Source organism: Lygodium microphyllum, chromosome 12, assembly GCF_053477565.2.
Source record: "Lygodium microphyllum isolate KBCC chromosome 12, Lygodium_microphyllum_v1.1.10, whole genome shotgun sequence".
In the NCBI taxonomy this organism is placed as follows: Eukaryota; Viridiplantae; Streptophyta; class Polypodiopsida; order Schizaeales; family Lygodiaceae; genus Lygodium; species Lygodium microphyllum.
The window spans coordinates 74198726-74270814 of NC_141146.1; the positions used below are offsets into that span (position 1 = coordinate 74198726).

The 72089-nt window shown below is 40.3% G+C and overlaps 3 pseudogenes; 2 read left to right on the top strand and 1 right to left on the bottom strand.

The window, feature by feature from the left end:
* Positions 1–4205: 4205 nt before the first annotated feature.
* On the bottom strand, positions 4206–5604 carry LOC148027913 (agamous-like MADS-box protein AGL65; annotated as a pseudogene).
* Positions 5605–19244: 13640 nt separating this feature from the next.
* LOC148027914 (uncharacterized) lies at positions 19245–45717 on the top strand (annotated as a pseudogene).
* Positions 45718–59824: 14107 nt separating this feature from the next.
* On the top strand, positions 59825–60217 carry LOC148027915 (urease accessory protein G pseudogene; annotated as a pseudogene).
* Positions 60218–72089: the final 11872 nt, after the last annotated feature.

A 72089-nucleotide genomic window follows, 5' to 3' on the forward strand; every position in this document is an offset into this window, starting at 1 on the left:
AGTAGTCCCACAATATCTTTCTATGTAGTGAACATACTTTTGTACATGAACTTCATAAATGCAAGTTCTTTTTTCCGCATTTGAGAAATCTCTCATGTCATTATATTCTAGTCCATTTTGAGTTGTTTTATCTTGCTTCCACATATCAATTTGCATAAAGTCAACTCTCATATGTTGATTTTTAGATGTATAAGATTTCACAATGGTCACATGAAATCTTCACATAATAGCACAACCACTTTCTTAAGGCTTTTTTGAAGTTGACAAGTCAACAAAAATCCCTATCTTGTTGATTCATTGGAACTAATCATTTGTTGAGAGTGGCACCTAATTTGAGTAGCCTACAATTGGAGGGACATGAGAAGCTGAATGGAAGATCAAAATGAAATCAGTTCTACTCTTCCAAGATTTTTGGAAGTTGGTTTTTATAGATAAACTAGATAGCATAGATGGGGAAACTCTATCAAATGGGATAAGAAGGCTATGCATTCCATCCACATGTTAAAGATGATTATTGATGGTGATATTCTGAACCATCTAAGAGATGTGATGACTTCCATGGAATCTTGTGAAAAATGTAAGATATTTGAGTGAAAGATCACATAAAAGAGACTTGCATTGAGAAAGCTAAAATCACCAACCAAACTAGGAAGAATGAAGAAATTACTTTGGACATCAAGAAATTGAAAGACTTGCATGAGCTTTTGGTAGTTGTGGGAGACAAGATGACCAATAGTGAGTGTACAACAACCATCATTCATGGATTGAAGGAAGAATATGAAGGTATTAACCATGGAATTATTATTCTTAGAGATAAACCATATTTGGAGAAGACAAAGCAAATATTTGAAGATTAGGATTGCTGACAAGAAAGATGGAGAGGAAGTACCTAATTTAATCAATATGAAGGACCAAGCACACATGGAAGAGGTGCACATAGCCTCATATAAGTAAGAGACTCGCCAGTATATGTCACCATAACATAGTCCATAGAGGGCTCAAACTACTGAAGATGATATCTATCTCTCATACAACATCTCAAAGCACATTGTGGGAACTATATATCTTGTCTAACATCATGGTCTTGGGCTAATGGAGCATTGTTGGCTATCTAGTTGGCTATACAGGAGTAGGAGGTGCCTCTTGAAATATCACTGTATGTACCTCAACTACTTGCTCATACTTCTTATGCATTTTCTCTTCATGGAAAAAAATATCATGGCTACGAGATGACCTTTCGAACTTGTGGATCCCATAGGTGATACTCTATCCCACATGCATCCCCATAACCAAGAAAAATGCATCTCACTAACTTAGGATCCAACTTATTGTGCTTGTCCTTGGAAACATGGCAAAAGACCTCCCAACAAAAGATACACAAATGAGCATATGATGGAGGTTTAGAGGAAGAAATAGAGATAGAGGTAGAAGTTTTCACAACTCTATCCAATGCCATTATTTTCAAATATTGGTCATTATCCAAAAGATTTCTCCTCAAGGCTAGGTACTTTCAAAGAAAAATAAACAAACTATATGGTTCAAGAATGCTTGGAAAGTGATGACTCTGAGCATACTCTTCTCTCTTTTGAAGAAATAATAAGAGCTAACAATGTAGTAGCTAGAAGACATCAAGAACCATGGTGAATAGATAGTGGGGCAAGCTCTCATATTGTCTCATACTTGGAGTAATTTTCCAAGTTAGATCCTACTAACAAGGATATCATCTATACTATAGATAATATGTAAAAAATTACATGGTGTAGCAAACAAAGTCTGACAAAGAGATAGAGAGTACACAATAGATAAGAGGAGAATTTTAAAAAAATTCTTTAGCTCCAAATAATTGATACAAACATGGCTCTATCCACCCGTGCGCTTCCATTTTGAAGCTTAGATGGTGATCTAGACAAAAGATAGGTGAAGAGCTTAAGGCTAGCTGGATCAACTCTGACTGGGTAAAAGATAGATGATGGATGGGCACTGTAAAGGGGTTTTTCTTTTATAGTCCGCAAGGCAATTGGGTTGGCCTAACAGACCTACCATATGAGCCTCCACTAGTCGGCCAAGGAATATTCCAATGAATATTCCCTTTATTGTTGGGCCTCAAGTTGCTACCAGCTTAACTACTCCGTCCAACCCAAAGATTAGACCCACAATAGTCACCTTTTTGCCATCCAGTCACATAGACCTCATTTGACATACAAGTTAGGACTCAACCAATATTCGGGCTCACATATGGCTTCTCCTTCATAATGGGGGCCTTACAACTTTGAGAAACATGGATAATTGGTGGCACCTTATGAGGGTGGGGCATTGAGTATATATAACACCCCCCCTCAATGTTTACTCGTAGGTGAACTATCTTCCTGGCCCAATGCTGAGTCTCTGAAGATGAACTTGAAGCAGATCCTTCATAAGTACTTAGGTGAAGATATTTGCTCCATTCTCCTTTGTTGGACAATAGACCACTTTCACTATCCCATCCTCTATCAAATCACACACATAGTGATATTGGATCTCTATATGTTTGGTGTGCGCATTAAACACTCGATTTTTGGCAATGGTGATGCAACTGTGATTGTCAAATCTCAGCATAGTTGGTTCTTCATCTTGCACTCCCATATGCCATAGGATCCTTCTCAACCATACTACTTCACATGCAGCAAAACAAGTTGCCTTGTACTTTGCTTCGATGCCACTATTGGCTACTAATCCAAGAGAAAATTCTTGAACCCAAAGAGAAAAAAAAACCAAAAATTGACTTCTGGAATCACTGTCTCCTGCCCAATCTGAGTCACAGTTTCCCACAAGAGAAGTGCTAGAATTGTATGTGATAACATAGTCAAGAGTTTCCTTCAAGTATTTGAGCACCCGCATCCCAGCTTCCCAATGACTCTCATGAGGTTTATTTGAGAACCTGCTCAAAACACCAACATCAAAACTGATATATGGTCTGGTGTTGCACAAGTAGATTAACCAACCTCCTATACCTCCTAATGTTTGCTAGTTCTGATGTATCCTCAATGGATAACTTTACATTTACCTCCATAGGTGTAGCTATCTCCTTGCACTCAATCATGCCAAATTCCTCCAAGATCTCCCATGCATACTTCTTCTGAGAGATGAAGATCTTTCATGCTCTTGCCAAACTTCAATCCCCAAACAATAGTGTAGCAAGCCCAAGTCTGTCATTTCAAGCTCAGAATTCAAAGCCTTTTGAGTTTGGTTGATCATATCTTCATAGTCACCAGTAATAAGAAAGTCGTCCACATATAGGACAATCACTACAGACTTTTCACCATCCTTGTAAACATACAAGTTAGCATCGGACGCACATCTTTTGAAGTTTAAGCTTATTAAAAAGAACTTATCTATCTGCTCGAACTTATCTATCTGCTCTGGTACCATGCTTTCAGGGCTTGTTTTAGCCCATACAATGCCTTTTTTAGCTTGCACACTTTGTTCTCAGAATGGGGGGCCTCAAACCCTGGTGGTTGAGCCACGTACACCTCCTCCTTGAGGTCACCATTTAAGAATGCTGACTAAACATCCATTTGGTAAATTCATAGAATGCTGACTAAACATCCATTTGGTAAATCCATTTAAGAATGCTTCCTCCTCCTTAAGGATAGGGACAACTCTCGTTGTCATAGAGTTTATGTAAGAGCTGCTGAACACGGGGTTTGAAATGCTGCAAGAAAAGAGGCTAACAAGAAGAATTCAATTTTTGATGCCAAAGTTCACTATATTGCTTATCAAGTTCGTAGAGTTACAACAAAGAAACTACGAACAAACAAATTTTGTTCAAGTCCTTCAGCATGTAAATTTTGGCTTTACTCCAAGGCTCTTAAGCAAGCTCAAACTTTCAGGCCGCTAACAAAGGTAGACAGCAGAAGGTTCACAATTAGTCTTCAACCCCATGTATAAATCAGAGCAACATCAAGGCCACCTGTACCTCAGCATTGCTGAACTCCCATAAACCTGGGTAAAATTTTGTTCAAGTCCTTCAGCATATAAATTTTGGCCTAAGGACATAGAAGAAGAGCTGAAAGAGAACAGAAGAGGACCAATGAAGTGGGAAGTTCCTCAAAGACTCTCCAAATGAGGTGGGTAACCCTTCTCTAAGGTCTTCCAAATGAACACTTCAGCAAACCTTGAAATTTGAGGCCTAATGCTCATTTTCTCTTTCTTATCATTAGACTGTTCTATTCTCTTGAATGCACTGAAAAAAAATTGCTGGTGTCTTCCAACTGCTTTTCATAAGGCATAATACCACTGGGCATACAATCTAAACCATTATTTGGGTCACTTTGACCAAGCACTGGATTTGTTTCTGGCTGAAGAGCCATCACATTGTTTGATCTTTGGTCTGCTTCCCAAGTTGCTTAAGGTGCAGCATCTAAGACTGCCATATTTAGGAGACTTTCTGGATAAATCTGCTATGATGGTTGGCTGTAAGGAACCATCTGATGGCTTGACTCCAGTAGTTGCCTTTGCAGCCGCAGATCTTTTAGGTGACATTGCAATTTTTCCTCTAGCTCGTTTGCATCCTCTATTGTTTAGAATGATTCATATAATCTCAATCTTTGTTGCAAGTTATAGTAATACACCTAAAGATCTTGCAAATGGTGGTGCAGACTCTCAAGACTAGGTGTTGGTGCACTCATGATCGATCTTCTTGAACACACGTTTGAGTTGCTCCAAAGCTTCAACTTTCCTTTTGGCCCTCTCTTGAGGTGCTATATTTGCAAATCTCATTATGACATCCTTTGGAGGGCTTCTGGTCCCATTGATCCAGCTCAATTTTCCAGAGGAGGGGGAAAGAACAAGATGAGAAGGATATCGATGTCGCAGAGAGTGGCGAGCTCCTTGGTCTTCTTCTCGAGGTCCGATCGGTGCTTGTTGTAGGCAACCTGCTTGCCATTCGGGGTCCCTCCCCGCTTCTGTCAACTGCTTTTTCTTTTGCATTCTCGGAATGTCAATCTCCCAAATTGGTGAGTGAAAAGCCGCCTGAAGTTCCCTGTTCCACGCATCATGTCTGGGGCGTCAATTAGAGCCCTATTTTGGTCGATGACATCAACAATGACCACAAGCTTTTCATAGCTTGGACCATAATTCCCATAGCAATGTGCCCCAATCTCAACATAGCATCCGAAAGGCTATATTGAGGATGCGAAGCTTTTGAACTTTCCCTCCAACTTACCGCCTCCTGGATCCCAATGTTGGAACAATTTTATGTTCCTTTGGGCAGTTTTTCGAAACAGAAAGCCTTCTCTCAAAACAGTAGGCTCTATAGGCTTTTCTCCTAGATCCATCCAGACGGGCACCTTTAAGTCGATAATCTGAAGATCCTCTGTGGGTGACATTACCATCACAACCCCAAATTTATAGAAACTTTCTAAGAGTCTTCTTGTAGACATCCAAGATCCCATTGAATTGACGTTCCCCTCCTTTCTTTGCAGTCTTGACTTCATTGGCAAGGCGAGTTCTAGCATAATCAAGGGAATACACAAGAAGGAGGGAAGAAGCAGTCTTTGAGATAGCCGCAGAGACTCCTCCCATCAAAAATTCTACGGCAAAGGCATATGGACCCTTCTCCTCCATGGCAGATAGTGCTAATGTATCTTCTTCAAAAATGCTTTATCCCGCATATTACGTTGGCCTTGTTCACGTGCAACCTTTATCTTCATAGCTTAAATGTCGGCTTCGACAAAGCTTCCTTTGATTCTACGGTTTCCTGCACTTTTCTTGGAATTCATCATTGAAATTGACAGCATAATAATATTCTTTGGCATCAGTTTTTCATATTTTTCTGACACACACACAACATGCACACAAACAGAAACACACACAAACACAAACACACAAGTGGAGTATGTACATTGGATGTGGGTACTAAAAAGGACGGAAAAATAATGCAGCAATCAAACACAATGAAACACACGCAAAAAGATAACACAGATGCACAACAAAAATGGAGGTATTTATGGCTCGGATGCGTAGCAGCACGACATCCACCCCCTCTAAACCTGCGCATCCTCCGGACGAGCCAACTATCCAGGATCATCCAAGTCCACAAACAGGTCCAGTCCTTCATCAGTTTCCAGTAGACCTGTTTCTCCATGAGCTTCATCATCCATATTCTCTGCTTCTTCTGCTAGAATTTCTTCTGACTGCTCTTCTTCTACCAATGCTTCAAGTGCATACTCTTCATCTTCTCTTCTCTTGAAAATCTTGACTCATTTTCCAGCAATGGGCACCCTCAATACCGTCCCATCCAATTCAGCTAACTCATAGGTAGCATTGTCAAAAACATGTTTCACCTCATATGGTCCAAACCATCTTTGAACCATTTTTCTCATGCTACTATGCTGATTCTCTAAGCTACTGTCGTAGACTAGAACCCAATCTCCCTCTTTTATGGCTCTAGGCCGCAAGCGATGCCTCAAATCAAACCTGTCCTTGTTTCTGAGTCGGGCTGCCTTCAAACGATCAACTGCTAGAGCTGCAGATCTTCTATCCTTCTCTCTAGTTGATGAATCCGAAGAGCTAGAAGCTCCTCCCTTGATAAATTCTATTGCCATGGAAGATCACTCCACGTAAGAGCACAAATTTCAATAGGCATGACCGGTTTTTGCCCATACATCAACTCTGCAGGCATATATCCAGTAGTCACGCTATGTGTAGAGCGGTCTGTCCACAATGCAAAAGGTAGTAATCTCGTCCAATCTCCAATCCGACCTCTATAAGATTTTGCCAATGCCTTAACTATCGGCAGATGTCCTCTTTCACTCTTGCCATTCCCCTCTGGATTATAGGCAGTAGTAAGAGCCAACTTAATCCAACTTAATCCCAAGCCGTGAGAAAAATTCTCTAGCTTCGTCTGCATCTAGCTCTCCACGATCAGCTATAATCTTGCCTATACATCCATACGTGCAAAATATTTCTTCCAACAAGAATTTATATACTGTAGTAGTGGTCTTTGTCCGCAAAGATCTACCTTCAACATAGTTAGTAAGATCCTCCCTAGCCAAGACAAGATATCTCATCTGCCAAAGTCCCACTGGCAAAGTAACCAAGTCAACCACCCATTTATAATGCATACATAACGGATAGGTCGGATGCAACTCATCACGATGCCGCACTAAAGAGTAAAGCTGACAGTCCCTGCAAGTCTCCACAAAGTGGGAAACATCTTTATACATCCCTTTCCACCAGTATCTTTCTTTGATTTTCTCATTGGTAGCCCACACACCTCTATGTCCAGCCCAAGAACTCTCATGAAACTCTCGCATAATCTATATCTGCATCACTGCCTCACAAACTACTCTTAAGGGTAGTCCGCCTCTCTTCTTTGGGTGCTTCCAAAGAAAACCATCTTTCAAGAAATACCCATAAGCCTTTCTTCTAATTTTCTTGAATACATCATCTATCCAATCAGCCCTTCGAGTCAATGAACTCAGATACTGACCAATTTGTAGCCACTCGTCAACATAGAGTTCTTCAGTAAAGGCTTCAACAGTAGATACATGACAATCATGAACAAGGACAGAAGCTACAAACTCTGTCTCATCATCTTCTGCAAGCATTGACTCCTCATCCTCATATCTCACTCTAGACAGCATGTCAACAACTGGATTATCTTTTCCTGATATGTGTCAAAATTCTGGATTCAATGATTTGATGTAGGCAATCCACCAAAACATCGCTATATCTGGAGTCGAACAGCTAGTAATCATGCCAAGCAAAGGCAAGCAATCTGTTTCCACAACAACTGAAGCACCAATAAAATACCCTTTATCACACTTCAGTGCAGTGACTACTCCCCACAACTCTCTTTTAATTTGCGGATATCTCCTCTGCTGCTCATTAAGAACTTTATCTCCAAAGCGGATTGCATATATGTTTCCTTCAGCATCATCCTATCCCACTGCTCATCCTATGCCAATAGGGCTGGTATCAACTGTCAACATGATTGGCCGTCCACACTGATAATCCACCTTGCGAAGAGTAGGAGCTGATTGCAACAACTTCTTGAGTTTACGCATGGCTTTCGAATGCTTCTCATCCCAATGAAACTTCTACCCCTTTCGAAGCAGCTGATAGAGAACATCTGCAATGTGAGCAAAATGAGGAATCCAAATCATGTAAAATACACAAGCTCCCACAAATCTCTGCACCTCTAAAGTAGTCGAGCAATACTCTATAATCCTGTTTATGGCATCCACCTTTGCAGATGAAGGCTTCCTGCCATAATAACCAACCATATGCCCAACTATGATAACTTCATTAACACCAAAGACAGATTTTAGCCCTGAAAGAGTCAAATTCACCTCCTCTAATCGTGTCAATATTTGCTCACAAGCAACCAAGTGCTCAGCCACCACAAACTGTCTACATCCTCGCAAATCAAGACTCTCATCCTTTTCTTCTTCTGCACAACCCTTAATAGGCACATAAGAAAGGCATGGTATACTGCGGAATATAGTCTTGCAAAACTCTATGCATAGCATTCATCATATGAGCAACTGAGTTGGTGGCACCTTGAGGCAAGGTACACATCCTCACAAGACCAATAGGTGTCCGCATAGTGGTAATATCCCTGCTTCCAAGGCAAGCTGAAACTGGTCATAACCAGAATACAAGTCACCTAGGGAATAGATGGCTCGTCCTGCAAAAGCCTCAGCAAATTCACCCACAACTGGACCTGTTCCCACATTCCTGATTGTCACTCTATTCACGGGCTGCATATCCTGAATAAATCTCAAGGTATCATTCTTCTTTGGTACAGTAAACCACCTGTTAGAATAGGGCGCAGAAGAGGGTTCCAAAATCCCCATCTTAATCTTCTCATTCAGCAACTCTATCAGCTTTGGCAAATGTGCTCTAGGCACAGGTATAGGACGTATATTCCATGGCACATGAGGAATAGTGAAGATGACCATAGGCGCAACCAATTCGGGACTAATGCAGCCAATTTCATGAGGAAAGAAAGCAAATGCCTTACCATGTCATCCAAGCATCTCTCTAAAACATTCTTTTTCCACTGGAAGCAAGAAATCATCATTTCCAATCTTCGATTCTGCAAGAGTTTCAGCTATAAATTTATGTCCAATATTTGCAGGATCTCTCAACATAGGCTGCTTCATAGCTTTTTCTATATGCTCATCACTATCAGGAGGAAGCGGTCTTGCAACCGGCTTAACCTTCTTATCAACTGTTTTATACTTCATGTCAACCTTGGCATTAGTCGGGCACTCTTTTCTTTGCTGCAATTTCTGCAATTTTTCAGCAACTCCCAACTCTGTTGGCTGAAAGATTTCAACCCTTTGCTCTATGGACTGCATGGGTGCAGCCTGAAACTCTGTACGCTGAAATTTTTCAGCATTAAACTCTGTTGGGCTGAATGGTTTCAGCCCTCTGCTCTATGGATTGCCATGATGCAGTCTCATACTCTATATGCTGAATTTTTCCAACATTTAACTCTGATGGCTGAAAGGTTTTAGCCCTCTGCAACTCTGAAAGTTGATCAAGATCAGCCATAGATTCGGTTTGCTGAGTTTTCTCAGCCTTTGACTCTGTTTTCAGTATAAAATCAGAAATTTCCTAATACATATCCAAGGTTTGCACAGGTATGATCCTTGAACCCTTACATACATCAGTTTTCAGCATATTTTCCATCTCAGACAATGTATCTGCATAAGACATCCCTTCATACAACCCATCCACATGCTCTTCTGCTTGCAAAATACCTGTAGTCTTCAACTCTTTCTCCTTACGACCAATGTACTGCCTGGCAGCTCTAGACAAATCTGAAATTTTTTGATAACTCACTGAACTATCTGAAGAAAAACCATAAAAATTAGTGGAGAAAGACTGGCTGCCAGGAGGCGAGATCTCCTCTTTTCTCCGCTCCGTACCACTGGCATCTCGCAAGACAGCGGTACCTAATGAAAATCCAACTCCTTCGTAGGTAGTGGTGCCTCACGCAAGGAGTCCCTGTTTCTCGGATGATTTACTCCAACAGTCATAAACTGAACAGCTCGCATACCATCCTTACTGCGTATCCGTGCATAAGCTGAGCCGTCATCCATCACTTCGTCTCCATTCTTGCTTCTATAATGAAAGGCTGTCCAAGAATAATCGGATAAGAGCAAGAATCCTAAACAAAGCAATGATAATCCTCTTCAACATTACCAATAGAAATTTTGATGCTCAAACAAGCAGCATACATATCGCCAGAAGTATTATTGGCTGCTCTCATGCGCCAGCCATGCTCTGCATCCATAGGCCACTTGCCACTCTCATAAACACCTCGAGCAATAAGATTAATCTCGGAACTATGATCGAATAAAGCGACCAAAGGAATCTGTTTTTCTCCAATCCTTACCACCGTTTCAGTGGTTGCTCTAGCCCAATGACTGCGTGAAAAATGGCTGCGAGGAATGAGGATAGGGGTATCATCATCTTCATATTGCATAGGCTGAACTATTTTCTCCAACTGCGGATTGACAGAAGCATTCTCAACCATCACTGCATCATCATGCTCTTCCCCAAGAGCTCCATGCCATAACCCCTGTAAAGCAGGTCCTTCCATTGCATGTCGTTTCCTCTGCAAAAGATCCTGCATCTGATCATGTATTTCTCTTCCAGCAATCCCAAGAGCTTCACCAACAATAAAAGTGACTTCAGTATTCAAAATTCTTTCATGAAAAATCTTACTCATATCTGTCTGCATATCAAGGTCTGACAAGAGCTTGAATCCTGGCTCCTTTCTTGGTTGTCTCTTTTCTTTCATCTATTTGTCTCCCATAGGTTGCTCAGGACCTGATTGTACTGGAGAACTCATCATAGGTAGAGTTGTAACAGGTGGTGAAACAAAGTCACTCCCTCTAGTCTTTTTGGAGGTGCTGAGACCCTCCTCATCTCTTCTTCTCTTTTCCTCAACCATGGCATCTAAACCCTGTGTTTTCGCCATATAAGCAAAAATAGAATACCTGTCAACAGGAGAATCCCATCCGGTTTCTCCTCGGATGCTGAAGCCCACACAAGTCATAGTGGATGCCTGAACTTTCCCTCTTCTCGCTATCTCCAAGGCAGAGGACCATAAAGCAGAGTCTCCATCTGATTTCTGCTCAAGCTGGACTCCATAAGCTGAAGCATCTCCTCTAACACTCACATAAGCTGATCGCGCAACCATATCATCAACGAGCTTCTTCATGCCTCCCTTACCAAAGTTTGTGTCAAGAGGAGCACCAGTCTCTGTCAACCATATCTTCCCATCTTGTCCCCAAAACACTACGTTCTTCTTACGCGCTTCCTGAAAAGCATCACAATCTCTGCAGTGTTGGTGCTCTGTATTATCGCACCAAATAAATCGTCTCCCTTTTCTTTGGCCAACTAGAAAAGCAGTCACTGGAGAGCAGGTGCTACAACAGGTACTGACATAAGTTGCTCTTTTAACTTCCCAACTTCAGCTTTGACTGCCTCTATCATCAAAATCTGCCAAGCCTTTAATAACATCATCTACTGATAAGGGCACTGGAGCAGCAGGAACTAGTGGATTTACAATAGGAGGAGTAGGTTTAGGCATAGAACTTGCAGCAGAGGTAGAAGTAGAGGTCTCCAAGGATTTTTCAGAAGCAGATCCTGTATTATGATGCAATCGTACCCTCCTGCGCTGCTTCTTAACAAGCGCATTCACGGCATCAATGACATGTCTCCACTCAATCTTTAAACCTGAATCGGTAGCTTGATCTTCCAAAAGATCATCCAACTTTTCCTGTAAATCAGCATCAGCAGCTTGTAAAAATAATTCCACTTTCTGCATCTCCAAAGCTTGCTGCTCAGTTCCATCCAACTGATCATAGCGGCTCTCAAACTCTCGCAGAAGGGCGGTAAAACTGAAAGTCCTTTATTAGGCATAGAAACCCATGCTAAGAAATTCATGCGGTTCATAAGACCTGTATCCTCCAAGAAATATTCATCTTTTAATGCCTTCTTAAACTCTGTCCAACCAGCATGTGTTCCTTGAATTTCTGAAATTCGGACTTCAAGAGCGCGAACCACGATCCGCAAGAAGTAGCGGCTCCAAACATCTTGAGAAACCCCAAAAAACTTCATCTTTTCTTCATACAAATGCAGGTAAGTTGAAACTTGTTGGCCGTTGAACTGCTTCATCTCCTGTTGGTGGACAGCTTTCAAGGCATCCATGGCATCACTATCGCGCTTCGCGTGTGCTTGCTGCTGCATATAGGTTGTAAATGACTGAAACAGATGCTTCATGACATTCTCGTCCGCCATCTCTTCTTGCAAGTCTCCCATCTTGCTGGAAATTGACGCAGCGCTTTCACGTCGAGTTCACTAGAAATATCGTAGAGTTTGTGTAAGAGCTGCTGAACATGGGATTCGAAATGCTGCAAGAAAAGAGGCTAACAAGAAGAATTCAATTTTTTATGCCAAAGTTCACTATATTGCTTATCAAGTTCGTAGAGTTACAACAAAGAAACTTCGAACAAACAAATTTTGTTCAAGTCCTTCAGCATGTAACTTTTGGCTTTACTCCAAGGCTCTTAAGCAAGCTCAAACTTTCAGGCCGCTAACAAAGGTAGACAACAGAAGGTTCACAATTAGTCTTCAACCCCATGTATAAATCAGAGCAACATCAAGGCCACCTGTACCTCCGCATTGCTGAACTCCCATAAACCTGGGTAAAATTTTGTTCAAGTCCTTCAGCATATAAATTTTGGCCTAAGGGCATAGAAGAAGAGCTGAAAGAGAACAGAAGAGGACCAATGAAGTGGGAAGTTCCTCTAGCTCGTTTGCATCCTCTATTGTTTAGAATGATTCATATAATCTCAATCTTTGTTGGAAGTTATAGTAATACACCTGAAGATCTTGCAAATGGTGGTGCAGACTCTCAAGACTAGGTGTTGGTGCACTCATGATCGAGCTTCTTGAACACACATTTGAGTTGCTCCAAAGCTTCAACTTTCCTTTTGGCCCTCTCTTGAGGTGCTAGATTTGCAAATCTCATTATGACATCCTCTCGAGGGCTTCTAGTTCCATTGATCCAGCTCAATTTGCCAGAGGAGGGGCAAAGAACAAGATGAGAAGGATATCGATGTCGCAGAGCGTGGAGAGCTCCTTGGTCTTCTTCTCGAGGTCCGATCGGCGCTTACTATAGGTAACCTGCTTGCCATTCGGGGTCCCTCCCCGCTTCTATCAACTGCTTTTTCTTTTGCATTCTCGGAATGTCAATCTCCCAAATTGGTGAGTGAAAAGCCGCCTGAAGTTCCCTGTTCCACGCGCATCATGTCTGGGGCGTCAATTAGAGCCCTATTTTGGTTGATGACATCAACAATGACCACAAGCTTTTCATAGCTTGGACCATAATTCCCATAGCAATGTGCCCCAATCTCAACATAGCATCCGAAAGGCTATATTGAGGATGCGAAGCTTTTGAACTTTCCCTCCAACTTACCGCCTCCTGGATCCCAATGTTGGAACAATTTTATGTTCCTTTGGGCAGTTTTTCGAAACAGAAAGCCTTCTCTCAAAACAGTAGGCTCTATAGGCTTTTCTCCTAGATCCATCCGGACGGGCACCTTTAAGTCGATAATCTGAAGATCCTCTGTGGGTGACATTACCATCACAACCCCAAATTTATAGAAACTTTCTAAGAGTCTTCTTGTAGACATCCAAGAGTCCATTGAATTGACGTTCCCCTCCTTTCTTTGCAGTCTTGACTTCATTGGCAAGGCGAGTTCTAGCATAATCAAGGGAATACACAAGAAGGAGGGAAGAAGCAGTCTTTGAGATAGCCGCAGAGACTCCTCCCATCAAAAATTCTACGGCAAAGGCATATAGACCCTTCTCCTCCATGGCAGATAGTGCTAATGTATCTTCTTCAAAAATGCTTTATCCCGCATATTACGTTGGCCTTGTTCACGTGCAATTTTTATCTTCATAGCTTAAATGTCGGCTTCGACAAAGCTTCCTTTGATTCCACGGTTTCCTGCACTTTTCTTGGAATTCATCATTGAAATTGACAGCATAATAATATTCTTTGGCATCAGTTTTTCATATTTTTCTAACACACACACAACATGCACACAAACAGAAACACACACAAACACAAACACACAAGTGGAGTATGTACATTAGATGTGGGTATTGAAAAGGACGGAAAAATAATGCAGCAATCAAACACAATGAAACACATGCAAAAAGATAACACAGATGCACAACAAAAATGGAGGTATTTACGGCTCGGATGCGTAGCCGCACAACATCGTTGTTACGCGAGCGGTGATCGAGAACAAGCCTCACTCACAACCCGATAACGAGACGTTAAGGAGTGCCGGTTGGGGTAATTGACTTTGTCGAATGCACAACACAACTTAAAAAATTCAATTATTCGATCATATATCACAAGCCACACAAAAACAAAACAAAGCCTCTTATAGCTCAAAAAATTTTTAAAAACCCGTATGCAGGTAGAGTATCACACAACCACAACACAACAAAAATACCAACAATTCGAAAATAAAACAAGTGAAATATATCCTCGTACCTTAACAACCATGATCCGATGCTCGGCGCTTTGACATCCAAAGGCTCTGACTTTCAAATTAGCATGACAAGAACTCACTCTAGCATGCGACCCTCCACTCTCCTCTCTTACAAAATACAATTATAATCAAGGGAGAAGGCCCTTAACTCTCCATTCTCATCTCCTTATATAGTTTTCTATCCACACTCACACACATTAGGCTTTTTGCTTTCAGCTTTTGGCTTTTGCTTTTCTACTGCTTTTCACTATTTTCATTTTTTCTGCTCTATGCCTGTTTGCAACTTGTTTGGATCATAACTTCGTAATTTGAACTCCAAATGTAGTTTTTCAGATAATCAAAACGATCGGAACACATCTGATCGACAAGCCAACGTGGGCAGAATTACGAAAATCCATCAAAATTGGACAAAAATACTGATTTTCGTAAATCGCATCATTTTTTCTCCATCTTTTATCTTGGACGACTTATTCCCTTCCTTGGCCTATTGTTCTTGTAATTGCACACACTTTCAGCATACATGTCCTCTTTTTCTTCAAGAAATACTCATTGACGATGTAAAACGTACAACCTTTTCCTTGGATCCTTGAGTCTTCAAAATATTCTTTGGATATGAACCTGTTTTTTTATGCAGTGTGCCCTAGCAGGAATATGCTATGAAAGAGAACTTCGTGCCCAATCATTCATGATTTGAAAAAATATGCAATGTTGGATCCATGATATGCAACCAATCAATCGATGCTACACACAAAAATAATGTATGCATTGAAGAAATTGTGCCTAGTCTATCTACATGTGATCGTGCGTCATGCAAAATGCAAACATAATTCCTTATTAATTTAAAATTCATTATCCTCACCTCTCAACTCTCATAAAAAAAGATATGATATACTCCACTCCACCCATCCAAAATCTCACAATCACTCTCGAAAATGATGATCCTCAAGATGTTGACCAGATAAGAACAACCCATCTCACAATTGGTGGCGTCCTTCACGACTCTCTAAACTCATCCAACCACCTTACGCTCTCAATCAGAGGTTCCTAGCTTTGTGATAAACATCCCATATGGTGTGTGCAATAAATGTGTGTGCTCAATGGTGATAGGTGCTCTCTCATGTGCGCGTGCATCTAAAATTTACTGCATATAGCTGTAGCGGACCTCATGCCATGCTAGTGCTCAATGATGATGCAAAATGTGCATAATCCCAACCCGTGGCATGGAAGTATTTGATAAGAACATGATACGACCCTCGAGTGCAGTGCATCAACAAGTGTAACTTGAAGTGCTTGTGAAACCATTATCCCCGTGATGTGCAAAAGTCTCGACAAGAAAACATACCTAGCTCCTCAATATTCAGTTGCTATTAACAAACACAAGCTTCATCCTGTTCAAAAAAATACCAAGCTTGACCAAGGCTATCAAGTTTCACACTCAACAAAATGACAGAAACAAATCCTATGCTAGTCAAACACAAGAAATCCAATTACAGAATAACAAAACAAACTGTCACACAAACAACTAAGCTAACAGAAATCAATCCTAACTACAATTTGACTAGGGCTTTTCAGTTTTCAGAAAAACACTTGACATCGCAACAAGTTCATAGTGGAGTACATCTTTGCTTGATGATAAAGTGGAAGAACGTGCCTTCTCCTCCTCCAATGCATGCATTTCCTCCTTGAACACCACATCACAGATCGCGATGATCTTATTTTACTCTTGGTCATATAATTTGTCAGGCTTCTGCTCATCACTATAACCCAAGAAGATACATTTTCTATTTTTTGGTTTTAACTTGTTTCTCTTCTCATCTGGAACATGTGCATAACATTCACATCCAAAAATTCTGAAATATGAGACATATGGTTTATTACTAGTGTAAGCCTCATGAGGTGTTTTTCCCTTGAGAGCCTTTGTGTAGCTATGATTTAGCATGTAGACTATAGTATTAATAGCTTCAGCCCAAAAATGGTTAGGCAATCCTTTACTTTTTAGTATGCATCTTGCTATCTTCACAATGGTGCGATTCCTATGTGTTCCACAATACTGTTCTGCTGAGGGTGTGAGGTAACGTCATTTGACACTTGATTTCCTTGCTCTTGAAAAAGTCTTCAAACTCCTTTGAGTTGAACTCACAACCACCATCTGTTCTAAATTTCTTCACATTTTTCCTTTTTCATTCTCAACAAGTTTTAGCCATTCTTTAAACTTACCAAGAGCTTGAGCCTTATCATGAAGGAAGTACACCCACATCTTCCTAATGTAGTCGTTGACAATGAACATAAAATAAGAAGATTCCCCCAAGGCTTGTATAGGCATCTTACCACACAAAAGTCATCATGCACCAAATCTAGAGCAGCCTATGCTCTATTATTGCTTTCCTATGGAATTGCATTTCTCTATTGCTTGCCCATCATACAAGCTTCACATGGTTCCTTCAATTCAGTCACTGTAGGTATGTGAGCAACCATACCTTGCTTGTGCATCTCCTTCAACACTGCAAATCCAATGTGTCCAAACCTTTCATGCCAAAGCTTACTTGTGCCTACTCTAGCAATGGCTGTAAGAGCACTTAGCTCATACATGTTGTTCCTTCTTTTTCCTTTGCCAACAACATTGCTAGCAATGTCGAGAATTTCTGCACTTGTCTTCTTGAACCTCACTTCATGACCAAGATTAGTTATGGCAACAAAACTGATAACAAATTTCTCCTAGTTTGGGAACATACAACACATTTGAAAGTTTTTTAACTTCACCATTTGTAGCAACAAAAGAAATAGTATATGTGCCCATGGTAGGGCATTTTGCATCATTTCCAACCGTCACAGTGATGGATTCGTGTAGAGGATGCATAGAATTGTATAGACCTTTCTTGTTGGTGGTCATGTGACGGGAGGCCCCACTATCCAACACCCATGAGTCTGTGGTAGATTCTTCTTGCACCGAGGAGCACACTTCCTCAATGGTCACCATGAATAACTCCAACTCTGCTTCAATCATATTGGCTATCTCTTTCCCTTTAGTTTTAAAGGTACCATTCTTTTCATCTGCCTTCTTGACACGAAAATCTGCGATTGCATGTCCTTTCTTCTTACAGTAGAAGCACTCTCCTTGAAACTTCTTCCTACCGCCCTTCTTCTTTTTGTCACCATCATTTTTGGTGGAGGAACCACCTTTGCCTTTTGCATTGGTAAAGAATGCAACACCATTGTTGCTTCTTTCTCAGGCTTTTAGCCTCAACTCCTTCTCTAGCAATAATGCACAAAACTCCTTAGAACTCAAGACTTGAGGTCTCACCTGAGTATTAAGGGCAGTTACTAGTCCATCAAAATTTTGTGGAAAAATCCGAAGATACATCTGAGCTCCTTGCTAGTCTTTTGTATCGCAACACCAGCCATCTGGTCACGCAGATTCTTAATCCGAGTGATGAATGCTTCATCCATCTCTCCTTCAACAAATTTCTCCATTGCTAGTTGATTCTCCAAGTTTTGAATCCTTGTTTGGTTTTGTGTTTCATACTAACTCCTCAGTACATTCCAAGCCTCTAATGCTTTGGTTGTATGCTAAATCAAAGTCAAAAAGCTATCAGAATAGCTTGTAACTAAGGCACACATTCATTTCCAAGATCATAGAAGATCTGCATTCGGAGGAATCATAACACTAGAATTTGATGGATCGGGGGTAGGCTATGGTTATGCGCCAGTCCCCAGCATAGTCTCCAAAAGCTCATAAGAATCAAGGATAGTTGTAATTTTGAACTTCCACAAGGTGTAGTTTGTACCATCTAACTTGCCTTCGCTGAAGCTTGGTGGACTAATCCTCATTTTTTGCATAGCTGGTACAATAGCAGCACCTCCTACATCGCTTCCTGATACAGCATAATTTCTTCCAAAAGTCAAGATAGTTTCTCTTCGCTATTGAAGCCTTTGCCTCTTGCACACTCTTCGATCCCTAGAGCCCCCTGGGCTCTGATACCATGTAAAAAATTACACAGTGCAACTAATAGAATTTGAGAAAGAGATAGAGAGTACACAATAGATAAGAGGAGAATTTAAAAAAAATATTTAGCTCCAAACAACTGATACAAAGATGGCTCTGTCCACGTGTGCATTTCCACTGTGAAGCTTAGATGGCGATCTAGACAGAAGATAGGTGAAGAGCTTAAGGCTAGCTAGAACAACTCTAACTAGGTGAAAGATAGCTAATGGAGGGGTTTTACTTTTATAGCCAACAAAGGTGATCAGGTCGGCCTGACCGACCTACCATATGGCCCTCCACTAGTCACCAAGGGAATATTCCCTTTGCCGTCGGGCATCAAGTTGCTACCAGCTTAACTACTCCGTCTAACCCAAAGGTTAGACCCACAATGGTCATCTTTTTTCCATCCGGTCACATAGACCTCATCTGACATACAAGTCAAGGATCAACCAATATCCGGCCTTACATATGGCTTTTCCTCATAATGGGGACCTTACAACTTTGAGCACCGTGGATCATTGGTGGCACCTTATGAGGGTGGGGCGTTGAGCATATCTAGCATAATACACCTAATGCTATCATCGAGAAGCCAAAAATACCTAGGGATCTCAACAATAGATGAAAATAAGACCTTAAATATGTACTCTTGGTTCCTTCTTGACCAAAAATCTACTTTTAGTTATGAAAGCATGGTAGGCAAAGGCATGAAAGTGGAGATTGAATGCCAACAATGCTTGATCAAAGATGTAAGAAACAAGGTCATTGTAAGAGGTGAGAAGCAAGGAAAGTTTTTGAAATTGAAAGGATCAATGGTAGTACTTGTAACCATGGAGGGAAGAAGGTTAGCCACCTTACCTTCTTTAAAGCTATGGTACAAAAGGCATGCTTATTTGAACTTCAAATATTTTCCTATATTGAAGTCTCAAGGGATGGTACAAGGTATTTCTACACTCCAAAAGTGTGGCAAAATATGTGAAGCATGTTATCTTGGTAAGAAATCAAGAGCCAAATCTCCAAAAAGTAGTATAGAGCTAAATGCTTACTGGATCTCATTCATACTTATGTATTCCAATTAGCCCACAATCCTTCTAAAGGTGAGTGCATCTATTGTGTGAGTTTCATTCATAAATGTAGTCTTGGGCTTATTTCATGAAATCCAAATCTAAAGTCATTGCCATATTCAAATGGGATTCAAATCTTTTTGTTCTATGGTCAGAGAGAAGAATCAAAGTTCTTAGATCGAACAATGGACGAGAGTTAATGTCAAATGAATTTAGCCAAATACCTTCAAGACCATGACATTAGAAGGTAACTCACCTATAGCTATACATCTAAAAATAATGGAATTTTAAAGAGAAAGAATATAGCTCTCTTTGAGGCAACAAAATGCATGCTCAAAGACAAGCAACTACCCAATACCTTGTGGGTAGCAACAATTAATCCATTGAGGAGAATAACTATACATATATCATTTTTTGGATGCAAACCAAAGGCAAATCACAAGAGTTTTTGTTTTAGTAGCATATGGTCATATTTTTGAAGAGAGAAGGAAAGAGTTAGATAAGTAACATTGAGTTTATCATGAAATCATGTTGCAAAAGGTTTTTGATGATATGGATTACTACTTGTTGGATATATTCTTGTAATTGTAGTGTGAGATATGAAGTTTTTTTAGGCAATTCTTGATGCTCCAAAGGAGATTGGAGATAAGCAAATTTTTTCAAAGCCTCTTTCTCATGTCAAGAACAAGTTTCCTTAGTACAATGCCAATCTAAAAAATGCTCATTGATGACTGCAGGTAGAAAAACCTCCGTAAATTACTACCACAATTGCATCACCCCTCTGTCAAGATTGTGGGAGAGAAGGAAGGAGTCTCACTTGTAGCTTTCTTGCTTGCACAATGGGGGAATACACACAAGGGTGGAGGCTGAAAACAGTTTTCCTCTTCTTAGTTGTGTAAGCCAAAAGAACTCTCATACAAAGAAATAGAAGAACCCTAAATATGGGTCTTAAACCAAACTCAACTAACTAAGGTGGCATACTAACTGAGCCACAAACTAGAGTAGATAAGGATAACTATCATGTAGCTATTATTCATGGGCGGTGTACCAACCGCATCTGCAACTGACACGTCGGTGACATAAATGCACAACGGTCACCCTGGCATATCACGAGTGGATCAGCTCGATATCTCAACACCCTCCCACATTTGATCACATGAATGAGCATCAGGACCCATGTTATATCACCTACACACTCTTGCCATGGTTGTGCCAATGGAAAGTAGCCCGACACTCCATGTAGTACACAAGGAGCAACCATCTCAACAACCCCAATGATGAATTGTCTCCTTTGGTCTATAATTATTTTGTGTTGAAAAAAGATGGTGCATGCACTTCTAAATAGCTCGAATTGCCAAAAGATTGTGAATTCACTTCTAAATAGTTAAAATATACCATGACATCTAGATAGCCTATAATATACTTTTCTATGAATATATACATTTTTGAGCTCTCTACATTTCTTTTGCATTGTTTCACATTTGAGTGGTGTGATGGAACTTTACAAGCAGTAAGTGTTTTTTACCATTTTTAACTAATATAGTACCACTTTTCAATGGTGCAATATGATTTATTTTCAAATGGCATTGCATCACTAGAATGCTCCAACATTGCTAGTTTTAGGCTTTAAAGTTTTTGCATTGTCCCATGTTTAGGGTACTCTAAATGTTTAAAACCATTTTGGATTGCTAGGCACCACTTTGAGTGTTGTGTTGGCATTTTATACACAATTAGCATTTTTCACCACTTTAAGTGATACAATACAAGTTTTCAATAGTGGAACTTTAATTCTTTCTAAATAGTGCTGCATCACTAGAATTCTGCAACACTATACTACTATTGACCACTTTTCACTAGCATTAAACCACTTTTAAGTGGTGATTGCACCATTGCAATGCCACAATACTATACCACTTTTCAGCGGTGCACAACCACTTTTTAGTGGTGCAACATTAATTCTTTCCAAACCGTGTTGTTAACAATGGAATGTTGCAACACTACACTAGTTCTCACCACTTTTTAGTGGAGTTGCACCACTAGAATATTGCAACATTATACCACTTTTGACCACCTTTTAGTGCTGTAACACTAATTCTTTCCAAGTGGTGCAACATTAATTCTTTCCAAGTGAAACAAGGGGTATGGGTTGGCGACAATGGGGAAAAAAAGATGTGTGGCCACCCTCTTAGGAGGGGGAGAGAAAGTGTCTCTCTCTCTCTCTCTCTTTCCCTCTTCTTCTTCTTTCTCTCTCTTCTCTCTTTTCACCTCTCTTCCTTTTTCCGCTTCTTCTTCTTCTTCTTCTTATTCTCTCTCTCTCTTCTCACCTCTCTTCCTTCTTCCGCTTCTTCTTCTTCTTCTTATTCTCTCTCTCTCTTTCCCTCTTCTTCTTCTTTCTCTCTCTTCTCTCTTCTCACCTCTCTTCCTTCTTCTTTTTCTTCTTCTTATTCTTATTCTCTCTCTCTCTCTCTCTCTCTCTCTCTCTCTCTCTCTCTCTCTCTCTCTCTCTCTCTCTCTCTCTCTCTCTCTCTCTCTCTCTCTGTGTCTCTCTCTCCCCTCTCTCTCCCCTACACAGACTGGCAGCAAGTGGGGGGGAAAGAGGTGGTGTCTCTTCTTTTTTCTCTTTATGATGGGGGGGGTCTCGACAAAGCAAAGGGGAAGAAAATTAACATTCTATCCTCCTTAATGGGGGGGGGGGGGGGGGGGGAGTTTTATAGGGGGGAGAGGTGGTATTATTGGGGGGGGAAAGAGATAGTGGGGGGAGGAGAAAAGGCATTGTGTGCCCTCCCCCCAGTCGATTTCATCACCACCTCGTGGCGATCGTCATATCCCTACTCACCGTCTTCGTCTACAGTCTCTGCCGTCATCATTGACGGCTTCCTCCCCTACCTCCTCAGTGTTGTCATCATCCTTCTTCCCATCATCGCGTTATTTCTCCCTGTTGACATCATCCCCACTCCCTCTTCTTGTCGGCGATGAGGAGATTTTTTTAAAAATTCAATGATTTTTAATTATTAAGGGAGGGGGGATTCCTATCTGGGATGCGGGACCTTGCGAGGTCATTACTGTGGTATTAGAAAAGATAAATTAGTATTGTTAGAAATATATTTTTGCTACAAGAAACACATAAAATAAGAAAATCAACATAGCTAATAGAGAACTTACAAAATCCTCTAGGTAGGTCATGTGGCTACTCCCAAGGTGATGTATGACTTCCATGACCAATTCTATCCTCATTGCCTCTCGCTATTGCCACCATCCTTGTGCAAAGTTTGCGGCCTCCTCTCTAAGCGTCCTTTAGTGCTCTTAATCTAGCCACTCGCGCTTCCCTATGCTACTCTTTACTTTCTTCCATGCATTTGACTCTCTCTTGGGACATCTAGATGTGCATATACTCAATCATTCATTTTATGGAGAAACCGTCGATCATAGAAGTGGAGCTCTCTAAAGAACATCAAGGAAACATACAAAATATTGCAAGAAAGTATATATTGTATCATCAACTAGAAACATCTTTTCCATTTCATATTGCCAAACAACAAGAACAACAGGAACATCTCTACACATCATAAAATGAATCTCCCACTAATTTATATTCATCAAATCTTCAGCATACCTTCACTATTATGCACCAAAAACCAAGAAAACACAAAAATTCACTCAAATTTTAATGGAATTAATCACATAGAATCCTTTTATCATAATTTATTGTTCTTCATCTCTCAATCTCTCACAATTTCTCTCACAAATACATAGTTTCAACCGAGTTTTAACCTCTGAAATGACTATCTTTCTCTCTAAATCACTCCCTCAATCACTCATATATCATAGCCACTTACAATAAAATATAATGAGTCACCAAAATCATCTCTTAGTCTTGGAGTTTTCCTCCAAAAGGTATGCTTGATCCAAAGAGGCACCATAGGTACTACAGTGACTCTTCACAGTCCAACACTATCACTTCAACCCTTTACTTCAAGTCTTCAACAACTACTTTTTCATTTCTTAAAGCTATAAATACATTTCATTATTCTATTTTCAAAGCAAGAAAACATCTTCAAGTTAAAAATTCATCCCATAGAACACTCACAAAAGCAAACAAAAGCCAACAAAAGATATACAAAAGCTCAACAGTACACCACACTCGGGGGGTTCACTATATATATATTCTCTATATAACGTGTGTTCATGGCCTATTTATAAATATCCTAATCTATGAATTTTTCATGAATAAAACACAACCCTTTTCTATTCAATCTATAAGTAACCCCTTTATATGACACCCTTTTGTATGCAAAAAATGTATAAAATTGGTGTTTTAAAAACCCCTTGTTTTGAACTCACGTTATATATACATATATTCATGAGTGATCCCCCCGAGACACCACAAAGGGTCAACAATACACACTAAAGCCATTCAACTTCAATCACAATCATTTTCATTCATAAAACGTAATTCAAAATATACTAAACCACACTCAAATCCAATCATTCACAATCTCAAACTCTCAAATTGAAAGAAAATAGACTAAAATAGACATAAATCGATCTTAGCTAGTTCTAATTAAATATACATTAGAACCTCTTAATACATCATAACTCAATAAAAAATCATCATGAGCCTCTCAAAAACATTCAATGCATTTCAAAACACTTCAAAAAGCATTCATACCTAACAATTCCATCATAAAATCAATCATTTAATACCCAAAAAACAATAAAATAGAGATTAAAATCAATCACATATAACCTTCAATATATCCCAAAAATTAAACAAGGAGCATCCTTGCAAACTTGAAAAAGGAATAATAAAAAGATCTAAATAACTAATCAGTCTAGCCTGCATCTTCAATCCATTAGATCTAGCTCGAACAAAGCTACGATTCCATCCAGCTTACAAATTAACTTGGATCTAAAAATGAATGAAAGGGAAAAAAAAGTACCATGAACCATTGCAATAACAATTAATTAAATCAAAAAACTATTAAAGGATATAATAGCTTTTCTTTCACACCACAAATATATGCACATCTCATAAACAAACATCCACAAAACATTGAACTCACATTCACATAATAATGTAGTTTGAATGGCAAAAACCCCCAAGAAACGGAGAATAAAAAGATGGTATTTCATTAAAAATAAAGATACACCAAAAAGCTAATCCGCTTGCTTGTTAGAATGGATATATTTAATTTTGAATTGCATGCTAAGCTTAAGGCAATGTAGAGCTTTACTCTTATCCACAAAATAGAGAGGAACATGTTGTAGAAACTATAAATAACACATTCTTTCCAACAAAATAATAAATCTAGTGGAGAAATCTTGAGCAAAATAATAGAACACATCCATCTAGAAAATTGTCACATCATTAGGATTGATGGTCAAATTTGGAATGGACTTTTTGGTCTTCAAATGAGGTAGTTGATGCATAAAAGTCGCAAGATACTAGCAAAAGTGTGTTGCAAGACATATAGAGATATCCTCAAACTAAGCATATGCTTTGGAAAATTATAAATAAGAATTTGAACATGCCAAAGGATTCTCTTAAGACCTTAGAATTAAGGGCTAATTAAAAATTGGTCTTGTCAAGGAATCATGCAATGTCGACTACTATCGATGGAGTATATAATTGTTAAACCCAAGGGTATCCATAATAGATTGAGGTGGAAGATTGATACAATCGGTAGGCTAGGATAATGCAATATCAATCAAGAAATTGATAGGAGAGATAGGATAAATCATAAATAGAAGACTATTGAAGGGATAAAGAGGATGGCAACAACTGAGGGAAAAATAGTAAGAATGATTGAAGAGATTCAAAAGAAAATGTAAATGGAATAGGGGAAACAATAGGGGAAGGACTTACAGAAGTAGGAGAAGATGTAGGATCTACAATGAAGGGACATGTAGTAAAGATAGGAATATGAGGAGATATTGCAAGAGTGAAATATAGAATGGAGATAGCATCAGGATTAGAGTTGAGAATAGAAATGTAAAATGGAACATGATAAGAAATCAAGGAATAAGAAATAAGATAATTAGGGTCATGTAGATAAATGGAATAGAAAAATTTAAAGGATTGAAAGAATTCCTCTATGAATAAAGGATGAATATCACTCTTGTAAAAATTACACAATCAATGGTGGGAATCCATGACATCATCATCCAAAGGGGGATGCCAAGCAGCATATCCTCTACACCAAATTGTCCTTTGATGGTAGTTCTACAAGCCATTTGCTAGATTCAACTCAATAGAATGTACATACAAGACAAGCTGTAAGATAACATCTCACACATATAGGCCCATGTCTTTCTCATCTAGTATCTGCAAATCTCCATTGATATACATAAAAGAGAGCAGCTATGCCTCATGACAAATCATGACATCTAGTGCTCTATCAAATAGTGACTTCAACAAATTTGATGACCAAGGATTATGGTGCCCATCTTCTCGAGGTTTGAGATCCACATTACTCAAAGAGATATACATGGAAAATATTTGTTGATGGTACTTGATTCAAAAAGAAGATAAAGGTGAAAGACACAATAGAAGAGACTATAGGAGCTAGAGGGGGAACAAAAAAAATTGGGGCTACTCAATATTGTAATTTTGCAACAGCTTCTTCTATGATTCCACAATATTTTGAGAATTCTATAATTGACCCTCACATGTACCAAGCTTCATAGATAAAGCTACCATCTTTGCAAGGGTAGAATCCTTTTCTTTGTTAAATGACACATTATCTGCCTCTAAAGTTGTGATGTTAGCTTCCAATTGTCTAATATAAGCCCTTTGAGAATCCATCAAAGTGGTAGCTTCCTGAATTTGCTTATGGATATCACTCAAAGTAGCTTTCTCTAAGGCTAAATCTTCTAGTGCTTTGCTATGCTAGCTGGTCAAGGAATCCACCTTGTCTTGCAAAGAGGTATACACTATTGTATACATAGATTGGAGACATGAAGTGATTGTTGTTTCCATGGTGTATTGGACATTAGAAACTAGTTGTGAAAGCATGGGCCCAACTATCATCATCTATAAGGATGAAGGATATGTGAATTTAGTTTATCATCCCTTTGTGCTACAAGTAGGTTTGATCAAGAAAGGAACAAGGGAAGGGAATTAATAGAAATAGCAGGCTCAGTAGTCTGTGGAAGAGAGGGAGTGAAAACATGACTGAAACAAGGAGAACCCTTTGCACATGAATGCTTCTTCTTACAAATAGACCTAGCCGATGGCTCATCATCATCATCTTCATCTTCTTGCATTGCTGGAGGAGAAAACAAGAGATGGATATTAAATAGAAAGTGGTGCAAGAGTAAGAACAAGAATGCCACGTGAAGGAGGTGCAAAGGTAATTATCTTTTGGAGGAAAGCCCCTTAAGAGATATTGCTAAGTTGGCCTTTCTAAGCTCACTAGAAATGTTGGTTCATCTTAGTCAATCAAAAGAAAGAGTGCCCAATTAGTGATGAAGACTAGCTTGACAAATACAATCAACTTCCATAACAACAAGGAATAATAATGAATCAATAGTGGGAGATGTTGAACCACTATTAGAGGAGGCACCATTTAGACTACACAGGAAAATCCACACACATAGAATTAGGAAAATAAGAAAGGGAATTGCCACAAAACCGTTTCAGCAGTCATCATAAAAGCATGTGCATCTTCAAGGTCCTCCTCTGAGTCCTCAAATACCAACATGCTATCAAGCCGTGCCTTAGCATTTCTAAAAGTACATTTTGAGGCATGATCACCGCTATACTTCTCACCACACTTGAAACAAAGCCCTTTTTCCTTTCTTTCTTTATACAAATCCATGGGAATGGACTTTAGACTGCCAAAGGATGAACCATTTTTATTCTTGTTGTCCCCTTGCCTATTATCCATTCTCGGGTTGTTTGCTATCCTGAAATTACTTTGTGGTCTTGAGGCATTAAAAGTGGGGTATGTGGGGATCTTAGGAGTGCTAAACGGCACATTACCACCACCATAACTTGCCCCAAACTGTCTCGGCCTTACAGCACCTCTTTATTACCCAAAATGTGACTGCATGGGTCCTCTTTGCTACCCAAACACTAGTTGAGATGCCCCTTTTGCTATCCATGCTGAAAAGAAGCATTGACGGGATACTTACGAGAGTACCTCTCAGCAAACTCAATAGCTTTGAACAAATCTGATGGATTTTGAGCTAAAATATCAGCCAAGAGTTGGGGATCTAGCCCATACATATACTTTTGTAACTTGGCATCATCACTAATCAACTCAACATACATGGTAAGGTTGAGGAACTAATTTGTATATTCTCTAACAACAAGACCACGCTCTTCTCAAGGCCATACCATTGGCGAGCAAGATTTTCTTTCTCCATCGGAGAGACAAAGACTTGCACCATGAGTACCTTGAATGCTTTCCATGAGTCTACTTACTGATTTTCTCTTTTAATGTGCCTCCACCATGTATGTGCGAATCCTTCCAAGTGGATGGTTGCAAAATGGATCTTTTGGTCATCTCTACGGAGCAAGATGTCAAAATAGTCCTCAAGCTTGAAAACCCACTCTTTGAGTTCAATTGGAGATGATGATCAACCATTGAATTTTGAGAAAATAATTTTGTCTTTCAACTCTTTTTCGTGATTAAGTGGCTGTCCCATATATCAAAATTGAGGCTAATCCATGTGGTTGCCCAAAAGTGATCCATTGTTAGAGTAATTTCTGCCAAAATATGGTTGAACTCGCATAGATGACATGGGCCCTTGTGATGGCTGGAAATTACCCCTCATTGCATTGTTCATGGGCTCCTCTTGCCTATATGAAGGCTCTCCCTGTTCAAAAGTGCTATTAGGGGGATGCCTACTCTCCCCAAAATAACTTTGAAGTTTGTATTTGCTACATTCACTGATGGGCCGGTCACTCTTTTAGCATGTATACCCGACCTATCCTCATGTTCCTTCCCTTTCGTTCGGAATTCCATCCACTTAGTGAGCTCGGCAACAAGGGTGTCCATAGTGGTCTTCATTTGACCAATGCCTTCCATCAATTCTCTATGCCTCTTAGCATGCCTTGTCTCATGCAAACTGAGGGTGTCAGTGAGCGCGTTGAGGCTCCCCATGTCATGAGAGTAATCTTCATCTTCCAGTTCAAGGTTAGTTTCAGCCCTTGGGACACATTGTTGGAGGGGTTTTTGTCGAAAGGCTCTCCCTGTTCAAAAGTGCTATTAAGGGGATGCCCACTCTCCCCAAAATACCTTTGAAGTTTATATTTGCTACATTCACTAATGGGCCGGTCACTCTTTTAGCATGTATACCCGACCTATCCTCATGTTCATTCCCTTTCATTCGAAATTCCATCCACTTAGTGAGCTCGACAACAAGGGTGTCCATAGTGGTCTTCATTTGACCAATGCCTTCCATCAATTCTCTATGCCTCTTAGCATGCCTTGTCTCATGCAAACTGAGGGTGTTAGTGAGCGCATTGAGGCTCCCCACATCATGAGAGTAATCTTCATCTTCTAGTTCAAGGTTAGTTTCAGCCCTTGGGACACGTTGTTGGAGGGGTTTTTGTCGAAAGCTCAAATCCACCGGGGATCAGAAAGTAGAAGGAAGTAGAGAGAGGAGATGGAAGAGAAGATAGAGAATACCCAAGTGGTAAACACTATAAAGACAAAGCACAATGAATTGAATCAATAATTATTGAAAGAACTTGGAATCTTCACACCACTCAGAAGCAATCTCGAGGCATTAGATCTCCTGGAGCTTCTTCCTAGAACAAAACGTGCATAAGAATTACAGCTCCTTCCATGCTGCTCGGAACCCAAATCTGATGGCTTCGTTGGTTCCGAAAGGGGGCTAAAACATCAGGACACTTGCTCATGGATCTCCCAGATCACTCCTTCTTCTTTCAGCTCAATCTGTAGTTTTCAGCCTATTTACAGCGATCGCGATGCACACGATTTTGTCAATCTGCCCCTCTTGTGAAAATCCCCTAATTGGTTGAAAAAGCAACTAGCTTTTTGCATGCCATCCTAATCTAGAAGCTTTTTCTAATTTTTTTGGATTTTTACAATAAATAATATCAAAAATAGGCTAAAATGATCCAAAAATCTAGTATTTTTAGATTTTTACAATAAATAATATCAAAAATAGGCTAAAATGATCCAAAAATCTAGTATTTTTGGATAATCCATGCAACTCACACTAGTACTAATGGCTGAGATCACATTGACTCTCTAGATCAATAAAGAAGTCGGATGATGATGCATTCCATACTTTTTCACATTGTGTCCACATAACATCACGACATCCACCCCCTCTGAACCTACACATCCTTCGGTATGTGCCAAAATCCTAGTTGTCACCGGATTCTGAGTCCTCATCCTCTACAACCATATCCTTTACTTCTTCATCTTCCATATCTTCCTAGCTAGCCCCTATATCATGACCACTATTTTCTTCCAATTCTGGCAACTCATAGGTAGTAGATTCCCATCTTTTGAATAATTTGATTCTTTTCCTTGCTACTCGAAGTTTGATGGCTGTCCCATCCAACTCATTTAATGCATAAGTAGCATTATCAAACACATGTCTTACCACATACGGTCCAAACCATCTTTTGGAAACTTTACGCATGGCACTATGCTGATTATCTAAACTGCTATCATAAACCAATATCCAATCCCCATCTTGTATGGTTCTTGGTCTCAGTTTATGTCTTTTGTCAAACCATTTCTTGTTCAGTATCCTTGCTGCCCTTAACTTTGCAGTTGCTGCCTCTATGTCTTCTGACTTTCTTTCCAACTATCTAATGCACAAGGCCAACAACTCCTCTCAATTCAACTCCTCCTCCCAAGGTAACACACTCCATGTGACTATCATCTCTTCTATCGGCATGATAAGTTTTTGACCATATATCAATTCTGCAGGCATATATCCTGTAACAGCACTATGAGTTGTTATGTCGGCCCACAAAGCATAAGGGAGCAATCGTGGCCACTCTTTTACCTTCTCTCCATATGCTTTTGCCAATGCCTTCACAATAGGTAGGTGATCTTTTTCACTTTTTCCATTTCCTTAAGGGTTATAGGATGAAGTTAAAGCAAGCTTTATCCCAATCGTGCAAAGAAAGCATGAGCTTCATCTGCATCCAACTCACCCATATCTACTGTAATTTTTTCCACACAGCCATACCGACAAAAGATCTCTTCTAAGAAAAAAGTGCACACAACATTTGTTATCTTAGTACATAAAGTTTTCCCTTCCACTTGATTACTCAAGTCTTCACGAGCAAGCACAAGATACCTCATTTGCCAAAGACCTATAGGCATTGTGACCAAATCCACCACCCACTTAAAATGAAGAGACAATGGATATGTGGGTTGCAATCCATCCCAATGTCTCATAGATGAATACATTTGACATGTCGTATATGTTTCCACAAAGTGAGCAACATCCTTATACATACCTTGCCACCAATATCTTTCTTTGATCTTTGTAAAAGTACCCCAAACACCTCTATGACCAGCCCACAAGCTTTCATGAAATTCTTGCATTACTTTTACTTGTGAAGCTCTGTCACCCAAAACTCGCAATGGCATACCCAGTTTCTTTTTAGCATGTTTCCATAAGTATCCATCTTTTTAAAAAAACTCATATGCTTTCCTCTTTATTTTCTTAAATTCCTCATCTAAGCATTCATCTCTCTTTGTTAATATACTGAGGTATTGACCAATTCTCAGCCACTCTCCTGTATATTTGTCTTCTAGAAACACTTCTACACAAGATACAAAACATCTAAAGTGTCTTCTCTTTGTTATCCAAGCTTTTGTTAATGCTGTAGCAACACCTTGCATTGCTAATTTCACTCTTGCAACATCATTTTCAGTCATAAGAAATTCATCTTCTTCCTCCTCATCCATCATCCCATCTTCATTCTCATAACATGCTCGAGATAACATGTCTACCACTAGGTTCTCTTCCTGCAATATGCTGAAATTTAGGGTTCAAAGATTTGATGTATGCAATCCACCAGAGCATAGCAATGTCCGGAGTAGCACAAGTAGTAATCATACCCAATACGGGCAAACAATCGGTCTCAATGAGCACCCATAAAATACTCCTTATCACATTTAAGGGCTGTCACAATTTCCCATAATTCTCTTTTAGCCTGTGGATATCTTCTCTGTCGTTCAGTCAATACTTTAGCACCAAAGCGAATTGCATATCTTTTCCCTTCCTCATCATCTTGCCCAATTGCCCATCCAATCCCGATTGGGCTTGTATCAGCAGTAATAATGATAGGCTTTCCATGTGAATAGTCAATCTTTCTCAATGTAGGAGCAGATTTTAAGAGTTGCTTCAATTTCTTCATTGCTTTCTGATGCTTCTTTTCCCAATGAAATTTCTGACCTTTCCCTAGAAGCTGATAAAGAACATTGGCTACATGTGCAAAGTGAGGAATCCATATCAAATAGAACACACATGCACCCAAGAATCTACGCACCTCTAATACATTCGTCCATACATTTTGTATTCTATAAATCCCATCTAGTTTTGTTGGTGATGGCCTTCACCCATAAGGCCCACACATAAGCCCAACATTCAAAACCTCTTCAACTCCAAAGATAGACTTTTGTCCAAAAAGAGTTAAATGCACCTCTTCTAGACGTGTCAAAATCCTCTCACAATCCACAATATGGTCTGCAACAAACTGTCTGCATCCATGAGCATCCATCTCTTCATTCTGCATCCATGAGCATCCATCTCTTCATTCTTTTCATCCACTGCACACCCTTTGATTGGAACATCATCCAAGAAGGGCATAGTCAATTGTGGTATAAAATCCTTGAGTACCCTATTCATAGCATTTGTCATGTGTGCCACTGAGTTTGTTGCACCCTCTGGGAGAGTACACATCCATTCTAATCCCAAAGGAGTCTTCATGGTTGTGATATCCCTGCTTTCAATTGCAAGCTGAAACTGATCATAACCTGAATAAAGATCACCCAAAGAATAGATCGCTCTTCTGCCTGCAAAAGCCTCTGCAAATTCATCAACCATAGGATCTGCACCCACATTTCTTATGGTCACTTTATTGACTAGTTGCATATCTTGAATAAATCTCAAAGCCCCATTCTTTTTGGGAACAATAAACCAACGATTTGAGTATGGGGCTAAAGAAGGGTCCAAGATCTTCATGCGAATATTTTCATTTAGCAAATCCATGCACAACATTTGCAAGTAAGCTTTAGGCACTAGAATAGGCCTCAAGTTTCATGGTACATGTGGCACATTAAATATGACCATAGGAAAGACAACATTTGGATCCACACAACCTATTTCACTTGGCTGAAATGCAAATGCCTTCTCATGTCTAGTCAACATCCACATAAAACAGTCTCTCTCAATAGGCAAAAGAAACCCTTCTGCACCAACTTTCAATTCATGTAATGTTTCAGATGTAAACTTGATGACCTATATCTTTAGGATCCCGTGAGCTTGACTGACTTGACACTTTTTCATACGTACCCTCACTCTCTGGTGGAAGTGGCAAAGCAATTGGTTTCACCTTTTTGTCAAGTATCTTATACTTTGTCTCCACAAGTGCTTGAGTCCATTTTAATCCTTCCTGCTGAGCAAACAATGCTATAACATCATACATATCCAAAGAACATACTGACAACACTCTGTTTTTAGCCTCATTTTTTGCATGTATAGTTGCTGAAATTTCACCCATATTGTCAGTAATATTCAGTGTTGAGTGTTGAAATGACTTGTTTTTTGGCTGATTTTTGTTGTTTTTGAGAGCTGAATGGTTGATTTTATGAGATGATTGATTGATTTAGAAGTGGATTGAGAGTGTTTTGGATGATATTGATTGTGTTTTGGAAGTTCATGATGTTTGTTGATGGTTCTGTGATGTTCTGATAGGTTCTGATTGGTTCTGTATACCTTCTGTTTTGTTCTGTTTTGTTCTGATTGTCTTCTGTAAGGAGGGATGAAGTATTGATTGATGAAGAATGAGATATTGTGAAAGTTTATTGAATGTTTTGTGAGAGTTTGGAATGATTTGAGAATGAGTTATGAGGTTTTGATGACCTTCTGTAGGTCTTCTGTAGAGCTTCTGCTTCTGTTCTGTTTCTATTCTGTTCTGGTACTGTTCTGTAGACTGTTCTGTATGCTTCTGTAAGTGTTCTGTGGAATGTATGTGTGACTTTGGGAAATTTTTCTAGCCTTGGAAAGAGGTGAATACAAGTGCAAAAGAGCTGAAGGAAGTGGAAGAAGTAGCTGTTAAAGACTCAAGAGAAGACTAGAGTGAAGTGACAGTAGTGAGCTATGAAGAGACACTGTAGTGGCTCTGGTGACTCTTCATATCAGACATACCTCTTGGGAGGGGTATCCACGACCTAAGAGTGATTATTGAGAGTGATTTTTGAGAGATTGTAGTGAGGATATGATGTATTATTGATGGAGTGAGATAGAGAGAGTCAGAGATAGCCAATTCTATTAAAACAGAGTGATTGTATATGAGAGATTGAGAGAAAAGACTATGAAGATATTGAAGATGAATACTATGTGATGTATTTCCATTCAAAGATGGTGTATTTCTTTGCTTTCTTTGTTCCATTGATGGATTTTGTGAAGATATTGAAGAATATGATTGATTCTATTAAAAACCGTGGGAGATTTACATGATGCTGCATGAAGATTTGTTGTGCCTGGTGTTCTTTTCTTCATTGTGATCATATGAAACATGATAAACAAGCTTGTTGATGTTACAAGATAGATTTTCTTGCAAGAGAATTCCCTTTTCCTTGGTGTTCCTCTCGGGGCTCCATTCAGCCCATAAAAGATGCCTGAAATGCCATCATTTTCAGCTAACAACCCCAATGCTCTCAGTTTCTTAGTAGCCCATTTCATAGATATGCGTTCAACCCTACACATAGCTTCCATAGGCTTAAACCAACATGAACTATTTTTTGTAAATTGAGAATTACCAATAGTAAATACATGCTTCATTTCATCAAGAGGTGAGTACACCCACTAAACATCACTACTGTAGCCCCGCATTACAGCAGTGCTTGATGAAAATCCAAATCTTTGAATTCCCTGGCATTTGGAACCAAAGGAGATTCTCAAAGCATATCCCGATTTCTAGGATGATTAACACAAACAGTAAGAAATTGGACTGCTTTTCTCCCATCCTTGCTTCTGACTCTTGCATAAGCAGAACCATCATCAAGCACCTTTGTTTCCAAATGCACACCTGTAATATAGGGCAGTCCCAAAATCAGTGCATATGAAAAATTATTTGCAGCCCTCATTTGCCAACCATGATCAGTGTCTACAGGCCATGCACCATTTTCATATAATCCCCTCTCAATGACATTTATCTCAGACCCATGGTCAAGTAAAGTAACACAAGGAGTTTCACGTTCCCCTATTTTCACTACCGTTTCAATGGTAGCTCTAGTCCAATGATTTCTCGTGCAGTGACTTCGAGGAATAAATCCTAAAGTCTCTTCTCCATATTGTTGCATTTGCCTTAATCCACCATGCATATTGCTACAAGACAATGCATTTTCAGCCACTTTCTTCTCTTTTCCACATGTTGTCCATTGATTAGTAGCATCCTACATAGACAATCCTGTACTTACTTCATGCTCATATTTAGCCCAAATAGCCAATAAACCAGTTTCCTCTTCAAATTGCAGCAATGCACTAGTGGTATCACCAAGAAATTGACGCTTTCTTTTAATTATGTCAATGATCTCATCATGAAATCATCGCTTGGTAATGCCAAGCACCTCTCCCAAGGTAAATTCCACCCGACTGTTTAAGATCCATTCTTCAAGAACCTTCTTAAGATTTTTGGATGTCTCAATGTCAGATTGCAACTTATATCCTCGTTGCTTGCCCTTCTTTTTTCCCTCTTGTTTGTTATCATGTTTTTTCTCTTGACTGACCTCTTCCATAACATGCTTGGGAGGTGGCTGATTTGCGGCTTTAGGCTGATCCACACTTCTTCTTGTCATTCTTTTAGATGTCCCTACAATATCTTCATCTCTTTTTTGTTTTTCTTCCACAAGTACATCCGTGTTTTGTACCTTTGCTAAATATGTATACACTGAATATGCATCTACCGATGATTCCCAACCAGTTATGCCACGAATGTCTTGCCCTAGATGAGACATTTCACTATCAGTGACTTTTCTCTTTTCAGCTGCATGTAAAGCATGTGTCCATATTTTAGCCTTTGGACCAACCATCACTTAGCCATGCATTCTATCCAACTGTAGACCAAAAGTAGAAGCATGTACCGCCGCATAAGCATTGCGGACAGCCAAGTCTTCCAACAACTTTTGCATACCTCCCTTTCCAAAATTCAAAGCAAGAGGCAATTCCATTTCTTGTGCATGGATCTTGCTATCTTTCCAAAAGATAAGCTACCGTGCCAAGGCCTCCTGATAGGTAGCACAATCATTTCTCTCGTGCTCCAAACTATCACACCACATACATCTTTTTCCAGGCTTAGGGGCTGCTGCCCGTCCCCTTTCCTCTTATTCTTTTTTGTCCAATTTCGCAACCTTTAATTGAAGATCCCGCATCCCTTTGACCAATTCATCCAAGACATCTTCCCTAACAGAGGGAACAATAGTAGGTACAACCATAGGGTTAGCCACAGAAGCAGGTGGCTTACTGGATACTTTAACTATTTTGCTCGTAACAGTGGGCAAGATAGAGACATGTAATATTTCTCTTCTTCTATGCTTCTTCACAAGCACAGTAACAGCTTCCTTGACATGTCTCCACTCTATTTTCAAACGTGTCTCAATAGTTTGATCCTCTAGCAAATCATCACGCTTCTCTTGAAGCTCAGGACCAGCTGCCTATAGAAACAATTTAATTTTTTGACTTGCAAGAGCTTGCTATTCTACAAGATCTAACTTCTCAAATTGACTTTCCAATTCTCCTAACAATTCCGTAGCTACAAGACCCTTATTGGGTTGTAAAACCCAGTCTTAAAAAGTCTTGCATGTAATCAAATTGGTGTCCTCAATGTAAAATTCTTCCCTAAGTGTCTTCTTGAAGGCTACCCAGTCTGCATCCTGCAAGTATAATTTAGTAATCCGTGCTTTCAGTTCATGAATAGTAACATGTACAAAATACCGGCTCCATGTTCTGAGCATAGATATATACATATGCAGATACATTCCTGCCATTGAATAACTTCACCTCATGCTCAACTGCTTGCAAAGCATTCATCACAACACTTTCTGTTTGAGCTGAAGCTTGCATCACCTATTGTTGTTGTTGTACCTGCATAAGCATATTCATATTTTGCGCCAACTGTTGCAAAATATCACTGGAGAATGTATTTGAAGATTCTCCCATCTTGTCTTTCCTTCTTCTGACGACCTTTTGTCAAGATTGTAGGAGAGAAGGAAGGAGTCTCACTTGTAGCTTTCTTGCTTGCACAATGGGGGAATACAGACACAGGTGGAGGCTGAAAACAGTTTTCCTCTTCTTAGTTGTGGAAGGCAAAAGAACTCAAGTACATAAAAATAGAAGAACCCTATATATGGGTCTCAAACCAAACTCAACTAAATAAGGTGGCATACTAACTGAGCCACAAACTAAAGTAGATAAGGATAGCTGCCATCTAGCTATTATTCATGGGCGGTGTACCAACCGCATCTGCAACTGACAAATCGGTGACATAAATGCACAACGGTCACCTTGGCATATCACGAGTGGAGCTCGATATCTCAACACTCCCCCTCGAGCTCAATCCCAATTCCTACACACCAAGCAGGTCTCTGAACTTGCGCAGCTTCTCTGCGCCCAATGCCTTCGTAAATATGTCAGCTACCTGATCCTCTGTGCTCATATAAACTAGATCAATAAGACCTAGTAAAACCCTCTCTCATACATAGTGATAATGCACCTCAATGTGCTTTGTTCTAGCATGATAGACTGGGTTATTTGCCAAGTGTATACTACTCATGTTGTCACACTAAATGACAACCGGCCCATCTGTAGACTGATGCATATCATAAAGTAGCTTATGCAACCAAGCTACCTCACATGCAGCCATTGCTGCACCCCTGTACTCTGCCTCTATGCTCGACAAGGCAACTATAGGCTGTTTCTTGCTGCTCCAAGTGACTGCAGCACTCCCAAAAGAGAACACATATCCACTGGTAGATCGTCTATCAGAAATACTAACAGCCCAATCAACATCAGTGTATCCATGCAACTGTATCTGAGTCCCAATCTCATAAAATAGTCCATACTGCAATGTGGACTTCACATACCTGAGTATGCGTCTAGCCGCATCCAAATGCGGTTTCCTTGGAGCCTACATAAATTGACTTACCAATCCAACATCATAGCTCAAATCTGGCCTGGTAATAGTCATATAAATCAAACTTCCTACTATGCGTTTGTACATAGTAGGGTCTTCCAGAAGCTCACCTGCATCTGCACTCAGCTTCACATTCTGCTCCAAAGGAACTGAAATAGGCTTACAGCCTGTCATCCCATATTTGGACAGCATGTCCAATCCATACTGCCTCTGTAAGAGCCATATCCCACTTGGTGATCTAATCACCTCAATGCCCAAGAAATAATGCAGCTCTCCCAAATCCTTCATCTCAAACTTCTGCTTCAATAGCATTTTCACATGAAGGATATTTTCATCACTATCACCTGTGATAATCAAATCATCAACTTTCTCTGTTTTTCTCACATAAAGTGAGAAATCTCCCTTGGAAATCTGAAAGCCAATAGTGACAAGATACTGTCCTATCTTGTCAGACCATGCTCTAGGTGCTTGCTTCAAGCCATACAATGCTTTCTTCAACCTGCAAACAAACTCAAGATGAACAACATGTACATAACCTGGTGGCTGCTCCATATATACCTCTTCTTGTAAATCACTATGCAAGCAGGCATTCTTTACATCCATCTGATGTAAAGACCATTCCTTTGATGCAGCCATAGTAATAACTGCTCTTACGGTTGCCATCCTTGCAACCGGACTGAATGTTTCTTCATAATCAATGCCATATGTTTGTGCATACCCCTTGACTACTAATCTTGCCTTGTATCTGTTCACAGAACCATTTGCATTGTGCTTCACATTATAAACCCACTTACAGCCAATTGCATTCTTACCTTTAGGCAAAGGTACCAATTCCCATGTAGCATTTGCTTCCAAGGCATCCATTTCTTCATCCATGGCTTTCTCCCATTTTTCTTTTCCCATGGCTTGCTCAAAAGAAGTGGGTTCTGGTTCCTATATCACTTTGATCATATATGCATAGTGAATGGCTGTAAATCCATCATATTTCAGCCTATCCACAGGATACCTAGCTCTAGTAGACCTGCGCAAAGTAGATTCACTCCCAGATGCTCTCAAAACATCCCTGGTCTTCCTTACTCCAGGTGTAACAATAGAAGGAATACCCAACTCATCATCAATGCTCTGTTCTGAGCCACTGGATTCACCATCCACATAAGAGTGACCTACATTCACATCAAACATGGGCTGATGTACCTTCTCTTTTCCTTTTCGTGATACCTGAATACCACTATCTGCATTGCTTTGAGAAGATTCTCCTGATCTCAGTCTGCCTGTCCATGGCAAAGAATGTGAACCACTGCTAGAGGACGCTCCAGATCCACTAATATTTTGTGACTGCTGCTGTGAATTCTGTGCAGCATTACCATTTTGCGCATCTACATCATCAATCACATTTACTGGTTTATTCCAGCTACTCATCTCATCAAAAACAACATCTCTGCTCACTGTAAACTTACGAGTAGAAGGGTTATAGCATCTATACCCTTTCTGCTGCAGAGAGTAACCAATAAAGATGCACTTCTCAGCTTTTGGATCAACTTGGATCTCAACTCATTTGGCACATGAACATAGGCAATGCAACCAAAAATCTTCAAATGAGGAATATCTAGTTTCCTACCAGTATACCTCTCCTCTGGAGTCATCCCATGTATTGCTGCAGTGGGAGTCCTATTCATTATGTAGACTGTTGTAGCAACTGCTTGAGCCCAGTAAAAGTCTGGCAAGTCTTTTTCGTTGAGCATGGCACGAGATACCTCTCCAATATGCCTGTTTTTCCTTTCTGCAATTCCATTTTGTTGTGGGGTATGACTGCATGAATATTGCTTCTTTATGCCATACTCCTGTAGGAACCTTGCAAACTCATTTGAGAGGTACTCTCCCCCTCCATCTGACCTTAGGCATTTTATTTGTAGGCCTATTTCTTTTTCAACCATAGCTTTAAGAGTTTTGAAATGCCCAAACACTTCACTTTTCATTTTCATAAAATACATCCAAACTTTTCTGCTATAGTCATCAATAAAAGTGACAAAATAATGATAGCCTCCAAGAGATGCAGCTTTAGTAGTCCATACATCAGAGTGGATTAATTCCAATGGCTTCTTACTCTCTTGAACATGTCTAGGAAATGGTTTCCTTACCTGTTTTCCAAACTGACAGGCTTCACATACCTTATGCATTTCTGCAACCTTGAATTTAGGCAATCCTGCAACAATATTTGGGCCTGCATTGATTTAAGTCGTTGTACATTAACATGACCAATGCGTTTATGCCAGATATCAATATCTGCAACTACACCGGTCCCATGTGCAAACATTGCTGCACTCAATTCAGGCATGTCTGCATCCAACGTAAACATTCTGCCCTTCTTCTTTCCTTTTGCTATCAAGCGACCTTTATTTTTCATATCCTCAACAAAGCATCCATAAGGATTAAATCTGACCTGCAAACCCTGCTCAACCATCTGGCCAACAGAAACTAGATTCTTGGTGATATTCGAGACATGAAATACATCGGATAGGTATTTCTTTTTCCCATCCTGCATAGGCAAAGGAAATTTTCCAATTTGCACAATAGGATGTGCAGTATCATCACCAGTCTCCACAAATCCTGGTTTTTCCATTTTCCTTGCATCTTGCATCCATTCTGCATGACCTGTCATGTGGTTTGATGCACCTGAGTCAACATACCATACATCGTTGCTTTCTTCTGCACTTGTCACTGAATTGTTCATGTGCTGCACCATAAACAAATGCTCATTTCTGTCATCACCCTGTCTACTAGAAGATGCATAATTCCCTTGTTGCAATTTTCCATTCATGATATCATTATTATTTTTATAGCAATCTTTAGCCATATGACCCATTTTACCACAGTAGTAGCATTCAACATTGCTGTTTGCATTTTGGCCTCTTTGCCATCCACCACGACCTCTTTGGCTCCCCATGCCTCTAGAGTTACCACGTCCTCCTCCATAGGACTGGTTTTCTTGAGTTTGCTGCATATTCTGATTTCTACCACGGCCTCCAGATCGGTCTCCTCTACCTCTGCCTCTACCTCTTCCAGCATTTGAGTAGAAGATAGCTTCTTTTGAAGTTCCTCCTGAAGAAGATGCACCACCATTTCTCTGCTCCTCAGAAATTAGAAGAGCAATCAACTCCTCAAAATCAAGAAATCTTTCACGGACGGAAATGGATGTTCGGAACTGTGCATAATCCTTTCCTAGACTATTCAAGGTCACAGAAACTAAATTATCATCTTCCACTGGCGACCCAATGGAAGCAAGTGCATCTGCAATCTTCTTCACCTTCATGTGGTAGTCATTGATGCTCATATTTTCTCTTTGCACATTATGCAACTCTTGCTTGAGCTGCATTTTCCTGGCTTGCGTATTTGTGCTATACATTTTTGACAAAGTATCCCATGCCTCCTTTGGCGTACTTGCATCCTGAATATGCACAATCATAGAGTCTGAAATGCTGATAGACAGCCAGTACATAACTTTGCTGGCTCTCTCATGCCATGCTTTAAATGCCTGCATTTGCTGTTGATTGGGAATATCAAGAAGAAATGGTTCTTCTTCATTTCCTACAACAAATTCCCAATATCCTTTTCCCATAAGGAAATTCATCATTCTGAACTTCCATGCTTGGAAGTTGTTCGTGTCAAGCTTTTCAATGACAATCTGTGAAAGAGAATCAGACGCCATTACAGAACACTGCAAAAAATTCTGTCACTGCAAAGAACACAGCTTCAGCCTCACAAGGGCAAATCTTCAAAACTGACGAAAGTGGTATTTGACCACACAGTCACTTCCTAGTGATGATTTTGCATCAACAGGCAACAAGGATGATTCTGTAACTCCCAATGTCTCTATGTACAGGCATACGATGCAATTTCTATAGTAACTTTTCACCGACCTGTAGAACAGTGGTCGCACAGCATAAAACTGGGCCTTTTCTTGAGTGCGTGCAAAAAACTTCCGCCTCCAAAACAGGCCCCGAAATAGCCTCAAATCAAAAAAACAGGGTCATCTTGGGCTAAAGCCCTTTCCCGCAACATATACTGCCCTCTTGCTTCACCGCGAAGGGTGTCTCAACCTGAGACAATGCACTCTTGCACTTTTCGGCTGTGCTACCTGTGCAGAGACTTGCTCCCAAAACAGAAAAATGAAAGCAATACTGGTCCTCTTACCAGACCACCGCGAACTTGGCTTGCTTTCTTGAGCTCCTTACCACGAACAAGGCTCTGATACCATGTCAAGATTGTGGGAGAGAAGGAAGGAGTCTCACTTGTAGCTTTCTTGCTTGCACAATGGGGGAATACACACATAGGTGGAGGCTGAACACAGTTTTCCTCTTCTTAGTTGTGGAAGCCAAAAGAACTCAAGTACATAGAAATAGAAGAACCCTATATGTGGGTCTCAAACCAAACTCAACTAACTAAGGTGGCGTACTAACTGAGCCATGAACTAGAGTAGATAAGGATAGCGGATAGCTATCATCTAGCTATTATTCATGGGCGGTGTACCAACCGCATCTGCAACTGACAAGTTGGTGACATAAATGCACAATGGTCACCTTGGCATATCACGAGTGGAGCTCGATATCTCAACACCTTTCACGTTAGGTTCACCAATGTCAGAGGGGTTTTTGTTGAAAGGTCGAATCCACTGGGGATCAGAAGTAGAAGGAAGTAGGGATAGGAGATGGAAGAGAAGATAGAGAATACCCAAGTGGTAAACACTACAAAGACAAAGCACAATGAATTGAATCAATAAGTATTGAAAGAACTTGGAATCTTCGCACTACTCAGAAGCAATCTCCAGGCATTAGATCTCCTGGAGCTTCTTCGTAGAACAAAACGTGCATAAACATTATAGCTCCTTCTCTACTGAACCCAAATTTGATGGCTTCATTGGCTCCGAAAGGGGGGTAAAACTGCAGGACACCTGCTCACGGATCTCCCAGATCACTCCTTCTTCTTCTTCTTTCAGTTCAATCACAGCGACCGCAACGGGCGCAATTTCATCAATCTCTCCCTCTTGTGAAAATCCCCTAATTGGCTGAAAAAGAAACTAGCTTTTTGCATGCCATCCTAATCTAGAAGATTTTTCTAACTTTTTCAGATTTTTATACTAAATAATATCAAAAATAGGCTAAAATTATCCAAAAATCTAGTATTTTTGGATAATCCATGCAACTCACACTAGTACTAATGGCTGAGATCACATTGACTCTCTAGATCAATAAAGAAGTTAGATGATGATGCATTCCATACTTTTTCACACTGTGTCCTCATAGCATCATGACAACGTGCATCCCTTATTTGTTACTGGAGGTCATCATTTCCCTTAGTTTTTCCCTTGTTCCTTGCCATGGCTAAGTGCAGTTTCCTTAGACCCCCGCTCACTGTTTTGCTTGTAACTTGAGCTAGTGAGCTCCAATTGACCTAATTTTTTGTTCAAATCAAAGCCAAGGATGTCCTCTTCCAAGTAAGCATAAGCACACTGCTATAGGTTTAGTACAAAAAATTCTGTAACATAAAAAAAAAATATGTTCAAGTCAAAGCCAAGGATGTCCTCTTCCAACTAAGCATAAGCACACCGCTAGAGGTTTAGTACAAAAAATTCTGTAACATCAAATTTGTAGATGTTTTATGCAGTCTTACACCCTATTTGAGAGCAGTAGCAGATTGTTTTGGCTTGTAAGGGATGGGTGGTGCCCAACTAAAGTGCCAAACTGATAGGGGGTTAATAAGGTCTGCAAACACTCTTTGGGACATGATCTTTAGTGTTGGTACTCACTCTTTACCTCTATAAGTGATTGAAAATGTCTACAGGATCCTATAGGAATTCAAGAGAGCTAAAATATGATCCCCGGTCTATTGTATGTCTGCAATGTCTGCAACCACTTCTCCCATGGCACCATACATTGCTTCCGCATACATACACATGGTCTACACCATAACATCACTGCTGAGCATACATGCACTGTTTGTTGCATTCATAGTGGTACATCAATATGCCATATACATCAATGGAATAATCCCAAGTACATCAATATGTCATAGACATCAATGGCATCATCATGACATGCCAATTCTCACTATCCCCAAAATATCTCTACACTTGCAAACAAGTTCGGCGGGCTTCAGAACACCGGGAGGTGGGAAAAGTGCCCCCCAAACCAGGTTGTGTACCCCTTCAGCATCTTTGATGGCAAAGGGGGTCACCCCTCTTTTGTCTTGCCACCTCGCCTAGCATCGGGCTCTTTCCTCACCTGGAATATACATGGCAGACATTTATTAATTAAACAATTAGCATGCTATGCATGGGAGCTTGGAAGTTATTTTTTTCATGAAGTGCATGGATTTGAATTGGGAATAGGGGAAGGGCTTACCGAGCAGTGACTCACTGCTATCTCACCTCATTTACAATGGATTTCAGAGATTGGTTTATGCTCAAACAATCATCACAAGTCAAGAGATTAGGGTGAGGCAATCACTAAACAATAGTGAAAAATTTCAACATGGAATGGACCATTTTCAATGCAAGAAAACCTAAGAGAGGACTGAGATGAAAGTAGCAGCATCTTGATTTCAATTTCTCATTTTCAATCTCCTGAGACAAGTCCACTAGTATCAACAGCTGGGTTTGACTATCCTTTCTTATAAGCAAAAAAAAAAAATCTCTTTATTCTGGAGGCTACCTATGCAGATCCTACCATAATTTCATTGTATTGAATTGATGATTTTAATGGGGAGTTAATGAAGGTCCCTCGAATCAGATCTGCCCTTTAAGATACAGGCTGTAGTTTGATTTGCAGCTCCAAGAACATATCATATCAAGCCAGTGTTGCGACTATCTGTTTTGGGGTTTCTCCTTTGAGTTTGGTTTTTCTGGTCTAGTGGAAGGCTTGGGCCGAAAATCTATGAGGCATTTGTTGAGCGCCTGCAGTCGGATTTCACCACCTCGTTTGCTGCTACCAAGGCATTAGGACAAAATGCCAACAATGGATCAAACAATTGCAGCTCAGTTGCCTGTCACAATGGGTATCCCTCGTACTCTTTGAAATACGTTATCTTCCCTTCTACCTCCAATGCCTTCATAGTAAAGTAAGAACTCCCTCCATCACCTTCGAATTCTCAATGAGAAGTGGCTCTTTGTCTCTGGATGTCAACATGTAAGAAAATGGCACTTCTCCTATGTCAAGGCAAATGCACACCTTCAGTACAGATGTGAATCTCATGCTAGACATGCCTTCTCACAAAGGGACACTGGAGGGCTCAATCCGAAATTCCCTTACGATTTCCCAATGATATAACCTTTGATCGTGAATCTAGAATGCTAGAAACTCCAACCCTCTTAGATGAAGCAAGTGATGACTTGTTTTCCATGTACATCAATGTGGACAAGCTCAATTCACATTCTCCAACATTTGCGGCACTTGGAATGAATCTAGATTAGCAGCAAAGGATGCGACATAAGCACAGTAGTTCTATGGATGGCTTAATGCCAATCAAGTAGGAGTTTCTCTCTCCCATGAGGCCAAGAAAGCAATGGCTGCTGACAAACTGGCAGAGCTTGTGCTGTTGGATCTTAAGCGGGATAAAAGGATTCTGGCAAACTCACAATTAGCAGCGAGTTCCAAGGAATGCAAAATGTGATACGTTTCAGAATTGGAGCAGCATGCTGTGCTTGTGGTGTTGGGAAGTGAGGGATCTGAAGTTGCTACTAGATAGCCTTGCCAAAACCGATGGTGAGGACATGATTTGCCTTTTTGTCAGTTACAGTGGTAGTAGAATATGAGCACTAAAGAAATGAACAAAGAGGTGAAGTCCAAGAAAGAGGCCTATGCAAGGCTATGGAGGCTTATGTAACGCTGAGAGAGAGGGAAAGGGAGAATACGAATCAAGAAGAAGCTTTCCTTGAAAAGTAGATGTAATCAACTAAGTCCTATGAGCCTCCAACTTGGTCATGGTGAAATTTCCAAGAAAGGCTGCCATGTCTATAGTCTTTCAATGCTTTACTTGTCTTGATATACCTGTGCACCTAAGTAACTAGCGTTCCTAAACTAAAAGAAACTAAAACTAGAGAGAGAAAGAAGAAGAGACCAAACACCTAGGCTCTGATACCACTTATCAAGAAGAGGATAGGAGAGAGAGAAGAAGAGAAGAGAGAGAGTGTAGAAGAGAGAGAAATACTACAGGAAGAGAGAGAAAGAGAGTGACGAGGAGAGAGAAATACTAGAAAAGGAGAGAGAAAGACAGAAAGAGAGAGGAAGAAGCCATGACAGCTTGGAGAGAGAGGTGAAGATGAAAGGAGACTTGTATTATTATCTGATGGTGAAAAATCAAGTCCCTAACACCTTATATACCAGCCAATGTAGCTAGATTTCCCCATTATTAAATCCCCCACTCTTACATGCATATCATCAAGCTATCAGTCACACGTGTGCATAGGTCATGTCAAGATTTTTATATAGGATGTGGCTTATTTGGTCGAGTTCTGTCTTTGTCTTTGTCTTTTCCCCGTTTTCTCTAGTGGATAGAGGCTTTCACCCACATGTGCAAAATGAGGGATCTATATCAAATAGAAGACACATGCACCAAAAATCTCCTGACTTCTGATACATTGGAGCATACCTTCTACATCCTACTAATCCCATAAATCTTAACTAGTGAAGGATTTCAACCATAGGGGCCATACATATGCCCTACAATTAGTACCTCCTCAACACCAAATATAGATTTTGCACCTAACAACTTGAGATGCACTTCCTCTAAACTGAGTCAAAATCTTCTTGCAATTAGATATGTGGTTTGCAACAAACATCCTACAACCCCTATCATCCAACTCCTTGTTCTTTTCTTGCACTTCACAGTCCTTAATAGGGATATCATCAAGAAAGGGTATTGTGAGCTATGGGATATAGTCTCTCAAGAAAGGGTTCTTTTCTTGCACTTCATAGTCCTTAATAGGGATATCGTCAAGAAAGCGTATTGTGAGCTATGGGATATAGTCTCTCAAGACCTTATGCATTGTATTCATCATGTGGGCAACTAAGTTAGTCATCCTCTGTGCAAGGGTACACATATGCACCAAGCTAAGGGGTGTTTTCATAGTAGTGATATCCAACTCTCTAATGCAAGCTAAAATTGATCATAGCCATAGTATAAATCTCCCATGGAATAAATAGCCTTGCTAGCAAAGGCTATTTATTCCAACTCTCTAATGCAAGCTAAAATTGATCATAGCCATAGTATAAATCTCCCATGGAATAAATAGCCTTGCTAGCAAAGGCTTCTACAAACTCATCTACAGTAAGCTCTACACCTACATTCCTTATTGTGACCTTGTTGGCTAGTTGCTTATCTTGTATAAGCCGCAATGCTCCATTCTTCTTTGCGACTATAAACAAGTAATTAGTGTATGGAGCTAAAGATGGCTTCAAAATCTTTGTCCCAATTTTCTCATTTGAGAGCTCCATTTGCTTAGGAAAATATGCACAAGGCACAAGAATTAGTTTAAGATTCCATGGAATATATGGTGCTATAAAGATCATCGTCGGATCCACAATAGTTGGGATCCACATAGCCAATTTTTGTAGGCTGAAATGCAAAAGCCTTTCCATGCTTTGCTAACATTTGCATAAAACAATCCCTTTCTACTTTTGGTAAGAGAAACCGATTACATCCAACCTTGAACTCTTGGCTTTTTGTAGTTACCAGGTCACCTTGACTATAAATCAAGTGATTACTTTGATAGTCTACAAAAAAAGTTGAGTCACTATATAAATATTCAATACTTTCCTCATAAAATATGAATGAACTATTTCCTTTGTTTTCATTTCTAGCAAGGACTTTAAAAAAGTAGAAGTAGGGGCATCGTTTCTCAATTTCCACCTCCCTTTTAATTGCACTTTGATGAAAAATTTTACTCCCTTCCTCCAATGCAATGTAATCCTCAATTCTTGAATGGGCCTAACATGAATAGAATCATTAAGAAAAAGAGAAGTAACAACCAAAAAAATTCTTTGAGATGACCATAAAGTTTTCATTATGCCTAGAAATTAATCTCTACCATGTTTCATTGTAATTAGCGTAATAGCATCTATACATTCTTTGATTTTGAGGGTTGGGTCAATTTACATTTGACTTGAGAAAGTCTAACAATTCTTCAAAGGAGCTAGAAATTTCCTATCCTTTAATAATTAATACTAAATATAGATGATGGTGGGCATACTCTATTTGCATGTGGGTATTTATTTTAAAAGTAACTTGAATAGGACACAATGATTAGGGTCTAAATTGTGGGAGAGAATTTTGAGGTTGGGATGAGGTATCAACCTACATTCACCCTAATTGACATAAGCCTTTTATCAACTTTGGTAGCATGCCATGTAGCATCATTATGAAGATTGTAAAGGCTTCAAACTTGCCAGTTGACGTCATACAAACCACATTTATTAAAATGTGGCAATGACATACAATATCCAAATTGGCACTTTTATTGAGAATCATCATATCATATGCACATGATATAGTATCTCTATTTGTAGTCATATTCCAGTCCTTGATTAATAAGGTATTCTCTAGAGAGACTTTCCCCTTTGCTAGTTTCCCAAAATTGTTGGAGGAAAATAGAAAACATATTGAAAAGACATAAAGCCCCACTCTATTGACTGACTTAAGACAATGATGATAGATTCACCTTCTTCTTTCCGCTTAATCCTTGATTGTAACTCTTATTTGACTAGGAATAAAACTACCCCTTTATCTCTACCCAAGGAAGACAAAAAAATAGCATAGTTAGGAAGATCGAGAGGTTGTAGATCATCTTCTATTATTTTAGCCTCTTGAAGAGCCAACACATCTGATTTCTTTTGCATCAACCTTCTCCACATCTAAAGCTAATAGATTAAAAACATAACCCTTTGGCATTAGAAGAGATGATTGAAGACTTCTTGATAGTTTTTCCATAGGAGTTAAGATCAAGGGATTCATGATACTCATCTATTAAGGAGTCAATATGTTAAACGAGAGGAAGGCTAACAAGTTTTTAATGGAAATATTAGTTTTGCCTATTCTTCAATTAGCATGTTCCTTTCCTCTTTGATGAGAGCTATTTTTCTTATTGGCAAGAGCTTTCAACTAAACTTTCTCAACTTTTTTTTATTGGAGTGTGAAGATTTCATGTGGTAATTTTGAAATCTTATATGCCTAGAAATCAACTTATTATAATTGACTTCAGTCAAATAAATATGTGGAAATAAGATCAAATTCAAACTCAAAAAGTGGAACAACATACAATGACATTAGAGATTTCTCAATATAAGGATTTTGCATTTATGAAGCTATTTATTATGTGTACCTTGACTACATAGAAAGGTACTATGGGACTGCTTACATGGATACTCAAGAACTACCTATATAGGCACTTTTGGATAGAGAAAACTACCTGTAATGTCATGTGCCCATCTATTGGTTATCCAAGCACGTTTTTGGCAGTCCCTCGAGAAAGAAATCCAAGTGTCACTGCCCGGGACTCCCACGGAATGTCACGGGGTTTGTTGCCTAGGGTTTCCCGAGTCCGCCTCTCGCAATGGAATATTTGCAGCAAAACCCATTAGGATCGACCTGAATCTTGAATCCCTGGTGGTCAGGGTATCCCGGTCACTCTACTATATGCGGAGTTACCCAATCCGAAGCAAGTCCATATCCCACTTGGTTCAAGGAGAAGTAGAAGCGAGAGGGATACGTCACTCCACCTCTCTGCCCATAGGGCATAACCCCATTGCGGTCCCCAAAAATTGATATGAACTCAGGTATATACCTGTGCTTCCTAAAGGTCAAATGATGATAAAATCTTGTGAGAAGCCTCCTAGTTTCCTGGGACCACCCTGCCGTAGGACACACCCATCGGGAGTTTCGCCCACCCGCTTCCCTCCGTACTTTAGTTATCTAATTAGCCCTATCACATTTATGTGCGACATGTAAAAGTAGCTTCCTTAATTAAGCCTTTTAGGGAACAGGGTTCGTTCACATAATCTTATGGGACTGACATGATAACAAATTCAAATAGGTTCCTTGGAAGTAAACTTAACATTAGAATTTTATCCAAGATACAAGTCTTATTCAAAAGGAACAATATCCGCCATCTATGAGGATGCACTTTATTTCCTCCAAGATTTTTCCTTGCACTAGTAACAACGGCCCTTGAGAATCTATCTCAAGTCATGCAGATTGTTTGAGTAGGACCCGGAGGCAAGGAATTTAGAGCAAGAGCCCCCTGGCATCCAAGCATCCTCCTACATTAAAACCAACCCACGGAGAGACCTCTCGTGGCGGGTTCAGTCCACGTTCCCATCATGGCTATTTAGAACCCCCTTGGCTAGCGTTGGCAGCCAGCTAGGGGTGGTTTGGCGCGCCCTCCAAAAGTTTAACCTGATTCATTATTCGCATTTATTTTATGAGTTTGGGGTTATACAATCTTTTACAAGTGGTGTTTCTAAACTTACAAGCACAAACAATGGTGCAAGCAAGTGCTCGGGACATCTGCTAAGGTGGGGTCCCTATATTTCATACTTAGTGTCTGTCCTTCTTACCTTTGCAGCAATTGCCAATATCCTCTGAGGGTTAGGGAATACCTTCTCTTTGACCCTGCTCCTGTGTGATAGGAGTAGGCAATTATGCATTTGGATCTATATCCAATAGTTTTTGGATGGTAGCTGTCCTAGCTTGCTAGCCTTTAGTTTAGGATTCTGGTCTTGGAAAAATGACACCCAAATTTTTCTTGCATTAACATTGAGCCGTGTCATGGCGAAGGGTGATATCATCAAGGTTATTTTGAGTTTATCAAGGCTAGATGTAGGACGGAGACCAATGAGTGTTTTTACTTGTTTCAAGGTCCTCCTAGTAGTTTGGCTCACTTACTTTTAAAACCTAAATAAATCATGTTAAGCCCTATCCTTGCATGTATAGGGTTCATTTTATTGAATGGCCTTGAGAAATTTTAGCATTTCATATGCACGACTTACAACTATCTTTAGGATGAATCCCTGGCAGTGCAACTAAAACCGTCCAGGATACCACACAATGCGGAGTTCTACTCTTGGGAATTCATCTCAAGGCACATATGCAAATCTTTAAATAGTGACTTTTATTTTTCTTTTGTGCGACGAACATGAAATCTTCAGCCTTATGCAAGTGCGAGCTACTTCCCTCTTAAAGATTTATAAGCACCTAATACCTGGCTTAGTATTGCAATGACCTAAACACACTTAACCCATTAGCATAGCAACTCATGATCCTCATGGACTTGATTCAAGCCATTAGTCCTATCCTTTTAATTTCACAAATTTTGCAATGCAAAAATTATGATTTTTGCTAAATGATGATTATACTTTATCATCCTAATAACTTTTGTTTTCAGTTTCTTTCACCTATCAAGCATGCCTATACTTGTGCATAATCTAAAGCACTATGAACACAATCAATAAAGTCCTTGACTTTCAGTGTGCATGAATGCAAAATCTTTTATGTAAGTTATTCATTCAAAACATGCCAAAGTGCAATAAAACACAATTCCCAACATGATTGAAATAATGCAACCTTAATGGTAGTTAATTATCATAAATTTGTTCCCGAATACTTCTCCCTTCCCAATGAAGTTGATCTATGTTTTTAAGAGCTCCCATTGAGGTAGGATTTATGGGATGCACCTGGTTATCAAGTGACACGGTTCCTTGACCCGCAGCTTTGTCAGTTGAAGTGGGATTCGCACTTGACTGGACCTTACTTTGCTTGGGAGGCATTGTATAATTTGGCTTTTGCTTCACGCCTATGCACCCAGGCTTCATGAGAGTTGATTCATTGCGAGAGGAAATTGTCCATGGGATTCCTGTCACAAGGGGGGGAAAAGAAGGGTAAGCTTGGAGGCCTTCAAAGGGGAAAATTTTCCCTCTCTCTCTCTTTCTCTTTGTCTATCTTTTCTCTTACTCTCTCTTGCTCTCTCTTTTCTCTCACACACACTCTCTCTTTTTTTCTCTTACTCTCTCTCTCCTCTCTTGTCTCTCACACACTCTCTCTCCCTTTTCTCTTACTCTCTTACCAATCGATAGCAGCAATCCTCCCTCTCTCCTTTCAATGACCAAGGGCCCTTTTATAGAGTATTGGGGGCAGAAAACTCATTAGGTATGGAGTCCCCCCCTTATTCCCAACAAGGCATCTAGGTGGATGGCCGCCGCCATGCATAGTATGGGGGTGGGGAAGAGGGATGAATCGTTACCCCCCTGCCCACATCTTCCTCCTACCAATTGGAGCTCCCCCCATGCCTACTTGTCATCCATGGCGGCCCCCCTCTCCTCCCTTCAATGACATGCGGTAGCCCCCCTCCTCCCTCTGATGTCACGCTGTCGAAGGGTTTTCGAAAACAAAGTGGCGACCACAGAGGACCTTGACAAATTTCAAGATAGAAGATCAATCAAGTGAATAAGCAAGACAAGAAAATGATGCCAAGACTCTGTTTTATTTCTGCCAATAACAAATACAAGGTACAAGAAGAAGAAACCCGAGCGGCCTTTAGGCTTAGGCCACCCATATACAGTTGTCTTCAGTATTTTCTTCATTAGCGTGATGTAGTCCAGACTTAAAAAGGATACGCAGACTGTGGGGACTTAACATTTCTCAAGAGGTAGTCTATGAGATAATGCAAAATCCATGAGAATCATAATTCAAATTGCTTCATAATTAGCCATAAAGAGGTCTGGGATTACTATCGTGCTGCTCTGCATCAAAAGAGCAATCTGATCCGTAATTGTTGAGCTTTGTTGTCATGATTTGTTCATGAATAGCCTCAGTATGTTCTTTAAGACGTCGATTCAGACATGAGCATACTCATCTTTGCTGTGAGTAACATAATTCATCCTTCTTCCAAAGGTTAAGGAAAGCTTTCTTTCACTGCAATCTTTGCTCGTAATCATCTCCGCATGCAGATCGTCCTTGTCTTTAAATTTTTCCGTTGCAGCGTTGTAGCCCCTGTCAGCTCGGCGTAGAGCTCAAAGGATTCACTAAGCTTCTCACAGTCCGCCGTCTTCTCGTTCTCCCTGCATACCTCCTGTGGAGCTTCACCGGTGACCCCCTTATTGCCCTCGGTCGGCTTGATTTCTTGCTTTTTTCCCAAAAAGCTTTACATAAGCATTCAGATTTAATGGCACCAGCTTTCGCCTCCATTATTGCAAACTTTTTGGCCTTGGTTCGACGTTTTTTCGTGCAGAAAAATGCTTTTTTAAAAATCAAAGCAGAAGCTTTTTGTATCCTTCTAAGAAGCTTCTTAGTTAATCATTGGAAATGATTAAGTTATCTCTTTTCATACCTTCATACTTGAACTCGTTTCAGTTAGTGGCCTTTCACACACGCACACATGCACAAGCATTCATTCACACACACACACACACAGATAAATGCACACAGATAATATTATTTACAATGGAACGAAGTCCCACTACACACACGGGTTTGAGACGATAACTGGAAACACACTTACAGGAAAGCTAGGGTTCATACACACACAAACATGCAAGCCACACGTAGAACAAAATGCAAACACAATGACTAGGTATACATGAAACATGAATGACACACACACAAACTTTCTGGTGGATTCCACACCTCGGATGCACAGCAGCACGACATCCACCCCCTCTGATCCTGCACATCCTCCGGATGGGCCAACTACCCATGATCATTGTCGTCCAGATCCACGAACAAGTCAATCTCTTCGTCTTCTACTTCGGTTATACCTACAAGGTTATCTGACACATCATCCACATCATCTATTTCTTCTGCTAGAATTTCTTCTCGTTCTCTTCTCTTACAAATTCTTTCAATGCATAATCCTCCTTGTCTCTTTTCTTGGAAATCTTGATTCTTTTTCCTGCAATGGGCACTCTAAGCACTGTCCCATCCAATTCTCTCAGCTCATATGTTGCATTGTCAAAGACATGTTTGACATGTATAGCCCAAACCATCTTTTCACCATCTTCCGAAGTGCAGTATGCTGATTTTCAAGGCTACTATCAAAGACTAATACCCTGTCTCCCTCTTCTATTGCTCTAGGTCACAAGCGATGCCTACTGTCAAACCTATCCTTATTTCTAAGTTTAGAAACCTTCAACCTGTCAATAGCTAGCTGGATCTTCTCTCCAACTTCCGAATCCAAAGAGCTAAGAGCTCCTCTCTTGTCAAATCCTCCTGCCAAGGTAAAATTGGCCAAGTCAAAGCACAAGTCTCAGTCGGCATAACCAGTTTCTGGCCATACATCAACTCTGCGGGCATATATCCTGTGATAACACTGTGAGTCGTACGATCAGCCCACAAAGCAAATGGTAGAAGTCTCGGCCATTCTCTAATCCGTCCTCTGCATGCTTTGGCTAATGCTTTCACTATCGGCGGCGGATGCCCTCTTTCACTCTTTCCATTTCCCTCTAGATTGTATGTTGTGCTTAGAGCCAACTTGATTTCTAGTTGAGAGAAAATATCCCTAGCTTCATCTGCATCTAATTCACCGTGATCTGCAATGATCTTACCCACATAGCCATACTTGCAGAAAATTTCTTCCAATAAGAACTTACACACTGCACCAGTGGTCTTCGTTCTCAAAGGTCTGCCCTCAACATGATTGGTAAGATCCTCTCTAGCCAATACAATATATCTCATCTGCCATAGACCGATTGGCATAGTAACCAAGTCAATTACCCACTTATAATGAATGCATAGAGGATAGGTCGGGTAAACCTCGTCTCGATGACGCATTACAGAATACATCTGACAGTCTCTACAAGTCTCTACAAAGCGAGAAACATCTCTGTACATGCCTTTCCACCAATATTTTTCTTTTATTTTCTCATAAGTTGCCCACACTCCTCTATGACTAGCCCAAGGACTCTCATGAAACTCTCTCATCACCTGTAACTGGGTCTCTTTATCGCAGACAACCTGCAAGGGTAATCCACCTCTTTTCTTCAGGTGCTTTTAAAGAAATCCGTCCTTGAGAAAATAACCATAGGCTTTTCTTTAGATCTTCTTGAACTCTTCATCTGTCCATTCATCTCTTTTGCTTAGTGTACTAAGGTACTTGCCAATCTGCAACCAATCTCCAGCATAGAGTTCTTATATGAAAGCCACATTATCATAGACATGGCAAACATGATCAACCATAGCGGGTGAAATTTCTGCATCATCCTCTTCTACAAGTAGTGTCTCCTCATCATCATATCTGGCTCTAGACAGCATATCCGCCACTGGACTATCCTTCCCTGCTATGTGTTTAAATTCTGGATTTAATGACTTGATGTATGCGATCCATCTCAGCATAGCTATGTCTAGAGTAGAGCAACTCATAATCATACCTATCAATGGCAAGCAATCTATCTCTATCACAACTGGGGCTCCAATAAAATAATCCTTGTCGCATTTGAGAGCCGTAACAATCCCCAGTAATTCCCTCTTGATTTGTGGATACCTCCTCTGTCTCTCTTTAGGACTTTCGCCCCAAACCAAATAGCGTACCTGTTTCCATATGCATCATCTTGATCCACAGCCCAACCTATGCCAATTGGACTAGTGTCAACTATCAATACAATAGGCTTTCCACAGTTATAATCTGCTTTCCTGAGAGTAGGAGCAGTTTGCAATAACGTCTTCAATTTTCGCATGGCTCTAGTGTGGCTCTCATCCCAATAAAATTTATGTCCCTTTCGAAGCAACTGATATAAATAATCTACTATGTGTGAAAAATGGGGTATCCAAATCATGTAAAACACACAGGCTCCAATGAATCTCCGTACCTCTGAAGTGGTAGAACAATACTCTGTGATCTTTCCTATAGCATCCACCTTCGCAGGTGAAGGTTTCCTGCAATAATACCCACACATATGTCCAACAATGACGACCTCATTTACTCCAAAAACATATTTATGCCCTAATAGTGTCAAGTTCACTTCTTCTAACCTAGCCAAAATCTTTTCACAAGCTGCAATATGATCAGCCACAAAGCATCTGCATCCCTGCTCATTTAGACTCTCATTCTTCTCTTCTTCTACACACCCCTTAATGGGCACATCATCCTAGAAAGGCATGGTAAGCTGAGGTATGTACTCGCGAAGGACCTTATGCATGGCATTCATCATATGCACGACAGAATTAGTGGCACCTTGAGGCAAGGTACACATCCTGACAAGCCCAATAGGAGTTCTCATAGTGGTTAGGTCACTGCTTTCCAAGGCCAGCTGAAATTGATCATATCCCGAATTAAAGAATAGATGGCACGTCCAAAAAATGCATTTGCAAACTCATCCACAACTGGAACTATACCAACATTCCTAATAGTAACTCTGTTTACTGGCTGCATGTCTTAAATAAATCGAAGAGTACCATTCTTCTTTGGAATCGTAAACCACCTATTTGAGTATGGGGCAGATGACGGTTCTAGGATTCCCATCATGATTTTCTCATTCAGCAAGTCAACTAGCTTTGGCAGGTGTGCCTTAGGCACTGGAATAGGTCAAAAGTTCGAGGGAATATGAGGGGTAGTAAAGATCACCATAGGGGAAACAATATCTAGATTCACATAACCAATCTCATGCGAGAAGAAAGCAAATCCCCTTCCATGTCACTCAAGCATATCCTGAAAGCACTGCTTCTCTGAAGGTAGCAAGAAATCACCATTTCCAATTTTTAATTCAGCAAGAGTCTTTGCTGAAAATTTATGGCCAATGCATTACAGCGGCAGCATGTATTGGACGTCACCGATTATGATGATGACATGCAGCTGTCCTACATGTTTGATGATGATTTGTATAAGTTTTTTATTTAAAAAGCTTAAAGCTAAGCTTAAGTAAATCTTAAAAGTCTCATTAATAATCTCCTTCTCAGTGGGTGTTCACATTGAGCTCTTCCCGAATCAATCCCAAAAACTTCAACAAGTTCCTATTCATACCTACACTCTGAGAGAGACAGCTTCCAGCAAACAAACTGATATGCATAGTCTATTTTCCGCTTGAAGGGGACCTCATCAATTTTTGTATCTGCAAAGAAGAAAGATCACAAAAAGCCATATTTTTTAAAAAAGAAGCAAGCCTTGTAAACCCAACCTTAAGCTACTCTCATCTCGCTAACAAGATTTCAAGTGTGTGAGGTCGTTTGAGATATTGGAGGATGTCCGATTAAAATATGAAAGATTTTATGACCAAAGGTGATTAACCGGAACCAACGATGGTGCAAAAATTGAACCTAGTTATGATGTAGCTTCAAGAGGAATGAAGAGCGTGTCAAACTTTGCAAGCAACTGGCTACTCTTCAATGATCTGCTATCGAACAAGATGGACCGCAACCTGAAGATGTTATATGATGTACGATCGATGCGACACCTCGAAGCACAATCTATCAAGAAAGAAGCCAAGATAAGTAAAATAAATTTCAAGTTTCGTACTTTTAATGGGCTACGTGATGGAAATACTATTCTCGCTTTTATCAGTCAGTTTGATAATTATTTCCATGAAGAATAGTATGGTGAAAAAGACAAACTCAAGTGTGTCACTAACCATTTATTGGATAGAGCATCGTTATGGTGGACTGCTATCCGCAAAAGTATTGATTGTCCTACTACTTGGGAGGCTTTTCAAAAGAAAAATCTGCATAATTTTCTTCCACCTCAATTCCATGAAAAAGAAATCAAACAATGGGATCTTCTGTAACAAAGAGATCGTGAGGCTATTTCGCAATACACTGAGTGTTTTTGGAACGCCTTATTGCAACTTCGAATGGGATCTTCTGTAACAAAGAGATTGTGAGGCTATTTCGCAATACACTGAGAGTTTTTGGAATGCCTTATTGCAACTTCGAATGCTTGAAGATGTACATGAGGCGATCCACAAGCGCAAGTTTATGTCTGGTCTGCTTAGTCACTTCTATGCGGAAGTGAACATGTTCAAGCCAACGACTCTCGAGGATGCGATTTCTTTGGCCCATGATGTTGAATACAAAATTCGAGGACAAGAGAAGCAACCACAACAATTTTCAACTAACTGTAACTTTGGTTCAAAGCAATTCAATTCTAACTTTCAAATATTCAATTAAAATCTCTTTGTTCCATCTTCTTTCTGTAAATCCTCGACACGACCCCTTGCTTTACCATCAAACACAAATTCAAATCCTATGCCATCTTTTCAGCCAAATCCCAACATACCTAAACTCTTAGCCATTACCAATAATGTTTCCAAAGCCAAATCTATAGTCTGCTACAAGTGCCACCAACCTAGATATCTAGTGGTGAATTGTCACTCCAAAAAGCCAACTGTTCACATCAACTACTTGGGAGCGATTGAAGATGAAGACCATGAAAAGATGCCAGATTTCATGAAAGTGGATGATGATATTGATTTGTACTACGTCACATACTTTACCAGGTATGCCAAATCCTCATTCTTTATTAACGATGAAATGTATTGTGCATGGTAAAGAAAATATTATTTTACATGATGATGGGAGCACACATGATTTTATTTTTGCAAAATTGGTCAACAAATTGAATTTACATATTGTTTCAAATTATTATCGCATCAAGGTTGCATTCTTAGGCAATAGATAGAATGGTACACAAGAAGCTCATAATTTAGAAATTAAAATTGGCAATAATGTTGAGCGGAGAAATTTCTTAGTTGTGTCTTTGCAATCTAGTGACATTATTTTAGGAATGCTTTGATATCATAAATATAACTGTCCCGATATAAATTATTCTACGCATTCAATGAAGATTTATTCTAATGGGAAACAAATCACATTAACTGGTATGCACACTTTAGATAATTTTACATTGCTTAGTCACACACAAGCTAAACGTTGTCGTATTGCTGCGCATTCGAGGTGTGTAAACCACTCAAAAGTCGTGTGTATGATTTAAAACTTTGTACATACTTAGTTGTTATGTTTGCTCTTTCATTTTATGCCGAAGACAGAGAAGAATAAGGAATTTTGGTAGATTGGTGACTCGAGATGCAATCTCATGGACCACTTTGATTGTGACCAAGGGTTCATTTGAAAGCTTGTGGCAACATTGGAGCCATTGAGCAGGGGAACCTAGTATTTATTCAGCTGACATTGGACAGTGTTGTATCTGATTTGGCCATTGGCAATGCACTGGTTGACATGTATGTGAAATATGGGAGGATGGAAGATGTACGAAATGTTTTAATCGACTGCCTAAACAAGATAATGTCTCTTGGGGCTCAATTATTGCAGGGTATGCTCAGCGTGGGCAAGGGATACTGGCTCTCAAACTCTTCGAGAAAATGCAGTAACATGGCATGAAACCAGACGAGTTCATGTTCTCTACAGCTTTGAAAGCATGTGGAACCACAGGCAATGAAGAATGGGGCGGCCGAATATGTGTGAAATATCACTAATTAGTCGGCTATTTTCAGGAAAAAGCTAATTTGAGGACCGCTTTTGGAGAGAAATTGGGAAAAGGAGGCGTAGAAAACGTGGAAGGAGGAGACTAATAGGGGGTTTTTCAAAGACTAAAGAGGGGATTTTCAAAAGCTAAAGAGGGAGGGAAAAGCAAGTGTATGGGATGGAAAAAAGAGGTCGAGGATAATCGGGACAGGGGAGTATTACACTGAATCTGAAAAAGAGGGAAAAACAGAGGATTGGAGGGGGAGCTACGAGGAGTGCAGACAGAGGATTGGAGGGGGAGCTACGAGGAGTGCAAACAGAGGATTGGAGGGGGGAGCTACGAGGAGTGCAGAGAGAGGATTGGAGGGGAAGCTTTTGAGAGAGCACTGGCTTTTGTATGCGTTGGAGGAGGGAAGACAGAGAATTCCTAGTGAAGCATGGCGCCCTTGCTCCTGAGAGGATAAGAGCTATAAAAACTGGTGGCTGTCCTCATGCAGCTGTTCGAGAAGATATAAGTATAAACCTTGGCCCATTGGAGGATCTATCCAGGACCTTTTCAGCAGATATTTTGCTTTGCGAATCAGGAGGAGACAATCTGGCTGCCAATTTCAGCAGAGAGCTTGCAGACTATATCATATATATCATAGATGTTGCCGGAGGTGATAAGATTCCTCGCAAAGGAGGACCAGGAATTACACAGGCTGATCTTCTGGTGTTCAATAAGACTGATCTAGCAGATGCTGTGGGTGCTAATTTGGAAGTGATGGAACGGGGTACTCTCTGCGGCTGATTGGAGAACAGGGAATGATTACGCAAATCTGGGGAGAAAGGGAGGACGGACTGAGACGCCTTATGAAGCCTTCCCCTATCTACAATCGAATCCACAGGAAGAGGCCGTGACAAGGAGACCTAACGTCCTTTAGGCAGGGAATGCTAGTCACCTTTGTGTCGTGTGGCAAGCTAAAGCCATCCTGGTTCGCGCGTACGCTGCCGACCCAATGTTCCAACAAGCTGAGGCATCCATTACAACGAAGAGGGGACAGCAAGACGAGTAGTTGCAGACTCTAGTTTCTTCCTTGGATATGGATGTTCGTCGCAGATGGACACCTCAGAGCACAGGAGTATCTTAGTATACGCTCTCAAAACGTTTTCCAAGCAACAGAGAGAGCCTAAACTACACAAAGCAAGTTGAGCAAAACGCCTGATTTGGATGATCCAGATCTTTATTACAAGGTTCGTGCATACAACACCGATGTCACGGCCTCAAGGTTTCATCCTAAATAGGTGGGCAAAAACGCTGACTGAGAAGAAGTGGAGAGCTGCAATTAACAGGATTTTCATACGAATACAAAGGGGGGGAAATGTGCTATGGGAAATTGAAACTGTCGACAGGTCACAGAGTTATTGTGTCCTTATGGCCTTCAAAACAGTCAACGATTGATATCCTCTACCTCAGCAATTTAGCATCAAGAAATTCGTATGCTATTACTTTGATTGCAATTCACTTTCTGAGTGCCTCTCTCTGAGCTTGCCGATGCCATCAGCCTCTTGAAATCTCTCTAACGTCACCTTCTGTGTAGCTGTTATGAACTTGCTACTCCTTTGACAGCCGTGTGGTGGCTTTTTCCTTGATGACGCCTTCTTTAATGCAACAGAGTTTGCAGGACTGGATGATCTTCCGTGGCAGATGGCGGAAAAGCTTGATTGTGTATGTAGAATTGTATAATGCAGCAATATGTCTGGTTAACAATATGACCAAGACAAGTTACATAACTCAAAAATCAGATTGCAACTGCTGATGGTATGTCTATGAAGATGATGCAATAGTACTTGCTGCACATGATTACGGTTATTGTTCATATGATGAAATTATTAACATGAAAGAGAAAAATGTGCTATACAATGCCACAAATCAGTTTGTCGGCTTATGGAGAATGTAAAATAATATATGGTTCTTGATCATTCCGTGTCCAACCCTCTTGATTTTGGAAAGGAGCTACCTCTGAAAGGATAATGCTAATACTTCTGTCTGAAGCTGATAAACAGATTTGTATTAAATGTTTCAATATTGAAGGATGAATTCTATGCTCAGCTGAAAACTTGCTTTTAGTCTTATCATTGCTGTAAAGACGAGGTCTCGTTGAAAGCTTGGTGGACACAAATCCTTACATCTTGCTTATTCATTTGTTTGATCTTTTATCCTGAAATTTATCAAGGTCTTCTGAAGACGCGACTTTGCTTTCATAAATCCTTCCACATCTTTGGTGAACCCGACGTGAAAGCGTCGCAGAAATTTCAGGATGGGAGATACTTCAGCCTCTATTTCAGCTTCTTCTACAACTCCAGCTGTGTCTACTTCAGCTCCATCAATGACTGCTGCGTCAAGTACTTCAACGGAGGATCTAAAATAGATTTTACAGAATATGTCCATGTATATGCAGCTCCAAAATCAGCAAACACAATTGTATATGCAGTAGCAACAACAATTGCATCAACAGTAGTTGTCTCAGCAAAGGCAACTCTATTCGGAGCAGGAGAATGCAAACAGCGCGACTAAGGCTATTGAAGCAGTTGAGAGTGAGAAGAAGCTATTTGATGGGCGTAATGTTTCAGCATATTTGAAGACATATGAGATCAAGATGGGGTTTTTTGGAGTTCCTGCTGGACTTATGAGTAAGTACTTCCTTCGTCTTGTCACACCTGCTTTGAGGACAAAAGTGACTGATCTTTTTATTCAAAATACACATTGGCAAGATTTTAAGAAGGCCCTAAAAGAAGAATACTTCCTTGAGGACTTTGGTATGGCTACTCGGCGGTCATTCCGAGAGTGGGTCTACATGCCAAACAAAGGTCTCGCTGCTTCGGAGTTGATTCGAGAATTCGAAGAGAGGTATAGTCAGCTTGATGCCATTGAACAAAGAGCATTGGATGTTGAAAAAGTTGAGCTTTTCTTGCAAGCTGCAGATCCTACTCTTCAAGAAGAATTGGGTGAGCTTCTTGAAGATCGTACGAAGCCTATGGGTCTTAAAACTGATTGGCAGGATGCTCAGGATGCAGTCTCGACTTTGACCAAGAGGAGGATATGGAAGACTCGCCTACAGAATGGTTCCATGACACCTACACCATCATCTGCTCCTATGCCTACTTCTATCCCTGTTATTTCTTCTCCTCCTCAGCCAGTTTCTTGGCCTATGCCAGTGCCTACTGTTTCTACTCCACCTATTCCTCCTGTTCCACGACCGATGCCTACACCTTCTGCTCCAAAACCATCCGCTCCATCGGTGCCTACCTCTATTGATGACATAATCAAAGGCATCACAGATTTGACACTTGAGTCAGTCAAAGCGAAGTTAGTGGGAAAGTTGAAGGAGCAGTTTGCTTCAACTGTGCCTACTACTTCTTCTAGTGCTCCTACTGTACCTAGGAGTGCTCCTAGTGCACCTAGGAGAGATCGGAGATGTATTTGGTGTGATAGTACGGAGCATCAGCATTGCAGGGATTATGAATCTTTCCAGGATGCAAGGAGGCAGAATTTGGTATATTGGGGGCAAGATGGTAAGATTTGGTTGACTGAGACAGGAGCTCCACTTGCTACCAACTTTGGTAAAGGTGGAATGAAGAAGTTAGTGGAGGACATGGCTACGCGTACTTCTTATGTGACAGCTAGAGGTGATGCTTCTGCATATGGAGTACAGATTGAGAAGGGATCAGAGACTCAGTCCGCACTATGGACTTATGCTATGGAGACTGCAAACAAGGGGAAAATTCAGCAAACTGTTTTGACTAGTGCAGGCTCTAGCATCAGATCAGAGAAAGGTTGGGACTCGCCTGTTGACAGGTACTCTATTTATGCTTATTTGGCTAAATCTCATGGTGCAGATGTACTTGTTGAGGAGAAACGTAAGAGGGATGAAGAAAATCCAAGTGCAGCTAAGAAGACTAGAGGGGGTGAGTTTGTTTCTCCACCTACTGCAGGACCGTCTTCAAGACCAGGGCCAGATCGACAGATGGAGGATGCTCAAAAGAGAGAAAAGAGGCAAGAGCCTAGAGAGAGAAAGCAGCCAGGATTCAGATTGATGTCCGATATTGAGACATCTACAGACATGAAGAAAATCTTTAATGATAAGATACTTGGCAGTGAGGTGACTTTCACTATTTCTGAGATTTTGGGCATCTCAAAAAGAGAGTTTCAGGATCAGTTTCAGGAGGTCCTGAAGAGGAAAAGACATGCATTGTCTACCACTGATACACAAGGAGTTTTGATTGGGGAGTTGGATGAGGATGATGATGAGGTTATGGTTGATAATGCTTCTATTTTTCCGCAGGTAGAGAAGAGGGTTCAGCCTATGCATTATGCTGAAATTGATGAGCCTGTTTTGATACCGCATAGTCACTTTTCGCGGAGCCATTGGGCTAGGGCAACTACAGAGACGATGGTAAAGATTGGAGAGAAACATGTGCCTTATGTTGCATTGGTTGATCATGGTTCAGAGATTAATCTCATAGTTCGTGGAGTTTATGAGAGTAACAGATGGCCTATGGATGTAGAGCATGGGTGGCGTATGAGAGCCGCCAATAACACTGCAGGTGATTTATATGCTGCTTGTCCTAGTGTCAGGGTTTCTATTGGTGATGTAGAGGAGGATTTTCATTTCTTTGTGCAGGATTCATGCTCTTATCCCATAATTCTTGGTCAGCCATTCATTACAGAGATGCGCATGGAAACAAAGGTCATGGATGATGGATCTGCTTATGCACGGATTCGCAGTAAAGATGGTATGAGAGCAGTTCAGTTTATGACTGTATGTGTGAACCATGTTAGAAACAGAGATACTCTCAGAGATGCACCCTTACCCACTGTGAGGGATTCGGGTTTTCATTAGGTACCGCCGTTTCGCGAGACGACGGTGGTACAGAGCAGAGGAGATTGGAGTTCTCGCCTCCTGGCAGCGCTGTTTTCTCCTCCGGTTTTGTTGGGATTTCAGCAAACAGTTCGATGAGTTATCAAAAGACTTCTAGGTTGCCTAGAGCTGCCAGGTAGTATATATGCAGGAAGGAGAAAATTTTGAAAAATGCAGGAATTTTGGAGGATGATGAGCACATAGATGGGATGTATGACAGTGTGATTTGTGCAGATACGATGACAGAGATGGGAGATATGCTGAAAACTGATATGCTGAATTGTCATGGTAATGTATTAGTGCAGTCCCTGGACATGTTTCATGAAATTGCAGATTTTATGTCACAGATTGAGTCAGAGGCTGAGGTAACTCAGCAAAGAGTGTTGAGTGCTGAAGAAATTCAGCAAACAGAGTTTCCAGCTGGTTATGATCAGCTTTCAGAGAGACAGAGGGCTGAAAAATTTCAGCCAACAGAGTTTACTGCTGAAATATTTCAGCATTCAGAGTTTGGGGCTGTTCCTATGCAGTCCATAGAGCAGAGGGCTGAGAATATTCAGCCATTGGAGTGCAGAATTGCTGATTTACAGCAAGGTTTATGTAATGCAGAAGAGCATAATGAAGCCAGGGTTGACACGAAAGACACGTACGACGATTTGACGAGTTTCAATCTGAGATCATTGATCAAGCGATTGCGGATTTTCAGCAAATGGTAAGAAAAGTTAATATCAATCATGCACTCCGACGTGTATGATATATCACGTTTGCATTTTCTAAAGACGACCAATTATCAGGGCTAAAATCCCATGACTGGCATAAGATATGCTAGGTTTGTACTATGAATGGATTATAATTGGCATGCGTATTTTGCTATTTGGAGTGTAGCCATTATTCATAATGCTTTCTCATTTGTGGTAGTTTGTACTACTGATCGCGATCGCAGGATGTCTTACTCCAGAAATATGCCGGGCCATTTACAAGTTGTCGACTTTGCTGCAATGGATCTCACAAAAGGAGATTAAGACGTCCTCTATTGAATCCGCAAGGCGGGGAGCAGTGGAGATGGTCTGTCTCTTTGAGAAATACCTGCCCACCAACATGCTCACAATACAAATCCACCTTCTTGTGCATCTTGTAGATGAAGTGGAGATTGTTGGACCTGTCCATACGTGATGGATGTTCTTCTTGGAGCGCTTCATAAAAATCCTGAAAGGCTTTGTGCGACAACGAGCTTGGCCAGAAGGTAGCATGGCTGAAGGTTGGTTCGTGTTTGAGGCGCTAGTGCATATTTCACAATGGCTACCAATGGTGGATCCAAACAATGAAATGCTATGGTCATTGAAGGACGATGATAGATTGACTAGAGATGTGGTGGTTGGAAATAGGGTAGAAAAAAGAATGGATGTCTCAATGGAGGAGAAGGTGAATCGTTTTTGTATGTTGCACCATGCCTCTATGGAGACGTGGCTCGCCAAGTACTAGATTGCTAGGCAAGATCGAGAGGAAGCGCGAGTTGAATTTCAACATAGTACATGTCATCGACCAATTCGATATCCCGAGGGCATGGAGGAGATGCCGCGGTTCATGTCAACGCGATGGTTGCATGGAGCTTTGACCGTAGCGTCTCGCGAAGGGACAGAGGTCTTAATGGAGGAGTGGGAATTCTCGAGGGGATGTAGTCCAAATATGATGAGGGGTTTAGGATTTGTCGTATCTAAATTTATATGTGACATCTAATTTGAGTGTTTCAATGTATAGTACAAAATATATAGTGCAACGTGGTCGTGCGGACGGCATTTTCGCGTGGAGCGTATTGACAAAATGCGCTCCACAATGGACTGTGGTATCATGGCAAGGTTTAAGAAAGAGAGCCAGCGACAAGCAATGGATCCAAACACGATTGTGGATGAGATGGAGTATTTTGGGAACTTGCAAAGTATTGTTACAGTGGATTACCGTAGCTTCTCCATGATACTATTCGATATGTAGTGGTTCAAAGTGGTACTTGGAGGAGCTGGAGCAATAGTTCGATGAGGTCCATCTGGATTTCTCGAAATAGATTCCGAAAAAAAAATGGACGGATTTGCGCGACACCTTTGTGTTGCCGGCCCATTGTGAACAGGTGCATGGACTCATTTGTTTGCTAATTGTATTAAGACATGGTTTATGGCACAATGGTTTAAACTCTCTTGTACATGTTTGTGAACATGTAATCTTCTATCCAAACCCCCGACAACCTTGATGGTGGTATGCTATACCTTCAACTCCCCAAAGTTCGAGAGTATATGATCAAAGCAATGTTCCGAGCATAAATGAAGATAATATGCAAATAGAGGGGTCGATATTGCAATGGGTGGAGGCCACCAAAAGCTTGGAGCCAGCATCGGCTAACAATGATGGAAATACAAGAGTCCAAGAATTCTTTGAGAATAATGTGGACTCATCCTTTTGTCGTGACATGTCTATCGACCTTCCAGTGTATGCGGAGTTGTGTCAGGAGATTGACATGGGACCATAGGATACTTCATACTTGGAGCATCCTCTTACTCAATTCATTGACCAATCGCTTATAAGGGTACATAAGATATGCATTTTAAGTGAGATCTTTTTTTAAAAGGATTTATATTACTGTTCTTTGTATGATTTAAATTGATTATTCTAACATCATTTTTTGCCTGTGTAAGTGACATTTTCAGGATGAGTCAAGGGATGAGTGATAAGGAGTTACAGGATATCTTTACACGCATGTATCCAGACCAGATCGCAAGATTTAGAGATATGGCAGACCAGGAGCTGTCTCAGTCTTCATCAGGGCGCTCTGTTAGATCTACTTCAGCATGATCGGATGCTTCAGCTTTGAGCAGACGATCTCGACGTTACAGACTTGGGCTAGAGGGAGGGAGTGCTTCAGGGTCAAGGGGATGCTGCAGAGATACGGATGCAATGAGCCCACGGTCGACACGGGATACAGGTGCGACTCCTCGCTCTCGTGGCCCTTCCAGGGAGCCTGGCTCAGGCTCAAGTGGATATTGTGGAGGCACGAACGCGGTGTCTATGTCTTGTCATTCAGCTGGAGTTGTGTCACCTCAAGGATTTGTCACACCTGTGGAGACGTCTACTCCAGTTACACCGGCTTTTGCTCAGCCGCAGGTGGCACCCCTATGGGTGCCACTCCGAGAGATATTACCCCAGTCGGTACACTGGATGCACAGGGGTCTCCTGGATATGCCCAGGAGCGTGGACGCAAATGGGAGAGGACCCATCTTAGGCAGACTCTAGGGGGATATGGATATCTAGTCGATGATAGGTCAGGAGCTATCATCATGAATGATGAGGGGAGGAGGGTGATGGCTCGCATGAGAGAGTTGTGCCAACAAGTTTTTCTGCACAACCTCTTAGATCATTGGAAGAACATACCGGAGGGGAGCAAGGACTACATAGTAGCATCCTTGCATGAAGAGTTTCTGGTTCCAGCCTCAGTAGATAGATTTTCTACGGGCTGGATGATGGATTGCATGAATGCATATATGTCACACATACGATCCGACGCATGCAAGGCAATTAAGAGTGGGGCTGCAAAGCCCGAGTGGTTAGATGTGGATGATTGGCGCCGACTAACGGAGGAGGCTACAGATTCTCCACGACGTTAGAGTCAGCAACGCGAGGCGGCAAGGGCACGACTCGAGGCCAGAGTGGTCCATCATCTTGGGAGTGGCGGCCACATGACATATTTGGAGGACTTTGTAAGTTTTTCTTTTGTTTTGCTTTTTTTTTTTGCAATATCCTTTGTACTGACAATCATGTTTCTAACAGTTAGCATTTTTTTTTCTTTGCAGCACTCCATTACAAATTGCGATCCGACCGACCTTGAGACTCGATATGCAGAGAGGCACGGTCTCACTTCATTGATCGACCAATTGTATAGACGCAGCGGCCCTGTAAGTCACTCATCTTTCTTGTCCATAGTTACCATGTTTAATTAGAATGCATTATTGTATGGTGGACTGAAGTGTTTTTTCTTTTTTTGCAAAGTCCGTTTGATGCTCCTTTGCGACGGGACAAGCTTTCGGAGGGCGAGGATATGTAGCTCGCCCTTGGATTCCTGGAGCTCACACACCTTTATTTTTGGGTCGCCTAATCTATGTAGACATTTTCTATGTATTAGTGATATCTTATCATGATTGTATCAATTGCTTATTATGCAATCATGTATTTATTTCATGTATGAGTGTTATGATTTCAGTATACTTTGTTTTTGTTTGCAAGCGTATTGTACACAGTGCAGAAACTATTTTGTATGGCTCTAATAAAGCACACAGTGCTATATGTGGCAGGGCAGCTTGCTGCCCTGCCACAATTTTTTTCCCCTGTTACCGTCGCTATTAGCGTCGTAAATTTTACTGCTCGCGTCGTTACTGGCATCATTATTTTCGTCACAAACCGTCGATATTGGCGTCGGTATCAGTGTTGCAAACTGATACCGATGCCAATATTTGCGACGCTGTTACCAACGCCAATACCGACATTGATAGAGACGCTGATACCGACTATTCTATGGCGTCGCCAATAACGACGCTTTTTGCGATGACGGGGGAAAATTTTGTTATTTGCATTTTCGTGGCTTTTAACGTCGGTATAAGGCCTATCTCTTGTAGTGTTAATCAACCCACACATCTCTGACCGTCATATTAAATAGGTTGCTTTTATTCAAAGTTTTCATCTATTTATCGAATATCAACTTGGAAAAGAGAATGTTATTGCTAATGCCTTAAGTAGAAGACCAAATATCCATAATATCTCTGTTATATCTTTTGATTCCCTTATCCCTATGAAAGATATCTATGACCAAGACCCTAGTTTTCAAGCTGATTGGAATAAATTAATCGCAAATAACTGGATTCCCATAGATTCATTGTCTTATTCTAAAGGATTTATGTTTTATGAGAAAAGGTTGTGTGTAACTGCTCCATTTCGATCATTTGTGTTGCGCAAAATTCATTGTCCTCCATATCAAGGCCATAGAATTATTATTTCTACTTTGCGTACATTGGTTGAAGATTTTTACAGGCCACAGATGGAATCTGATGTTTCTAACTTTGTATCTAAGTGTTTAATTTGTCAAAGAGTTAAGCGACACCATGGTAAGCAATATGGTTTGTTAATGCCTTTACCAATCCTTCAACAACCATGGGAACATATTTCAATGGACTTTATAATTGGCTTACCTAACACCCAAGCTAATCATGATATGATTTGGACTATTATAGATCGATTTAGCAAACAAGCATATTTCCTTCCGTGCAAGAAAACATTCACTACATCTCAAGCTGCTCAATTGTTTTTGAAAATTATTTTTATCACTAAGCATGGTTTGCCAAAAGTTATTATTTCTGATCGTGATTCTAGATTTTGCAATAATTTTTGGACTACTTTGTTTGCTAATTTAGGTACAAACATTGATTTCTCATTTGCATTTCATCCTGAAACCAATGAGCAAATAGAAGCTACTAATAGTACAATATTAGATCTTTTGTGTGCATACACAATTTCAAAACCATAAACATGGGATACACATTTGCATTTACTTCAATTTACATAGAATAATACACCACATACAACTACACAAAAAGCACCTTTTGAAATCATTTATGGACATAGATTGCCTACATTTGTTACATCATTATCAAATAAAGTTAAAGCTCTTGATGATATTGCCAATACACATGCTACTATTTTTGCTGAAGTCAAAGACATGATTGCGAAAGCCCAACAATCATACACCCAACAAGCTAACAAGAAAAGAAAAACTATGAGTTTCACAGTTGATGATTATGTTTCGTTATGCATTGAAAAGAGAAGATTACAAAGTGTTGAGAAAGACCCTGTTGTTAAGTTAGCCTCTAGATTTTATGGACCTTTTAAGATAATTCACAAAATCAATGACAATGAATTTAAATTAAGACTACCCCAACACTAGAAAATCCATAATACTTTTCATATCAGCTTGTTACGACCTTTTAGAGGCCAATTACATGTTCACCCTCTCTATGAAAACCCTCCTTTGTTAGAAGAAGAAACTGAAATCCTTGAACCTGAAACTATTTTAGATACTGATCACTTTATGACCACTAGAACTGGCCGTAGATACTTTAGATATTTGGTTAAATTTAAAAATCATATTGTTGAAGAGACCCAATGTATGCACGCCTGCGACCTAAGTGCTTATCTCTCACTACTCACTCTACATTGAGCTAATAACAATTGAGAACAATTGCTATCCCACCCGGAGGGTATGATGCCAGGAGGTATATTCCATGGTGGATTCCGTGAGGTTTTGTGGTGGATTCCATAAAACTATATTTATTTTCCGGGACTCGTACACACAAGGTGGATTCCTTGTGCGAGAAGTTGATGGGGACGCTTGTCCTTTTCAGGCGTCAAGTTAAATTAATGTGCACATGGGTGATTCCGCAAAATACATATTTAAATTAATGGACGTTTATGAGTTTAGAGTGCACTCGTATTAAATTAAGGTTAGGACAAAGTTCCAGCCTATTTATTTATTTTATAGCTGAAGACTGCTAGGTATTCACTTTTGTCAATTTAATTTGATTATTTTCTAACAATTGTGAATGCTTTGGTTGATATATAGAGCAAGAGGCAGTGGCGTTGGGAAGTAGTGGGCAATAGCGTGTATTCAAATTATCTAGAAGAAATTATCATTTTTGATGGGTGTGCGTCTTATTATTAAAGGTGTGGTGCTAATATTTATTTAGTCACTTTTATTTATTGAAGCACTTGATAAATATTCATTATTTTGTATGCACATGGGTGCACGGTTTAAATATTTCATTATTGAACATTGTATTTGGGCACAACTCGACTTTTAGGCTACCTAGCCGCTTTATTCTTTATTTGGACAAAAGAAAACACAAAAGCTAAATCATGCTTATTATAAAACTAAGTTATTTTTTAGCTTTGAGATGAATAAATTTATAAATACATGTCTTGTGAAGCTCTCACACAAGGCATGGGGGGAGATTGTACCCAATTTGTCTTTTTGCCTCATGTCATGCAAATCTTCTTTCTTGCTTTTTGAGCTTAAGTAGAGTTCTTTGTTCTTGGCAACCTTTTGATGCTCTATACGTATGCATCCAACATCCGATTTTTGTGCACCAGATTATGTGTAGTGAATCCCTTAAAATTACTATAGGGGTTGGGCACGGGGGGGGGATATTAGTGTGTGGTCACAAGTGATATCCCTTTGGAAATGTCACAAGGTATCACCTTTCTACACCTTGTCACATGCCTTCTTTCTTTGGCAAATTGGAAAGATTGGGTACCAAGCTCTCAAGGACAAAGATACGATGTGCATTTACTATTTGAGGACCAAAATGGACTCATTGAAAGAAATAGTGAGCTTTCTCTTTGTAGTATCCAATAAGCTAAAAAGATTTCTCTTTGGAGATGTGTGGGGATCCTATGTGAACTTTATGATTATGTTATACTCATGAACTGAAAAGGCATCCATCTTAGAAAGATGATTTAAGACATTCAACTAATTATGATGAATTGTTTTGCTCACTTGATGCTCACAACACAATAATACCATCCCTTAATTTAATCTTTTTGCAAACTTGAATATTGCTTATCATAAATCAAACCACTATTTGTATTTTATTAACTTTAATGCTAGTAATGTTATGCACCACCATCCATCACAACCCACTTATGCTTTTCTCTAGCAATCACTTTTCCTCTTAT